Here is a 72,089-nt window from a genome sequence, read left to right as displayed (position 1 = left end):
CAACTTCTCACTCCAACCTCTCAGACATCAGAGAGGTAAAAACAAGAAGTTCAGTGCTAGGTGGCATCCAGCCAGGAGCTAATCAATAGAAATTCATTCACAAATCAGTGTAGTTGCTCAAGATGTAATGATTATAAATATCAACTGTGCTGATGAATGCAAGAATGTCAGGGTATCCTGGTGGCTTCATCAGTTTAAATTTTCCCCAGTTATGTCACTTTTCTATGTCAAGAATAGGTATGTACATCAATCTATACCTCTTTAATGTAGAAAAAAAATCTGTTGGTTTTTTCCAATGAGAGGTAGTTTTGTCTGACTTCAGAATTCCCCCAAAGCCAAATGGCATGGATAAGCTGGTTCATACCAGATCTCTACTACTATTTTCCCAGTCTAAGATTTTGCCCTATCAAATCACCTACCCCCAAAGTGCCACTAGAATAAATATGTTCTGTGCCAGTGCAAGTGTTTCATCAGTGGAAAGTAGCATATCCTCTACATCCTTCTCCAGTGGAAAAAAAAATGTAGTCCCTATAAATTAATTTGAATACACAGACTTCTGTAAATATGCAGCATAAGCAACATCAATAGATAACACACAAACTCATTAAAGGGAGATTGGGAAAGTTTTCTTGTTGAAGGTGGGAATTTATCTGGGACCTGAAAGAATCCAGGAAAACCAAGAGATGGAGATGAGTAGGGAGAGCCATTTCTTTATCTTGCTTTCACCCACAAGTGCTCTACTAGCAATAGTTTGGATATGGGGGATAAGAGAAAGTGAGGAGTTAAGGATGACATCTAGGTTGTAAGTCTGGGACCTGGTGAGTCAATGTTGTCAACTGGTCCAGGTGAGACCATTTTGTCAACTGACACAATAATTTAAAAATGGTTTTTAATAATTTTATTATGATTTTCTATAATTTTCCTATCTGTGTAAATGAATCCTAAATACATATAATTACAAGAAGAGATCATTTTACTTACAAATGAAATTTTTCATCCTATTTTCTCTATTATGTGTAAATGTACATACTGATACAGGTTGGGCTTTCAGGTTATTCTTAGATTATGGTCCTGCTAGTGTAATTAAGTGATAAAACTCTTCACATCTGCTCTTTGGGTTTCAAGAAAGTTCTCTCTTTTACACTATAGATGATGATCAAGATCCCACTAGCTCCTCATGTAGCAGGAGCATTCTACTGTGCTGAATAAACTCCTAGCAGCTATACTGCTCCCTATAAAGTAAAAAAAAAAAAAAAGACTTAAGAACCTGCAATGCCCAATCATGACTCCAGAAGACTGATGATGAAACATGATTCACATCTTATAGTAGTGAGATAATAGATTGTAGGGGGGGGAAATGCAACACATATTTTCAGATTAAACATACATTTGTTTTTTATGACATTTTTAAACTAGTAAGGGCTTTATTTTGTTAAGAGGAAAGAGAGCTGTGGGGAAGAATGGGAGTAGTAAGAGATGCAAAAAATAGAAGAAAAGAAAAAGAGCATTGATGGAATATTTAAAACACAAAAGAGCAGAAGTTCACAAGGTGACACAGATAAGTAGGGAAATGATACTATCATGTTACATTTAATCTAGATCTTTAACAATCTATAAGTAATAGATTCATGATTTCACATGCAATCAATCCTCTTTTTCAAAGACCTTTTTTTGGCACGTGGAAATGGTCATATTTATTAATGATTTTCTAGTTTACATTTTAAAAACTTTTAAAGAAAAATGTATTTTTACAAGCTTTTGAAACCTCAAATTATTAGTCTAAGGTGTAGTTAATACTTTTTTCTAAGACTTTTAATCTTTCTCATTCTGCTAATGAGCACAGATGCTTTGATTACAGAACAATGTATATAGGAAACATGCCTTTTTGTCACTGTGTAGGAGGTTACTATTTAAATTACTTCACAACATTTGAGAGTGGAATTCTTTGTCTCAAAACCAAGGAAAAATCAGAACAGAGATTTTTCAAATGACCTTGAGTAGAAAGAGGGATGCTTCTTCTAATTATTGGAATATTTTAAAATAACTAAGAAATTATCTGGAAAGGCTGGAGGCTCATTCTGACTTATTGATATGCTTTCTTTTTACTATATAATCATTTCCCAATATATTATTACCCACCCCCATATAGAGTCCTTCCTTGTAACAAAGAAAAATAGTTAAGTAGAAATAACCAAACAGTAACCGCAGCTATCAGAGCCTGTAGCATTCAGCATCCCTAGTACCTTGTGGAGGTACCATTTTGTTACCTACCTTCTGGAACCAATGTTAGTCATTGTATTTAATTTTTTTTTCTTTTTGGAGGGCAATTGGGGCTAAGTGACTTGTCCAAGGTCACACAGCTAGTAAGTGTTAAGTGTCTGAGGCCAGATTTGAACTCAGGTCCTCCTGACTCCAGGGCCATTGCTCTATTCACTGTACCACCTAGCTGCCCTGTTGTATTTCATCTTAAGTCAGCTGCCTTTCTAGGATTTTTGTTTATATCAGTGTTGCTATTATGTTTATGGTTCAAATGGTTGTTTGCTTTGCATCAATTCATGTTAAGTCTTCCCATGTTTATCTAAATTTCCTGTATTCATCATTTCTTTAGGTCAGGTGTATAATAATGATTATTAATTGACTTCTTATGGCAAAAGAAATAGTAATTCCATAACATTTGTATGATGAAATGTGTTCATCCAAATCCCAATAGAAAGCTATCTACTTTATTCCCAGGTTTTACTATTGCAAAAAGTGCTACTTGATTATTTTGGTAATTCTGAAACCCTTCATCTTTGCCTTTGATCTTCTAGTGATAGATGTCCAAATAGTAGGGTCTTAGAGGCAAAAGGTTGTAAGGAGCAAAGTCAACAGTGTGGTAATTTTTCTCCCAAATTCCAAATTGTTTGCCAGAGTACAGCTCTAACAATGATTAGTGTGACTGACTTCCCATATTGCGTTCAATACCTACTATTTCTATCATTCATCATTTTGCCAGTTACATGTTCTAGAGCTATGGAGGTGAAATTTCAGATTTCTTTTAATTTCTATTTATCTTAGCATTAATGATTCTGATAATTTTTATATGGTTGTTGATATTCTGAATTTCTCCCTTTGAAAACTATTCTTTGACCACTTATGAGTGTAAGAATTTTTCATATTTAGAAATCATGAGTTTTATGTTTATAGGGGGAAGAGAAACTGAAGGGAATAAGCCTTTATATAGAGCCTCCTATGTGCCAGAGAGTGGGAAGAGCAGATGGCATTGCAGTGGGCTTTTAGGACCTTTCCGCACAGGCCAAAAAGCCAGCCCTAATCCATGATCCCAAGAACTCAAACTGTATTGTGTATAATTTCCTTGAAGGGGTGGAAAAGGAAATGTATGGAAGGGACTTAAGTCAAAGCTAATTTTTCTGAATATAAAAGATGACAGAACTTTAGAATATAGTATCCTTGACAGTTGTCTAATCAATCTCTTTCCTAATAGAGTGTAAGATAAAAACAAAAACAAAAACTGTCTTCCACAATGGCTGAAGTCTCATTACCTTGTTTTGTAAAGAGGAGGTAGGTAATTCATAAAATGTTTCAGCCCTGTGTTCTATGTCTAAATTTCCCAAGAAATCACATTCTAATGGCAAAATATTCCTATATTTATTGAAAAAAAAAACAAATAATTCCGTTTTTATTTGGAATCAAGATAAATTGTCTATCTACCAGTAATAAAGTATCTCAATTTATCAACCACAGAAATTCTCAACAGACCATATAGTGAAGTACCCTTAGAAGTGTCCAGCCACAAAGTTGATGGTGATATTTGGTATACATGTCTGAGATATCATGAGATGAAATGGAATGGAAAGGCACAAGGCACTTCCTATGGGACAAGCATCATGCAAAGCCTGAAGGATACACATAGAAAAGCAAGGGTTCCTGCTCTCAAGGAACTACTACTCTACTGGAAGAGATAACACATAGAGAAGAATTAGGCTTCCTGGCTGAGGGAAAGGTCAGGTGCTAGTTAGAATCTGGCAGGAAGAATAGCAGGGTGGATAGCAAGGAATGGATGAGCACTTAGAAGTACTTACACACTCTGTACAAAGCACTGTGCTACATGCTAAGGATACAAATAGAAAAGGAAGATAGTCCTTGATATCAAGGGACTCCCATTCTAAAAGGGGAAGACAACAGATGTAGAAGATTTCAGTGGCAAGCCAAATGGAAAGGGCCTACAAATGGAGTTTGTACAAAAATATGTATAATATAAAAAATAGCTTCTACAAAATAGAGTGGTCTATACAAGTGCCTTAGCAAAGCAGATGGCAATGTATCTTCTTCAGTGTCATTTCCATTGATAAAACCACATTTCTGATATTGAATCATGTGAAAGTGCCAAGCTCATTGGAGGCAAGAACTTTCATTTCCAGGTGGTCAGTAACTGTGGTTGCTGAGGAGGTAAGGAATGCAGCACTTGCAAAAGCAGCTGCTAGAGTGCACCTCCACAAGGTTTACTCCCTTGGGCAATGACTACAGGGCAAGCTGAAAGCAGGGTCAATGATCTGTAAGATGTGCTATTCCTAGGACTCTTGGGCTTACCTGCCCATAGGTGGAAGTTGGTAATCAGATGGTATTGGTGATATTGGAAGAAAATTATTGCATTTTAATAACTTAGAATGTGATCCTTTTTAATAAAAGCTACACCTACATTAAGGTCTTGGTCTATAATTGATAAATGAAAGGGAAAATAAAGGACCTTTCTCAACTCGACAGCATAGCACCCAAGATAAAACTATTTCAAAAGAAAGAATATACAGTTGTGGGTTTGGTAGTCACATGAATATAGGTATTATTCATGGAAAGGTTGGTTGTAAAATACAACCTTCCTGAGTTCTGGACCTACCGTAGCTACAGATTCCTCATCTGGAAGGAAGGATAATGAGAGTAAGCAATAAAGAATTGGAGAATTAGGAAAAGTACATATTAAAGGTTGGTTTAGCCTTGGGCAAGACTAAATTAGACAAAATCCATGTTTGGTGAACTCCCCCAAAGTACCTATAGGATTAGGGACTGGATTTGTTTTTATTCCTGTAGGGAATTCCAGGGGAAGAATATCTCCTCTACCAATGCAAGTTGGCAATTTCTCTCCAGTTTATCATCTTAGATAACTGCTTATGGCACTGAGAAGTTCCGTGAATTGCCAAGGATCCCACAGTCAATATGTATCAGAGGCAAAACTTGATTTCAGATGTTCCTAGTTCAGAGGCTGGTCTTCTATGTAATCATGCTGTCCCATCAATTATAAATGTCTTATCATAACAGTTAATATTGTAGTCACTATATGTAATGGGAATGTACATTTTTAAGATCTTCCCTGCCCCTAGGCTAAAGTGCACCTGGAGCCTGGGGTGGGAGGTTTGTTTTTCAGTAGATACTTCTTGATTGGCCAGTGAGTCAATAAGGTTGTTACATTCTCTGAGCCAGGAGAAGGCTATATAAGCCCTGATGTGTAGCTTTGTTTTGGGGCTCACTTTGAGAAGTGTTCTGTGATTTGATCAGATGAAACTCTGGCAAGCTGTTGTTGAGAGTCCCCCGGCTTTGAAAAACCCAGATGTTGATTTGGTATGGATGTAATGGTTGGACAGTTTGGAAATTGTCTACTTGATCTGTTTCTCTGTCTTGATAATTCTGTCTGTATACTCTGAAGTTTGGGGTGCTGACCTTTTTCCCGTGAACTAGGTAAATGATACATATGTTTGACTGATTAAAGTAAGCTTGTTAACCCATTTTGAGTTGCTTTCCTTTAACAAAGAAGATCCAAGAACCTGTGTTGGCAGCCACCCTGGGGACGCTGGGGTGCTTGCCGCTACACTATATTGTTCAATCCTCACAACAATCCTAAGAAATAGATATAATGCAAACATTAGTAGCTCTCTTCCTAAATAAGGAAACTGGGATTCAAGTTAAGTGACTTGCCTAACCTGTCTCCTACTCCTATACTTTTCTCCTCCACTAGGTTATTTTCTAACTCTCTTTTTTTTCCCTCCAAATGCCTTTCCTAAGCGTTATTTCTGAGCTGTTTCTGAGCTATGCTTTAGCTCTCAACTAATACCTGACAAAGATTAAGCACTAATATAAGTGTAACAGGGAACCGACTGATGGGCACCCCATCTTAGAGAAAAATACACACTACTCCTCAAGAGTACATCTGAAACCTTGAAGGAGAGCTGTGGGTAGCTTTGCGCTAGGCAACCTGACTTATTGGTGTGACTGTGAGTTGGGATAAGGACCCCAGTTTCTGTCAAAGTTTCATAAGGATATTCTTTTATATCCATATGCTACTTGATAAAGTGGTAGCTAATGATAGTTCAAAGTATTCTAGGGCTATTTGCATTTTGTTGTGTGCTTCACACATCCAAGATCCAAAAGGCCTTTGTAACTCAAAGGAATGAATATCTAACAATAAAATTTCAGGCTCTGTAACAGGAGATGGAGAGGCTTCCTGATGCTATTCAAATCACACCAAATGAGTGGCTTTATTTTCATGTAATACAAGTTCTGAATAGAGGGGACCATGTGAACGAATTCCTGATCTCTTTAATCCTCTCTCATGCCTCAATTTGTTTTATGTATTTATATATTTAATTTTTAACATATTTATTTCTATTTATAAATTGTATTTATCTGGCAGCTAGGTGGTACAGAAGAAAGAGCACTGGCCCTGGAGTCAGGAAGACCTGAGTTCAAATCCTACCTCAGACCCTTATTAGCTTTGCAACCCCAAGTCAATAACTTGTGTTTGCCTCAGTTTCCTCATTTATAAAATGACCTGGAGAAGGAAATCACAAACCATACCAGTATCTTTGCCAAGAATAGGGTCATGAAGGGTTGAACATGACTGAAAACTGAACATAGAATCTCCTTGAGGATAGGAACAAATTTTTGCTTTTTTGGTTTTTTAATTCATTTCCCAACACAGAACCCTGCACACTTACTAAATGTTTGTTGGATTGGATTGGAGCCAAACATCGAAGAGTCATAAACTTTGAGCTGAAAAGGGCACTAGAATCTAAGAAGCGCAAACCTCTTATATTAAGATAAGAAACTGAGGCATCAAATGACTTGCCTTTTTAATAAAAGCTAAACCTATAATGAGGTCTTGGCCTATAATTGGTAAATGAAGGGAAAAGGAAAGGACCTTTCTCAACCAACAGCACAGCACTCGGGATAAAACTGTTTACAGTTGAGGGTTTGGTAGTCACACGAATGTAGGTGTTAGTCATGGAAAAGCTGGTTGATTGTAAAGTACAGTGTTCCTGGGTTCTGTTGAAAATTTCTGAAGTTGATAAATTCACATAGGTAGAAAGTAGAGTCAATACTTGAAATCAGGTCTTCTAGCCCCAAATCTAGAATTCTTTTTACCACATCCCAACATAAATTTTCCAAATTTAATTTGGAAAGTGAAGGAGAAGAGAGTATTATAAAGGTCAAAAGGAGGACATGAGTAAAGTAGAAGTGAAGAAGAAAAGGGGAGAATGAAAGACGAGAGATATTTGAAGCAATAGAAGAAAAGGAAGAGGAGGTAAAGAAAAGGATCAAGATAAAGATATACTTAAGTCTTTTGTACAAATAAAGCCAATGTTACCAAGATTAAGAGGGAAGTGGAAAATTGGGAAAGAAATTTTACAACCAGTGTCTCTGATAACGGCCTCATTTTTAAAATATACAAAGAATTGAGTCGAATCTATAAGAATCCAAGCCACTCCTCAATTGATAAAAGGTCAAAGGATATGAACAGGCAGTTCTCAAAAGATGAAATTAAAGATATCTATAAGCATATGAAAAAATGTCCTAAATCACTATTGATTAGAGAAATGCACATCAAAACAACTCTGGGGTACAACATCTCACCCGCCAGATTGGCTAAGATGACAAAACAGGAAAATGATAAATGCTGGAGAGGATGTGGAAAAATTGGAACACTAATGCATTGTTGGTGGAGTTGTGAACTGATCTAACCATTCTGGAGAGCAATCTGGAACTATGCCCAAAGGGCTATTAATAAGTGCATACCCTTTGACCCAGCAATACCACTTCTAGGGTTATATCCCAAAGAGATCAGAGAAGTGGGAAGAGGACCTGTATGTACAAAAATATTTATAGCAGCTCTTTTTGTGGTAGCAAAGAACTGGAAATCAAGGGGATGCCCATCAATTGGAGAATGGATGAACAAGTTGTGGTTTATGAATATAATGGAATACTACTGTGCTATAAAAAATGAGGAGCTGGGGAGGCTAGGTGGCACAGTGTAATAGAGCACTGGCCCTGGAGTCAGGAGGACCTGAGTTCAAATCCGGCCTCAGACACTTAACACTTACTAATTGTGTGACCTTGGGCAAGTCACTTAACCCCAATTACCCTTCAAAAAGTAAAAAAAAAAAGAAAGAAATGAAATGAGGAGTAGACAGACTTCATAATAACCTGGAGAGACTTATATAAACTGATGCTGAGTGAGAAGAGCAGAACCAGGAGAAATCTGTACATAATCACAGACACAACATATGTGTGATGACTAACTTCAATAGGCTGGGCTCCTCTGAGCAATGTAAGGTTATAAGACAACTCCAAAAGACTCATGATTGAAAGAGAAAGCCACATCCAGAGAAAGAGATGTGGAGTCTGAATGCAGATTGAAACAAACTACTTGCTCTGTTTCTTTTTCTTGTTTTGTTTCCTGTTTCCCACTGATTATTCCATCAGTTATAATCCTTCTTTACAACCTGACAAAAGATTAATGTGAAGATATTTGTAGATCTTATATTTGAGTGCATGCCACTATGATGGGTGTGGAGATGGGGGTGGGAGGGAGGAGAGCGAGGGGGAGAAAATTTGAAACTCAAGAGACTGGAACTGAATGTTGTGAACTAAAAGTAAATAAACAAATCAATTAAAAAAAAAGATATGCTTAAGTAAGATAGTTAGGTCCCAATTAGTGAGAACATGGAATTCCCTGAAGTGGTAACATTATTTGAATTCACACTATATATTTACATTGGACTGAACCAATGACCATATTTTACATAATCATAATTTTTAATACCACAAATTCAATATATAAGACCACCAAACAAGATTAATTATTTGCACTAATTAGGACTTAGTTATACCCATTTATGAAGCACTTACATACAGTATGCTTTGATTAAAATGCCAGCTTCCTTTCTATCCCTGTGTAGATCATGTGAATATAGAATGCCTGGGATAAGTATATTTTCCTTGTCATACAACACTAGCTTTAACAGGACTTGCTGTCTTTTCTTGATATGTTAAAAACTAGGTTCCTGGGATTGCTAGTTTTCTTATTGTTACTAATTTTGGTTCAGCATAGCTATTATCTTGGCAGGGTGCTCCTGTTTCCCTAAGGATATAACAAGATTTAAGAATCTGCAGACTAACTCTGGCTCTATGCAGATGGAATATCACCTCTTAGTTTTCCCTTCTGGGATTAAGGAAATTACATGGCAGATAGATTGAATGAGAGAGTGACTAAAAACAAAGGAACCAGTTAAAAAGGTTTTGTTTATTTTTTTTAAATGCTATTGTTACCTTTAGTTTTTATACCAAAGCCATACACATACATTGAGCCCTCCAACCCCCTTAATGTAGTCCACATCCTTAGTTCTCTCCTGATTACTGAGAAAAGGGATATATATTTCATCATCAGTTCCCTGGATGGATATCGTTCAATAAAATTTATCTGAGTGAAACTGCTTTTTAGTATAGTTATTATTTATATTACTATAGTTTTTTAGTTGTTTGCTTTATTATCAATACTTTCAAGTTTCTCGTACATCTCTGAATTCTTCCTAGTCACTGCTTCTTATGGCATGATAATATTTCATTCCATTGTACCCACTAGCCCTTGCAAGAGTCTCTGGACCTGGGTTCATCCTTGGAGTTTGGGATTCACTCTGCAAGTTAGCTTTCTTCCTTTGCCCCCATCCATAGGTCATTGTCTCTCAAGTTAGGATACCCAAAGCATTTATCAAGCTTGGAACACATATCTTTTGTAGAGGTCTAAAGAACAGAAAATTCTACAGAAAAATACATTTCAACTTCCAAAAAAGCAACTTACAAATGACATCCTGGAACAAAAATCATAGAAATTTAGAACTCGAAGGGACTTTGAAGATTATCTAGTCCAATATCCTCATTTTAAAGGCAAGAAAGCTAAGACATGAAATAATTTGCCCAGGTAGACCCAAGTAGTAAGTGTTACAGTCTGGACAGCAAGCCAAGTCTCTTAGCCCATAGGCCAAGAACTGCAATATAACCCTTGTGTAAGTTGAGGTGATGGGTATGGTTTTTATTATAAGTTTCTTTGAACAATGGTGTTGAAATTTTTATTGCATGTTCTTTATTACTGAACTAAGGAGTCTAAAAAAGGTGACTTGAGGAAAAACTAAAACTAGAGAGAAACCAGAAATAAAAAGGATCATCAGAAACTTGATAGTCTACATGTTTTTCTTTTCATGTACAATGCATATAAAATTTGTGTATTCATTTTCTTGTCACTAAGTTTTATCAACATAATTTTATGTGAGGCATGAAATATTTTATTATTGCCAGAGGTTGAAATATTTTCTATTACTATAGGTAAGAAAGCTTCTATTACTAAACTATATTTGAGTACTTGGAAGATTGACATTTTATATTTTTTTATACATATTCCTGATGTCTTAGCTACAAAATTCATGTTTCCATTTTAAAATTCAACTTTTAGTGAGGCATGAAATATTTTGTTATTGAAAGAGATTAAATATTATACTATGAGAGGTAGAAAAATTTTTATGATGTACATTCTTGATGTCTTACCTAAAAAATTCAGTATTTTGAGGATTGGTATATAATTTTGCCAGTGTTTATACTTTCCACCAACCTTTCTATAATTTAGTAGAATATTTTGAGAGGTGCTGTGGAAAAAAGAAAAACAAAACATATATCTCCTGTGGGCAACTTTTTTACACTTCACCAGGCTGATTGCCAGACAACAGATGAACAGTCCCAACAGCAAGGCTGTTCCCTTTCTTGGAATTCTTCTCCGCCCCCCCCCCCCCCATCCCCATCTCCCACGCCTGACTTCACCGACTTCCTTCAAGTTCCAGCTAAAATTCCACCTTCTACAGGAAATCTTTCCCAATGCTCCTTGACTTTAGTGCCTTTCTTCTGTTGATTATCTCCGATTTAAACTTTCTTTCAACTTTCTTTGTTTCCCCAGCATTAGCACTTTGTATCCTCAGACAGTTAGTGTCTGGCACAAAGTAGTCACTTAACAAATGTTTGTTGGCTTTCTGATTGTATTTTCTCCTCTGTTTTAAGACCTTGCCTAACACTGTTCTTCTTCCTAATCATAGTCTCCAAACTTTCCATACCTCAGTTCTTTCCCAGGCCATCATTCATGAACTGGCTACAAGATCCACCTGTCTTTATCCTGACCTCATGGTGGATCAGTTCAATTCTACACTGTCCTTTACACTCAATTCCTTAGTCCTCTTATTATATCATTGAGAATGCTTTGCCAAGCCAAACTTAAATTCACTGCCCCTGCTCCTATTGGAGCTGGAGAAAATCACAAAACTGTGCTGAATGGGTCCACTATAAATTTATGTTACATAATCTTGAATGAATCCTTATTGTATCAAGGCAACCTGTTTATGCCTCCCCAATTCCCACTCACCACATTGGCCATTTCTTTTTTTCATATATTAAAAAAATTTATACTTAAATACAAAATGAGAAAAGAAAAAAAATTGCCATTTATACAGCAGACCATGAGAGAGGATTTTATATAAAACAATACATTTCCATTTCAAGAAAACCTATATAATAAATACTACACATTGTTTGCAAAGCTGTCCAACTTTGCTTCCTTGTTGTCCTCTGCAGTGCACTTTTTACTTTATTTTCCCCCTCCGCCTTTCCTGAAGAAGGCTACAATTAAGCATGGATACATATACATAGATGTCTATAAACATAAACATTGGCATATCTATAAACATATCTGTAAACACAGTGACTATTCTGAATATTTTTATCCCTCCTCAAGTCTCCCATAGCACCCCTCTCCAACCCCTCTCAGCCAATGGTGTTTGTCTGATATTTTACAACCATTTGTCTGATATTTTACAAAAAAAAAAAAAGATTGAGACCATTCATCAAGAGTTTCTTATTCTCCCTTCCCCTTCAATTCACATTATTTAGATGTCTTCCCCTACCATCTTCACATGAAGTGTCCCTTATCCTACTCAAGGCAAACTCTGCTACATGAACCCATTTCATCCTGTCTTCTCCAGGAGATTGCCCCTTCCATCATCACTACTCTAATTTTCAGGTTCTCCCTGCCTACGAGTTACTTTCCTACTGCCTTCAAATACACCTAGGTTTCTCCCATCCTTAAAAAAATAAACTTTTACTGGATCCTACCATCTTTGCTAACTGTCATCCTATGTATTTTCTCCCTTTCATGGATCAACTCTTTGAGATAATCATCTATAAAAGGTGCCTCCATTTCTTCTTCTCCCATGTGATGCTCAATTCTCTTGTAGTCCGGTTTCTGACCTCATCATTCAACTGATACTGTTCTTTTTAAAGTTACCAAATTGATAAATGCAATACCTCTTCTCAATTCTTATCCTTCTTGACCTTACTACAATTTTTGATGCTACTGATCAACCTCTTCTTCTGGGTCTTCTCTCTAGCTTTTCATGACACTGCTCTCTCGTGGTTCTCTTTCTACCTGTCTGACTGCTTCCCTTTGCTCTATCTTCTTCCAGGTCATTCTCACTAACCATGAGCTCCAAGGCTCTGCCCTGGATCCTTTTCTCTTCTCCCTTTATGTTATTTTTCTTAGTGATTGTATCAACTCTCATGCATTCAATTATCATCTCTATGTAGATGATTTCCACTTCTACTTATTCATACCTAACTTCTCTCCTAACCTCCAGTCTCATATCACTAATAGTTTATTGGATATTTTAAACCAGATGTCCCAAAGACATCTCAATTTAAACATGTTCAAAAGTGAATTCATTATCTTTCCTGTCTAATTCTCCCCCTTCCAAACTTCCCTGTTACTTGAGGATACCACCAACTTCCCAGTCACCCAGTCACCACTCAACTCCTTACTTTCACCTCTTGTATCCTATCTATTGCTTAGTGTTGTCATTTCTATATTTACAATACATCTTGTATACATTTCTTTTTTTTTCTCTCACACAGCTGTCATTTTGGTGCAGACTCTCATTACCTCCCATTGGATTACTGCCATAGTCCTCAGGTTGGGCTCCCTATCTCAAGTCTCTCCCCATTTCAGTCCATTCTCACTTAGCTGTCAAAGTGATCTTCTAGTTCAGATTTATCATTCCCCTACTCAATCATATCCAATAGATGCCTATTATTTGCAGGACCAAATATAAGATCCTCTTTTTCACTTTTACAATCTGACTCCTTTTGTCCTTTCCAGTCTTCTTTTACTTACTCCCCTCCATGCATTTTACCATCCAGGGACACTGACCTCCTTACTCTTCCTCATACAGAACTTTCCATTCCCCGTCTTTGTGCCTAATGACTGGCTATGCCTCACACCTGGAATGCTCTCTTTCCTGGCTTCCCTCAAGACTCAGTTCAAATCTCATCTTTTTCAAGATGCCCTGCCTCCAAATACTAGTACCTTCTGTCTGAGATATTTTCCCATTCAAGTTGCATGTATCTTGTATTTACATAATTATTTAGCTGTCGCCTTCCCCATCAGAATATTAACTTCTTGTGGTCAGAGGGCATGCTTTTGTCTTTCTTTGTTATCTTCACAGCTTAACACAGTGCCTGTCAAATAGTAAGGGCTTAACTGATGGTTGGTTAACTCAAGGATAGAAAAGAGAGAGACAAAACTGGAAACAAGAAGACCAATTAGGATATTATTGCTATAGTCCTGGCAAAAGGTGAAGAGGGCCTGGCCCTGAGTGGTTGTTGTGAGAGAAGAGTGAAGGAGTGGGATAAAACAGATATTTTAGAGACAGCATGAACCAGACTTGCTAATTGATAGGATTGGGAGGGGCAGAAGTGGTTTAGGGAGAGAGGAGTCAAATATGACAAAAGATGAAAAAGGCAAATGGTGGAGGAAGTTCAGGAAGGTAATCACACTAAAGCACTGTTAGTGAAGCTATAAACTGATTCATTCACTCTGGGAAAAATATTTTATACCATAATAAATAATGAATATGAATTCAGGGAAACTAAGGAACACAACTTATGAAAAAGAAAGCAAAACCTGAACAATTTCTATGAAGACCACATTAGTATAAAGACAAAAGACATTGAAAAAATTTAGAAATCTGATTAATCCAGTTGAGATTTCAAAGGACTAACTGTCTCTAGACTTTTGATAGCATTGTAGTGGAGTATAGGTGTGGAATAAGGAATACAATTTCAGGTTTGACACATATATTGACTTGTTTTGCTTAATTGTACTTCTTTGGTGGGGGAGCTAGTTGGTGTTGAGCCTGGAAGCAGGAACACCTGAATTTAAATCCAGCTTCATATACTTACTAGCTCTCCTCATGTGTAAAATGAGCTGGAGAAGAAAATGGCAAATCACTCCAATATCTTTGCCAAGAAAACCCTAAAAGGGGTCATGAAGAGTTGGATAAGGCTGACTACACAACAACCACAAAACTTCTTTGGTTAGTCAATCAATAAAGCAATTAACAAGCATTTATTATATGGCAGACATTGTGCTAGGAACTGAGGGTATAAATGCAAAAAATGAAACAATCCTTCCTCTCAAGGGGTTTACATTCTTTAAATACATATATATGTATATATATAATATTTTGGTTTTTTCCTTAATTATGTGTTAAAACAATTTTTAAACTTTTTTAAAAAAAGTTTTGAGCTCCAAATTCTATCCCTCCCTTCTTACTTCCCTTCCCTTCTTCCTGAGACAGCAATCCAATATAGTTTATACATGTGTAATCATGTAAAACATTTCCATATTATTCATTTTGTACAAGAAGACTAAAAAAAAAAAAAGGAATGAAACAAAGTGAAAAATAGCATGCTTCAATCTGTATTCAGATTGTATCAGTTCTTTCCCTGGAAGTGAAGTATGCTTCATCATTAATCCTGTGCGATTGTCTTGGATCATTTTATTGTGAGAATAAGTAAGTCATTCACAGTTCTTCATCGTACAATATTGCTGTCACAGTGTACAACATTCTCCTGTTTCTGCTCACTTCATTTTGCTTCAGTTCATGTAAGTCTTTCTAGGCTTTTTAAAAATCATCCTGCTTATCATTTCTTATAGCCCAATAGCATTCCATCATAATTATTTACCACAACTTGTTCAGCCATTCCCCAATTGATAGGTATTCCCTTAATTTCCAATTCTTAGTCACCACAAAAAAGTTATTATAAATATTTTTGTACAAATAGGTCCTTCCCCACTCCCCCCTTTTTATGCTTTGGGATACAGAGCTACCAGTGGTAATGCTGGATCAAAGGGGATGCACAGTTTTTTAGCCCTTTGGGCACAGTTCCAAATTGAAGGAGTTTATATTTTAATGGAGAAGATAACAAATACATATATATATATATACACACACACACACACACACACACACACACACACACGTGTATATATATATATATATATATATATATACAGAATAAATAGGATTAGATAAAAGGAATAGATAGGAATAGATTAAAAAAAACTTTAAAAATTAAGTACAAGAGAAGGGAGAGAAGGCACTAGAAGTTGGGGAGATCAGGAAAGGTTTCATGTAGAAGAGGGATACTGAACCTTTTTGTGTCATTGACTCCTTCCCTAGTTTGGAGACTAAGGATCCCTACTCAGAATAATGTTTTTAAATGTATTAAATAAATCACATAGGAGTCAAAGGAAATGAAAACACCAATAAAAAATTAACCATTAATTTTATTAAAAAGAAATCAAATTATGAATATCAAAATTAAAAAGGCAACATGGCTAAAATGGAAATATGTTTTGCGTAACTCCACATGTATAATATCAAATTGCTTGCCTTCTCAATGAGGGGGATAGGTGAGGAAAGGGAGAGAATTTGGAACTCAAAATTTTTTTAAACGAATGGTAAAAATTGCTCTTATAGGTAATTGGGGGAAAATAAAATATTAAAGAAATACAAATAAAAAAGTGGAAAAGGAGAGTTCAAAACAAATGGGGAAAAGGACATTATTAGAAACTATTCTACCCAACTCTATGTCAATAAAATCAATGACAAATAAATTAATATTTGCAAAGATATTCAAATTAACATAACAAGAACAGATAATTTAAACAGGTCACTTTTAGAGGAAGAACTGAACAAATCATAAACGAACTTTTCTAAAGGAAAAAACTTCAGGACTAGATGGATTCACAAGTGAATTCTATCAAACATTCAAAGAAAAAAAATTCAAACATTACATAAATTGTTTCTGAAAACAACAAAAGAAGCAATCCTACCAAATTGTGTCCATGTCACAGCGATGGTCTTTAGGCACAAATCTGGGAGAATCAAAATAGAAAAAGAAATCTACAGACCAATATCCCTAATGAACATAAATGCAAAATTAAAAAAAAAACATTCATAAAGAGACTAAACCTTTCAAAGAAATTATGTACTTTGGCTAGATTTTATTTATGCCAGGGATGCAGGGTTTAATATTAAGAAAACTATAAATTTCATTAACCATATTAATGGCAAAATCAACAAAAATCAAATGATAATGTCATTATATGCAGAAAAATTTCTAACAACCTATAGCACCAATTTATTTAAAAGACAAGAAAAAAAACAAAACTAGAAAACAGAGGAATAAATGGAACTTTCTTTTAAAATGATAACTAACCTATATCTAAAACCAGGAGTTATTATTAGTTGCAATGGAGATAAATTAGAATCCTTTCCAAAAAGTTCAGGTGAAAGAAGAATGTCTATAATTGCTGCTTCTATTTAACACAGTACTAGAAGTGTTTGGCTATAGCAATAAGACAAGTAAAAAAAATGAGGGGACAACCACAGGTAAAGAGGAAACAAAATGATCACTTTTTTTTTTTGCCTTTTTGGAGGGCAATTGGGGTTAAGTAACTTGCCCAAGTTTACATGGCTAGTTTTTTTGTGTGCGTGTGTGTGTGTATGGGTGTTAAGTGTCTGTGGCTGGAACCGAATTTGAGTCCTCCTGACTCCTGGGCCGGTGCTTTACTCACTGCACCACCTAGCCACCCTAAAATGATCACTTTTTGCAGATGATATGCTAGGGTACTTAAAGAATCCTAACAAGTTAAACTAAAATTAATTAAGATGTTATTAATTAATAATATCAGCAAACTTACAGGATAAGAAATAAATCCACATAAATCATCAGCATTTTTACATATTCAAAAGTGTGTTGGAATCAGCTTGAACCAGTTTAATAGAGTCAATTATTAAATTTTTAGCATATTTATTTCTCAGAAACCAGGCAAACACTGCACATTTGGGTTTGATTTATTGTTTTGTTGACTGTCTAAACTTAAGAAAGTGATGGAGAAAATTTTAATAATGCAGATAAAACTTAAAAGTATGTTGGGAACACATTTTAACTCTTTTTGGAGAGCCACTTGTTTAACATTTACCAGTTTATAGCACCAATAAAACCCAGTATGAAAAAAAAGAAATTCCATTTAAAACTGCTACAGAATATATAAAGTACTTGGGAGTCTATTTAACAGGATACACTTAAGAACTATATAAATACAACAGTTTATGGAAATAGAGTAGACCTAAATGATTGGAAAAATATTAATTGCTCATGGGTAGCATGAATAAACATAACAGTGAATAATTTACCTAAATTAATTTACATATTCAATGCCAAACCAAACAAATAATTGCTTTAGAGAACTAGAAGAAATAACAAAATTCATATGATAGCAAAAAAGGCTAAGAATCTCAAGAGAATAATGAAATGGGAACGGAGGATTAGCAATGTTAGAACTCAAACTAGACTGCAAAAAAGTAACTATTAAAACAATTTTATACAGATTTAAAAAAATGGGGCTTTATTAGTGGGCCAGATTAGGTATAAAGTATATATTAATACATCTGATAAACACTTGCTATTTGACAAAAACAGCTGGGAAAACTGGATAGTAATACAAAAATTAGAATTAGACCAACACCTCACACTTTATACAAAGGCAAGCAAACAAATGGGTATTGACCTAGATATAAAAGGCCACATGATAAACAAACCAGAGAAATTTGGGGAAAAAAATTACCTATCTGATTTATGGAGACTAGAAAGATCTATAACAAAACAAGGAATAGACACACAAAATGGAGAATTTTGATTACATAAAATTTAAAAGTTTTTGAACAAGGAAATCTAATAATAAATCTAATAATCTAGGATTAAAAGGGAAAGAAATGGGGAAAAAATCTTTGCCACAAATTTCTCTGATAAAAGTCTAATTCTCCAAAATATGTAGGAATGTTTCAAATTTATAAGAAAAAGAGCCATTCTTCAACTAATAAATGGTCTAAGGATATAAACAGATAGTTCTCAAGAGAAGAAACCCAGGCTATCTATAGTCACATTAAAAAAAATGTTACACATCATTACCAATTAGAGAAATGTAAATGAAATAAATCCTGAGATTCTACCTCACACTCACTGAAGTGGTAAAGAAGATAAAAAAAGAAAGTGATGAATGCTGGAGGAATTGTGGCAAAACAGGTACATTGATACACTGCTGGGAGGCCCGTAAATGGGTAATTCTGGGAAGCAATTTGGAATTATACATACAAAGTTACTAATTGTTGTGTACCCTGTGATCCAGCTATACCATTGCTAGACCTACACCCAAAAGAGATCAAATAAATAGGAAAAGGCCCTAAATGTACAAAAAAAAAAGTTATAGAATCTTTTTTTTGTGGTGGCAAAAATTGTAAACTAAGAAGTTGTCCAACAGGTTGAGAGTATTGTAAAAAATAAGAAAATAAATGACTTCAAAAAGACAAGGAAAGACAATGAACTGATGCAGAATGAAGTAAAAAGAACCAGAACAATTTATACTACAATATCAATATAATAAAAATGAACAATTTTGAAGACTTTTATCAACTGAAGAATGAAATGAACAGAACCAAGAGAATAATTTACACAATAACAACACTGTAAAAACCAACCACTTTGAAAACTGAAAGAACTATGATCGGTACAATGACCATTGGTGATTCCAGGGGACTGATGATGAAACATGCAATCCATTACAGAGGGGTGATAGATTTAAGGTGCAGAATGAGACATACCTACATAGACAAATTAGTTTTACTTAACTGTCTTGCTTTGTTTCAAGAGACCTTTCAGGGAGTGAGAATAATCTGTAAATATAATGTAGAAACTAAACACATCAATATAACTTTTTTAAAAAAGGAAACTGATTATATTGAAATGCAATTACGAAAATACTAATAAAACAATTTCATAGGGCAGCTAAATGGGTGCAGAGGCTAGATCATAGACTTGGGAGTTACATGACCTGAATTCAAATTCAGCCTCAGACACTTACTAGCTGTGTAACTCTGGGCAAGTCACTTAACCTCTGTTGGCTTCAATCTCATCTATAAAATGGGTCCTCCCAAAGCTTTTGTGAGGACCAAATGAGATAACTATAAAGCGCTTAGCACAGTTCCTGGTTTGTAGTTGGCATTATATGTTAAGAGCCCTTGGTGTAGGTATTTATTGATTGTTGTCCTTCGTTCTTGAAGAGGATCAAAATGACATCACTATGCTTGAGTCAAGTTTCAGCATGTCCAATTGTGGCTGATAAGACCAATATGAGCTCAGAATGTTCTACCACAGGTTGGGTACAAATAATCTATGTGAACATTTAGGTTGATTCTCTAGATTTGCACATCCTGAGTTTCCTTTGAGCTGTTTCAATTCTGCTTTGCACTTTCTCTGATGTGGGCATGGGTGTTACTTAAGAGATATAAAAAAGTTAATCAGCAAGCAATTAAGGGCCTGCCAGACACAAGGGATACAAAAGATAAAAGTGAGACAGTCCTGACTCTCGAGTTTATACTTTACTGAGGTGATGACATATTCACAGATAAATTCAGATGTATATAAGATAAATATAGAGTGGAGGGAGGTGTATTAACAAAGAGAAGATCAAGAGAGGCCTCTTGAAGGAGATGGAACTTGTTAGTTCTTGAAGGTACCTAGAATTTCCAAGAGGCAGATGAGTTCTGTTTTGGACATGTTGAGTTTGAGATGCCTACAGGACATCCAGATGGTTGGGATGTGGCACAGAAATTCTGGGAAGAGGTTAAGGCTAGATATAAATTTGGGAGTCATCTTCATAGAAACAGTAGCCCATAAAAGAAATAAAATCAAAGTGCACTGTCCTTTCTAATTCTAAATTTCATTATCTTTTGGATATTTTGTCCCACTTACTAGCCATCTTTTTCGTATAAGCATGACATCTGTAGCTTCATTAAAGTTCTGGATAAAAATGTTGATGAATACATGGCCAAGGATTGAAAGACACTTCAACAGAAACTTTAATTTAATAGTTAAGATTCTTCCAATAATGTCTAAACTGATACCAATGAAAAGGCAAGAGACAGTTTTTCGGTAATTAATGACCGATTTAGGTTTCTATCGTTGTCTGTTTCTTTTTTTTTAAAGGGAGTAGGACCACTGTTCAACATAGACTAGACAGTGATAACATGATGAAAAATAAGATAGTTACCTCATTTTTGCTTTTTTTTCTCTGGCCTAGAAAGGATAAAAAAAAAATGGCTGAAACCCAGGATAAATAAGGAGATATCACAAGTGCCTTAACTACCCTCATCAAATTCAAATCATTAGACCTATTAAAACTATCCGAGGATATTGAAAGAACTGAAAGATATAACTGATCTTTTTTTTCTTACAAATTTTTTTGCTCTGAGCTAGAAAGTAATTTGTTAATAATCCTTGAAAGATAAGTATTGTTGGGGCGGCTAGGTAGCACAGTGAATAGAGCACCGGCCCTGGAGTCAGGAGGACCTGAGTTCAAATCTGACCTCAAACACTTAGCACACATAAAAAACTAGCTGTGTGACCTTGGGCAAGTCACTTAACCCCAACTGCCCTACCTTCCCCCCTCCAAAAAAAATCGAAAAAAAATTACTTAAAAAAAGAAAGATGAGTATCAGAGGAGTCAAGAAAGGCAAATTAATCAATTTTCAAAATAGGGAAGAGGAAAGCATCTATAAGCTAAAGCCAGTAAAGTTGATTGAAATGCCTTACTGAATTCTGGAATACGTTAAAGGGACAGTTTGAAGACATGGAGAAAAGGAAGTGGTGGTTAGCAAAATAGTATGGCTTCATCAAAAACAGGTCCTACTAGATTAACTACATTTTTTGTTTGGCTGAGTAACCAGACAGGAGTATGATACAAACATTTGTATACCTAGGTTTCAGTAAAGCATCTAACAAAAATCTTTGTGAAAATGAAAAGATGTAAGATAGACGATAGTAAGGTTAAATGGATTAAAAAATGGTTAAATGGATTAAAAAGTAGTTAAATGACAAGCCAAAGTTTTGAGAGAAGTAATTATTTTTCTATTATATTAATAACCAATTATTAAATTAAGATTGAGTTTTTTCCTTTCTATTTCCTCATTCAGGGACCGGCCCCTATAGGCCAGTAAGCCAGTCTCTGACTTTGTTGATAGAAGGGATTACCCAAATCCTCTAAGTACATGCTCTGTCATCTAGGGTAGGACCCCATCCAACTCGAAGACTTTACAAACAGAATCTAATGTTGTTCTTAGGAAATAAGCCCATGTCATCGTACCCCTCCATTAGGATCTAAAGGGACCCAATTCATGAAGGAGAAAACCAACCAGAGTGGTTTGAGTAGAGATGGATTCCTTTTTCCAGATTGTTGGAGGTGGCCAAGTCTCATGATTATGCCATGGTCTCAGCAGGAGGAGCTAAAGACTTTTAGCTCACTTCCTCATTAATGTTTACCCCCTCATTAATTCATCAATCGGTTTTCACTTGTCAGGGGTACCTCCTTTTCCAAAGGTATTTAAGCATTCAGGGATCTCCATGGTTTTGTCTCTGGTTACTGAGAAAGACCACTGACCATCATTTTATTACTAATTAATTAGTCTATGTTGAACAGTGGTTCTACTCCCTTTAAAAAAAATCTTCCTTTTTATTTTATTTATTTTTTTTTTTTGCAGGTAGGGCAGTTGGGGTTAAGCAACTTACCCAAGGTCACACAGCTAGTTTTTTTTGGGTGTTTTACACTGTCTGAGGCCGCATTTGAACTCAGGTCCACCTGACTTCAGGGCTGGTGCTCTATTCACTGTGCCACCTAGCCACCCCCAAAATCTTCCTTTTTTTAAAAAAAACAAACAAACAAACAACCCTTTTTTGTAGTCCTTAATATTGATTACCAGTTTTAACTCCTGAGTTGAGATTGACTTTCTTTCAGGAAGGATAGTACTACTTTTTTATATTTATATTCAGTTACTTATCTTTGTTTTCTTCTTCTAAACAGGTATCTAAAATCTAAGTTGGTTCATGAATTCCCAGGGCAACCACTTTGATCTCTTTAGATAGTTTATTGCTTCTCATCAGAATCACTTGTGCCATTAGAACTGTTCCTGAAAGTTTCTCAACTTTCTTCAGGCCAAAGGATCTTAAACATCCATTCTCATAACTCTGAAATTCACCCCTCTCAAATCTAGGATGTGCATCTGTACTAGTAATGGAATTTAAAGATCCACCTGTATTGGCTTGGTTTTTGGATTTAAAACCCACAGCTTGTGAATCCCACTTGTGGGATGGACTTGACATGAAAAGAGAGGGCTGAACTGGGAGTAGCTGGTGACATGAATTTAAAGAGGCACAAGCAGAGAGACAGAGAGGATTGCTAAGGGCCAGTTCAAACTGCCCAGGACTTTTGAGAGCTGCCACCCAGAGCTGCCAAGGACTGAGGAGACATGGCTGTTATGCTGGTACTTTGTCTGTTTTGATGTTGTTTTGCCAGATTCGTCCACTGGTGAAGGACAGTCCTGTAGCTGCAGAGGTCCTGGAACCTTGCTGCTGGTTCAGGGGTCCTGAGACTGTTCTGCAGAGAGTGAATTGTGCCCACTGGTGAAGGCCAGTGTGTTGCAGAGGTCCTGGAACCTTGCTATTGGTTCAGAAGCACTGAAAAAGGATTTTCTTGTATGTTTACAGAAATCCTGGAAGAGGGTTTTGCTAATATTTTCAGGGGTCCTAGGACTGTTCTGCATACAGAGAATGAATTAATGAGGACACTGGCAATGTATCTTGTGGCCTTGCTAAGCTTTGTCTCCCCAGGAACAAAGATTGCTGAGAATTTGCCTCGGGTGAAGATGAAGAAAAGACCTCTCTTTGGGTATTAAATGCTGTGCTTAAGCTTGTTATAACTCTGGGGTAGATGTCCTTTTCAGTTGTGATCCAGGGGTGGGAAACTTTTGACTCTTTTGTGCTGTGACTGACCAAATGAATGTACTTTGTTTATGATTGGAAACTAATCTCCATTTGAGAAGAGGGACTTTGTGATTGACTAAATGAATGTACTGCCCAGGGATGGAGTAGTACTTAGTTGAATTATACTTGGTGAATGCTGTATTTTGAATTATGCTGTATTTTGATTTTCTCTGTTCTTAATTTGTCACTGAATAAAATGGAGAGCGGCTATGCTGGCATTTTGAACCTTGGAAGTTGCCTTTGCTTGGCATTACAGCATCATAACATTTGTGATTTCTTCCTTTCTTCTGGAGCACTAAGATAAAGTTCTTGAATCTGTTCAAGATATCCCCATCAATTTTAGTGTAGCAATCAATAATCACTGGGTATAAATCAAGTCCAGAATAGTAGCATCCCCTGTTGCTTCTTATATCCCTTGGAGAATGCAATCATTAAGACAAGAATTTATCAGCAACTCTGCTTTATTAGTCCTGAAAGTGTCTCTCCATTTTAAGTTCTTATTACCATATCACGACTCCATGTCAAGTTTGTGATTTATGTCATGTTTACTATGCTTACCCGCTGTAGTTCATAAAACTTCCTATGTGAACATAGTTTTTTAATATACAGTGTTTCTCCACCATCATGTTCATGCCATATTGTCATGTTCCTATAGGACCATTCTTTTTTTTTTTAGTTTATTTTTAGATTTCAACATTCACTTCCATGAGTTTATAGACATATTCTTGTCTTAAGTTCCATCCCATAATATCTCTATGACACCCTGACGTTAAATTATATTTATAGAATTGAGGCTATGATTTTGCTAGTATTCTTCTTGCATATTGTCTCTGTTCCTCTCTACTGATATTCTTTCTGTGTTTTATCTGCTACTCTCTAGGACAATTTCCTAATTTCTCTCATATGTATATATGCATGTATGTATATACATATATATACACACACATGTGTATTTTTTAAAGTGGGGGTGTTGCTTTTTATATACATGCTTCCCCTTTTTACAAAACAATCTACACAAAAATTTTTCTTAGCTTGCATTTTATTCAAGTAAAATTAAGTATTTATCACAATTTTATAACAAAAACCAAAACTTACACATAAAGTAAAAGTAACATAAAATATACAATAATCAATGAACTGAATTCATTGTTAAAAGGTTAGGACCCCTCACCAGAGGAGGGGTTTGCTTATGGTCCAAATGCCAATTAACTGGCTTCCTCCAGTTCCACCTACCATAAGGGTTTGTAGGGAGAATTCAAGCAGCATTGGGAAATAAAAGTACCTAATCCCTCCTTCTGGTGTAAGGACCAGGCCCTTTCCCCATGTAACTACTTATTCCCTTGCATGTTATCTATGTTGGGGCACACTGCCTCCAGCTGTACAACTGCATCCTCCATTTCTGCCACCTCACCAACTATCAAGAATTTGATGCTACTTTCACATGTCAGTTTTGATTTGAACTTTGTTTCCAATTAAATAAAAGGATGTATGTATCCATTATATTTTAAAACATCCAATAATTTTGGCTACTGTTTCAAACTTTACTGATCCCACAGACAGAAGATTTGTCTCCTACCAATTATGGGACAGTCCACAATTTGGAAAACTAATGCTATTATTTCCTCAAGTACACCAAAAGCTCTTGAAGGCGAGGGTCTATGCTTCTTTTTCCTTCTGTTATTTCCCCCTCTCCCAATCTAGCACTGTTAGATTCCCTGTCTCTCCCAAGCTAGCATCTTCTTTGGTATAGAGAAGGTATTCAATAAGGACTTGCTTAACTGAAATACTGGTTATGCTACTGTCTGCTTGGCAAAACCTTTCTTCGAAGATGATAATGACATGGTAGTCTAATTTACTTGTTCAAATTTTCACAAATTCTCAATTAGTGGAACTGAAATGGATTATTTTGCATAAATTTTATAATTATTTCTTAAGATCTCAATTATAGTGCTTCAAGTCCTTGTTTCCACATCTTTCAGCTAGGAAGACTAGAGAACAGACCCAGAAACATATGATTTATGACATTTTATGTTTCAGTAAGACCTTTTCAAACAATGAACCACTTTAACCCCATAAAAAATTAAATTACAGAATTTAAAAACGCAATTTTAATTTAACTGATAAATTAACAGGCAGTCCTGAAGATGGTCTCTTCATTAACAAATGTGTAATAACAAATGTGCTAATGCAGAAATACTTCCAAAACTTAATTAATCTTTTTCGGACTGACATTCTCCAAATCAGATGATTTGTTAGCTAAAAAAAAAGAAAAAGGAACACAAAGAAATTAAACGTGTAGAACTTAAATTAAATATGCTACATTCAGAAGAAGAGACCAATCTGTTGAGAGCTGGACCACTAAAAATCCACACAACGTCCTTTTCGTTCCCAATCTCCATATCGAGTTGGTTCAGGGCCTTTGGGGCCACCCTTTTCCTTTGTAAGAGGATTGATATCATTTGGAAATTCTAAAGAAGGAAAGAAAATATAAATATAAGCAAAGCTCAAAAAGTTGGAAGAAATATTATACAACTATAGCAATTCTAAAGATGTTATCTCTTGAGAACTAGAGGTTTCAAAAATATCATTGCAAGCCATTCTTATTTTAAAATTATTATAAAAAGTTATTATCTCTTCCTCCCACTGCTTCCAACTGAATAATAAAAAGATCAAAATTAAAACCCTCATAAACACATGAAGTTAAACAAAACAAATTGCCACATTGGTCATATCCAAAAATATGCCTCATTTTGCATTTTAAGTCCAACACCTGTATGGTGGAATGTTTCATCTTTAGTCCTCTAAACCTGTGGTTTATCACTATATTGTTCAGCATGCTAATGTCTTTCAGGACTTCTTCTCCCATAAGGTTTTTGTCATATAATTTGTTCTATTGGTTCTACTCATTTTATTCTGTCTTAATCAATAAATGTCTTCTCAGTTTCCTATGGAACTATAAATTTCATCATTTCATATATTCCCAATATAAGGATACTCTCAGTTTCCAGTTTGCTCTTTCTTTGATCTCTTCAGGTCAGGGTTCTAAACAGGGGTATAAACTGGGCCAAAGGTCATGCACCGTTTCATAACATTTTGGGTATAGTTCCAAATTGTTTGCTTTTCTTTAATCACTAGTGATTTAGAGCTTCCTTAGAAAACTGTTCACATTCTTTGACAATAAATTTATCTATTGGAGAATTTTTCTTAACTCTTAAAATCTTTTCCCTTTTTAATACATGATTTTCAGCTATGAGGTACTATCTATCCTAGGATGAAGCAAGGCAAAAAGTTACACAATTATAAATAAGAAACGATTACTTGCCTGCCCTGATCCTTCTCCTAGAAAACTAACCACAGAACAGTGGAATTACAGGAAGTACCAAAGAATTTTAATATTGTAATCAGTATCTTTCAAAGATTTTTCTCAACTTAGCATGGTGGTCTAGATTACTTAGGAACAGCCTTTAAAATCCTCCTGTATGTACACAGTCTTTGTCTTATCCTGTTTTCCCCTACTGCTGTCTGTACTCAGATGTCCTTCAAATGAATAACTTCACCAGTTCAATCTGCAACAATGGGTTTGGGTTGGCTATGTGGGTTTTCTGTGGATTATACTGCTTTCTCTTTCTAGTAATTCAAGTTTAACACTTCCTATCATTTATCCTAGCACCAGATTAGGGGCTGGGAAAGGGAGAGAGGATACAAAGACAGTCTCTATCCTCAAGGTTAGGATATCCTCCAGGCAACTAGATGGCAGAGTGGATAGTGGACTAGGTCTGGAGTCAGGAAAGACCCGAGTTCAAATTAGGCCCTTAGACACTTACTAGCTGAGCAAGTTACTTAACCCTATTTGCCTCAATTTCCTCATTTTGAAAATGAGTTGGAGAAGTAAATGGCAAACCACTCCAGTGTGTTTGCCAAGAAAACCCCCCAAAAGGAGTCAAAGCGCTGTTGGACACAACTGAAAAAAAACTAAACAACAATACTAAAGGAACTTACAATCTAAAGGGGGAGACAACATGCAAACAAATACATACAAAACAAGCTATCTGCAGAAATATTTAAAAGAGTGAAAGCACCGTAATAAGAAGACTTCCTGTGGAAGGTAGGATTTTAGTTAGGACTAAAAGGAAGCCAGGGAGGTCAGTGGTTGGAAGAGTGGACAGAGAACACTTCAGGCATGGGGGCTAGTCAGAGAAAATGCCTGGAACTTAGAGATGGATTATCTTGGTCATCAAACAGTCAGGAGGCCATCATCACTGGATCAAAGAGTATGTGTTGTGGAGAAAGGTATAAGAAGACTGGAAAAGTAGGAGGGGGCTAGGTTATGAAGAGCTTTAAAATCCAGAGCATTTTGTATTCGATCCTGGAGGCAACAGGAAGCCACTGGAGTTTACTGAATACAGACAGTGGAGGGGGAGAATGGGATAGACACATGATCATACCTAAGCTTTAGGAAAATCACTTTAGTAGTTGAATGAAGAATGGATTGGAGAGAGGAGAGACTTGAGGCAGGCAGATTCACCAGCAGCTATTGTAGTAATCAAGGAATAAAGTGATGAGAGCCTGCACCATACTGGTAAAAGAAAAGATAACGGGGGGAGGGAGGAGCCAAGATGGCGGCATAGAAGCAGGAAAACTCCATGAGCTCCCCCCATAACCACTTCAAATACTTGTAAAATATGATGCTAAACAAATTTTTGAGCTACAAAACCCACAAACTGACAGAAATAAATCTGCTGAAGGCAGCCTGGACAGGAAGGGTCCATCACAGTGTGCTGGGAGCCAAGGCCAGGCCCGAGTGAGCCTTTGGTTTTAGCCTCAGGGTGGCCCTGACCAGCAGTGGCTGGAGCAGACTTCAGAAGAGTGGATCACCAGCAGCTGTGGCGGTTTCCAGAAATATCAATCCGTGAATGCCAAAGACAAAGTAAAAGGTCAGCATAGAACTCTGTTGGAACTGGGGGGGGGGATGGAGGTGTGTCCTCTGCCCCCAGAGTGAGAAGCATCAGAAGTGCAGCAGCCTTGTAGCTGCCTCCACGTGGCTGCTTCGGAGCTCCTGGCCTAAAGATTGTAGGGGGGCCAAGTGATCATTCAGAGGGTAATCAATCTTGCTTTAACATGCCTGGATCTAGATCTCGGTACTGGGTGGTTGTTCTGAAGTGTGACCAGTAGGCCGGAGCTTGTGGGGGCTGTAGAGATGGCACCCTTCTAATAGCTCCAGCAGCTGTGAAAACCCCAGCCATTTGGGACAAAGCTCTCCCCTTGGGAAGCAGAGTTCTACTGTGGCAAAGAGCTCAAAAGTCAAGTAATTGAGTGGCAACATGAGCAAGGAAAGGAAGCAAAGCAAGCACAGCAATCCAACTTTAGATTACTTTTTCGGGGACAAAAAGGATAAAAGCATGGAACAGGAGGAAGACAATGAAGTCAGAACTTCTATGCCAAAGGCTTCCAAGAAAAATATGAACTGCTTACAAGCCATGGAGGAGCTCAAGAAGGATTTTGAAAATCAAGAGAAGTGGAGGAAAAATTGGGAAGAGGAATGAGAATGATGCAAGAAAATTATGAAAATAGAGTCAATAACCTGACTGAAGAAAATAACACCTTAAAAAATAGACTAACTCAAATGGCAAAAGAGGCCCAAAAAGCCAATGAGGAAAAAAATGCCTTAAAAAGCTGAATTTACTAGATGGAAAAAGAATTTCAAAAACTCACTGAAGAGAATAATTCCTTCAGGACTAGATTGGAGCAAATGGAAGCTAGTGACTTTATAAGAAATCAAGATACTATTAAACAGATCCAAACAAATGAAAAAATAGAAGGCAATGTGAAATATGTCACTGGAAAAACCACTGACCTGGAAAACAGATCCAGGAGAGATAATTTAAAAATTATTGGACTACCTGAAAGCCATGATAAAAAAAAAGAACCTGGAAGTCATCCTTCAAGAAATTCTCAAGGAAAACTGCCCTGATGTTTTAGAACCAGAGGGAAAAATAGAGGTTTAAAGAATCCACTGATCACCTACTGAAAAATATCCTAAAAAGAAAACTCCTAGGAATATTATAGCCAGGTTCTGGAATTCCCAGGTCAAGGAGAAAATATTACAAGCAGCCAAGAAGAAACAATTTGAATATTGTGGAAACACAATCAGGATAACACAGGATCTAGCAGCTTCTATATTAAGGGATCGAAGGGCTTGGAATATGATATTCCGGAGGACAAAGGAGCTGGGATTAAAACAAAGAATCACCTACCCAGCAAAACTGAGTATAATGTTTCAGGAGAAAATATGGTCATTCAATGAAATAGAGGACTTTCAAACATTCTTGATGAAAAAACCAGAGTTGAATAGAAAATTTGACATTCAAATATAAGAAAGCATGAGATGTTAAAGAGGGTAAAGAAACCATAAGGAACTTATCAAAGTTGAACTATTTACATGCCTACATGGAAAAACGATAAGTATAACTTATAAAATTTTTCTCAGTATGAGGATAGTTGAAGGGAATATAAATGTGTATACACACACACATACCTATATAGGAGGGTATATGTGTGTATGAATACATATGTGAGTGTGTGTATATATGTGTACAGGTATACAAAGACAGAGGGCATAGGATCAATAGAATAGGAAGGGGTGATATTTATTTATTTATTTTAATTTTTGGAGGGCAAATGGTGTTAAGTGACCTGCCCAAAGTCACACAGCTAGTAAGTGTGTCAAGTGTCTGAGGCTGGATTTGAACTCAGGTCCTCCTAACTGCAGGTCTGGTGCTCTATTCACTGCGCCACCTAACTGCCCCCAGGGTGAAATTGGGAGGTGAGAGAGGAAATGGGGAGAGACAGAATGGGGTAAATTTTCTCATATAGAAGAGGCAAGGGAAAACTGTTACAATGGAGGGGAAGAACAGGAAGGCAAAAGGGAATGGGTCAACCTTATTCTCATTGAATTTGGCTTTGGGAGGGAATGATATAACATACTAAATTGGGTATCTTGCCCTACAGGAGAGTAGGGGGGAAGGGGATGAGAGGGGGCATTATGGAGGGGAGGGCAGCTTGGGGGGGGAGGGTAGTTAGAAGCACACACTTTTGAAAAGGGATAGGGTCAAAGCAAAGAATAGAACAAGTGTGGGGCAGGATGGGATGGAGGGAAATATAGTCAGTCTGTCACAATATATCCACTATGGAAATGTTTTGCATAACTACACATGTACAACCTATCTTGAATTGCTTATCTTCAAAGTAAGGGTGGGTGATGAGGGAGGAAGGGAAAAAAATCTGAAATTCAAAGTTTTAAAATCAAATGTTTAAAAAAATTATTATTATTATTTACATGTAACTGGGAAATAAGATATACAGGCACTGGGATATGGAGATCCATCTTGCCCTACTAGAAAGTTGGAAGGGGGATAGGGGAGCATATAGGAGAAATCAGATTGGGGAAGGGGGTAGACAGTGGGATCACTGTTTTGGGGGGTGGTGGGTAGGGGGAAGACAGGAAGAAAATTTGTAACTCAAAATCTTGTGGAAATTAATGATAAATTAAAAATAAACATAAAACAATTAAAAAAAAGATAACCAGAAAGCACACCAAAAGGAGAACAATAAGGTATTACCTCAACTTACTGGGATATTGAAGAAAGGTATGTATTGTTTACTGTATTTTTTAGGTAAACAGTGGTGAGGTCTTTAAATATCATAACTGTTTCTATAAGGCTTTCAAACATGTATTCATACCACTTAACCCTTATTAAGTATGGTTAACACAGTTTAAATCTGTGATTCACAGTCTTCAAAGCCTCAGCACCTGCATTCTACTAGTTAGCATTACATAGTGCTTCATTTGCAAAGCACTTTTAAAGTATTATTTCATTTTATCCTCAGAACAACCCTGGGATATGGGTGACTTGTCTAGGGTCACATAGCTAGTAAGTGTCTGAGGCTGTGTTTAAACTCATGCTAATTATGCATTAGCAGAATGTAGAAGATATAGGAGATTGTACTGAATGTTTACTCAACTGAGGCCATATTTTGTATATTGCTTTTTAAATAAATACTAGTTAGTAATTTGTGGCTCTTTTCCCTGAAATCTGCACACAGAGAGGAAATTTTAGTTATTAGATCAAAGGTTTACAATTATAAAGGCTCTTAGAGATTGTTCTGGTCCAACTCCTCACTGAACAGGTCATACCCAGGGTGAGACAAGTAGTAAGTAGCTGAGCTAGAATTTAAATCTAGATATTTTAGCTGCAGATCCAACACTCTTTCCACTCTACCACAATGCTTCAATCAGCATAAAAGTTCATGCATTTGGGGGCGGCCAGGTAGCACAGCGAGTAAGAGCACCGGCTCCAGTGTCGGGATGACATGTGGATTGAATCCAGGCTCAGACACTTATTACCCACCCAGAAACACCTGGCCGTGTAACCTTGAGCAAGTTACTTAACCCCAATTGCTTAGGGGTGGCCAGGTGGTTCAGCAAGTAAGAGCATCAGCTCGTGTTGGGATGACCTGGGATCAAATCCGGGCTCAGATACTTAGCACCACACCCAGAAATAACTGGTCATGTAACCTTGAGCAAGTTACTTAACCCTGATTGCTTTAAAAAAAAAAAAAGTCCATGCATTTGGTGGGGGGAAGGTAGGGAGGAAGGTGTGTGTGTGCGGTGTGTGTTACTGAGTACCTACTATGTGACGATGCTACATGGAGTTCTGATTACTCAAGAATTTTATCATATTAAATTGTTTTCCCCACTGCCTGATTTTCATTAGGTCATATGGCTCAATACTCTTAAACAGCTGTGGAATCAAACAAATGCTATCATTCCTTTATTTAAAAAGAAAAAAAGGTCTGTTGATGCTTTTGTTTTTACATAGGTAATTTTCTGAAATCTTCACTCCCCACCAATATACTGAATCTTCTTTTTAATAAAGAAAAAAATAAGCAAAGTACCTAACGGTGACTATCTCTGACAATGTAAACAATATTCTGCCCTGGTAGTACCTACCTACCTCTTTGCCATGAGAAGGGGTATGTGTCATTATCTCTTCTCTGGGACCATTACTGGTTTTTCAATTACTCTGAGTTTCGCTTTTCTCTTAGTGCTCTTTTCACTGATATTGTTTGTACCATTGTGTATACTGTTCTTTTTGGTTTTGCTTTTTTTACTCTGTATCAGTTCAGGCAAATCTTCCCAACTTTTCAAAAAAATTTCAAATCTCCCATTTTTTTATTGTTTGCCATTTTTTATTGTCCCTTGCTATTCTATTATACTTATAAACTAGTTTTTTTAGCCATTCCCTGGCTGATAGGCACTCATTTGTTTCCAGTTCTTTGATACCACAAAGATTAATGTTATTAATATTTTGGCTTCTGTCTTCTTGAGGCCTAAACTCAAGCTGATATCTAGAAAGTTTGGACCAATTCATAGTTCTATGAAATCTAACAATGTGCCTGTCTTCCCACAGTCACTACAACATGAGTTTCTATTTAAAATTTACTCTGTCAATCTACAGGGTGTGAAGTGAAACCTCAAATTCTATTTTAATTTCTATTTATGATTTAGAGTATGTTTTCAAAATGTTTGATCACTTATCTACTGGGAAATCATTGTTGAACTCATAAATTTATGCAAATTCCCTATATTTCTTAACTAGACTTTTACCAGTGATAGTGGATACATTTTTTCCCACTTGACCAAATTATTTCTCTTATGTCTTCAATGCTTTATATATTACTATTATTCACAATTAGAGTGACATAACAAGGAAGACAAATAAAGCACTAAACAAGTGAATTGGCCTCCTCAAGCATTCTTAACTCACTGATCTGGCTCACTTTTCCCAACTTGCCTTACACTAGATAGTACAATAGATCTTAAACATAACCATTTACTTAGCAACAAAGTGAAAGAAATAATAACATCACAATGGAAACATCTCAAGACAAACGCAGGAATAATGAATATATCAGAGCACACACAGAAATCTGATTTCTTACTCTCAGTTTCTGTGGGAGAGAATGGTCTTACATTTATAGAAACCTGGCAGGGAAAGTACATGGGTGAGAAAAACCCATGTGCTTGGGCTAACATATCTTTTAGAATTTTTATTTTTAGCCAAATTCTCTTCCTTCCCATCCCTTTCCTCTCCCATTGAGAAGAAATACTATTCCCACCATACATATGAAGTCATGCAAAACATATTAACTATGTTGAAAAAAAAATAAAGTGGAAAAATGCTTCAATGCTCTAAGAGTTCATAAGCTTTCTCTTTGGAGATGAATAGCCATTTTTCATAATGAGTCTTTTGGAACTGTGGATCATTATTGATCTGACTGGCTAAGTCTTTCAGTTGATCATCATGACAATATTGCTGTTACTGTGCACAGTGTTCTCCTGGTTCTTCTCACTTATGTTTGCATCAGTTCATATAAGTCTTCCCAAATTTTTCTGAAACCATTCATCTTGTCATTTCTTGTAGCACAATAATATGCCAGCACAATCCTACACCACAACATGTTCTGCCATTTTCCAATTGATGGGCATCCCATTAGTTTCCAATTCTTTCCTACCACAAAGAGCTACTATAAATATTTTTGTACAAACAGGTCCTTTTCCTTCTGCTCTCTGGGATACAGACATAGTGATATTTTCAAGTCAAAGGGTATGTACCATTTTATACCCTTTGGGCATAGTTCCAAAGTGTTCTCCAGAATGGTTGGACCAGTTCAGAACTTCATCAAAAATATACTAGTGAGCCTATCTTTCTACATCCCCTCTAGCATTTGTCATTTTCTTTTCTGTCATGCTAGTCAATATGATGGGTGTGAGATGGTACCTCAGAATTGTTTTAATATGCATTTTTCTAATTTTTAGTAATTTTTTTTGCCTTTTTTTTTTTGGAGGGCAATTGGGATTAAGTGACTTGTCCAAAGTCACATGGCTAGTGTGTCAAGTGTCTGAGGCCAGATTTGAACTCATGTCCTCCTGACTCCAGGGTTGGTGCTCTATTCACTGTGTCATCTAGCCGCCCATTTTTAGTGATTTTTGCATTTTTTTCCTATTATTATTGGTAGCTTTGATTTCTTCTGAACACTGTCTGTTCATATCCTTTGACTGTTTATCAATCTGGGAATGGCTTTTATCTTTATAAGCTTGGTCTAGAGTTCCCTATATATTTGAGATATGAGAACTTTTATCAGGAAACTTGCTATAAATGTCCCTGCAATATCCTACCACCAGTATTCTGCTTTCCTTCTAATTTTGGTTGCACTGGTTTTGTTGTTGTAAGACCTATTTAGTTTCATGTAATCAAAATACTCAATTTTACCTCCTGTAGTCCTCTCTATCTCTTGTTTGGTTACTATCTTCCTGTTTCCACAGATCTGACAAATAATATTTTCCATGCTCCCCTAATCTGCTTATGACATTACTCTTTATGTTTACATCCCACATCCATTTTGAACTTAGCTTAGTATTTCTGAAAAATGTTGGTCTTTGCCTAGTTTCTGCTTTCCAATTTTCCCAGCAGCTTTTGTTGAATGAGTGAATTCTTGCCCCTATAGCTAGGATCTTTGAGTCTAGCAAACACTAAGTTACTTGGTCATTTAATTCTGTATATTGTGTACCTAATCTGTTCCATTGACCAACTATTCTATTACTTATCCAGTACCAGACTGTATGGATGATTAACACTCTGTAGTATAATCTGAGAACTGGAACTGTTCTAACTCATAACTCTTGAACTAAAAATTTCAACATCCTCTTTCTGTCTCAAGAACTGGCTAGGAAAACTCCTTAACAAAGATAGCCTTTGTGTTGGATCAATGATTCTACTGATGAGTTGATTCACTCTGTGCTTGACTTACTGGGCACACAAGTCTCAAATTAGCTGATCTGCTGGGTGACTTCTCTGATTCTAAACTGATCCTCTGCTCAGCTGAACTTACTAATCAGGAAAAATGTAACATCCTTTATTTCTAGTTTAGCTGATAAAAGTTCTGAAATCTGTTATTTCATCTCTTATTTTTCTGAGTTTAGATTCTAGATCCTCTCGGCAAACAATCCACCTTTGTTTATAGTTAATAACTAAATTTTTATTTTCTAAGATAAGGAAAATTACATTTGTTCCATAATCATAGAGAACTTCTGGTATCCCTATTTCCTAGTTATTAACCTAAATGTTCTTCAATTACTCACTTTCTCCTATACAAGTCACTGAAGCACACTGTGTTCTCTATAGTGATCAGTATACTCTGTGCTCTACACTGCCACTTCTAGATAATCGTTCCATTACTAATACCCTCCTCTTTTGAAATCCATGTTCATCAGTTTATACCAACTCAGGTTTCTGTAGCACATTACATTTAAGTTAATAACTTGTTTAGGATTCCTGAGTCAGACTCAGCTTCAGTAAATGCTTCACTTAGAATTCTGACTAGACCTCCTATGCACCACAGAGAAGGACTGCCCTTTATACTAAGCAGAAGCCCAGAAGTACTAGGAGACCAACAAGATGTGAATCAGTGTATATAAAACATGAAACCTTCAAACAAAAGTAAAAAGCTTATTATGTCACATTTACTTATTCATTCACTTGTGTTCTATAAGGTCAGGGCTGGACCTGTGATTTAACTGACATAGGGAACTCCTGAATGAGGAAACTACTAATACAGATTGGCACCTTCTCTGTTCAGAGAGCTGCCTAAGGCACTGTCAGATTAACCGATTTGCTCAGTTATACACTTGAACTCAGGTTTTCATGGCTCTGAGGTCAGCTCTCCATCCATTATGCTATACTACCTCTCTCTTGTTCTATATTGTCAGCAAACTACTTCCTATATCCTTCATAGTTGATAGAAATACTCCTAAGCCTCCGTGCATATGACCATTTTCCATGAATCTTTCTTCAATGGAATCTTCTCCTTCTTCCATTCCCCCTATAGCATACTTCTTGCTCCCTACTGCCATTTCCAGATTATTGTTCCACCACTATTGCTCTCCTCTTCTGAAGTTCATGTTCACCAGTTTACACTAGTTTTCTGTGTCTTTTTTTTTTTTTTTTTGCTTTTTGGAGGGGGAAGGCAAGGCAATTGGGGTTAAGTGACTTGTCCAAGGTCACACAGTTAAGTGTCTGAGGCTGGATTTGAACTCAGGTCCTCCTGACTCCAGGGTTGGTACTCTATTCATGACACCACCTAGCCACCCCTACACTAGTTTTTCCAAATCTTGTTAGCATCTACAATCTACTTTTCCTCACTCCAATTCAACCTATGTTTGCTCTAATCTGTACCTCTCCTCTGGTCCCCTGATATTTCTAATTTCATCTAATCTATTATAATCCATCTGGCTTTGTTTTCCTACATAGGGTCAGCTATTAAAAAATATCCTTTCTAGTACTCTTAATTCCTTACTTCCTATCCAATGAGAAGTTTGTTTCTACTTTTCTTAAGGAATTTTTCACACATTGCTTTGTATGAGAAAAAAATTATTTTTCCCTACATTAGAGAGAGGAAGTCAAAAGATCTGAGTTCAAATCCCAGTTCTACCTCTCATTAGATTTATGAACCTAGACAAGTCATTTTATAGCTACAAACCTCAGTTTCTTCAGTTGTAAAATTGGGGTAGTACATGTACTACCTAATTCATAGTGTTGCCTTGAGGATCAAAGCTATATAAAACACTTTGAATACTTGAAATCACTGTACCAATGCAAACCCTTCTTAAAGTTGAGTATCTCTTACCTCCCCTATTAGGACCAAAACTCCTAGATAGCAGAAGCAGTGTTTTAAACATCTCTGCAATACCAAGTTGCCACCATTTTCTGATAGTGAGTAACAAATGAAGGAATCTTAGACATGTTAATTAAAGACTACACATTTGTGGAAAGGAGGGTAGGGAACTTAACATCTTATTATTTTGTGTACAGATTAGGTTATCTAAGAGTTACATAATTTGCCTGCCATTTCCCAAGAACTTCTAAAAATGTTTCCCCAACTTCTTTTTTTTAAAGAGGCAGAGAAATAATGCAGCATACTTGGTTAATATATTATGTTTGCTAAGGGATTCTGAAGGAATTCAATTTACACATTTATCCCTTAACAAAGTAACAGGTATCTTCCAAATACTCAACCTATTTTTAGAACTGCCTCTAGGTTTTCCATTTCCTAATCAAAGAAGCATACAATTTTAAAGCTGGAAGGAATGTTCTACTTTGCTTTTGAAATGTTTGTGACTTCTCTGAACCTAACTGCCTCACGCATATGTGTTTAGACTTCTACTGACATAGCCACACTTTGAACCTCATGATTTGGAACTTCTACACCTATAATGTCTTCTTATGAGTTATCATGATTTAGGGCAGACCTCATTTTTCTAGTATAATCATCCCTAGATCTACCAGTCACTAGTTCATTTTCTTATTTCTCATTTTGGCTTCTAATGAAAACACAGGGTATGTTCTGATATTTCCCACTAAATCACCAAAATTGCAACATTTTCTCAATCAATTAGCTCTCATCTCCCCCACCAAGGTTACCGGTGATACAATTTATTAACAGTATAAAAACAAAACAAACCTAAGTAATTATTTATAATGTATTAGCTGTGAGAAAGATCACAGGCAAAGTCATCATCACCACACTTGCTGATTTCTCAGTTAGGGAAACATTCGAATCATTTACTTCTTTCTAGATAGTAATTAAGCTTTCTTCTCAAGAACTCTATTCATGTTTCTTTGCAAGAAGAGTTATACAAAAGTTCTCTAATAATAATAGCTAATAGCTAGTATTTATATATTTACTATGTGATAGGAACTACGCTAACAGTTTTCCTTAGACACTCCTAATATAATGCCAGTAAAAGTATAAATTTCCAAGATTCCACTGCCTCTTAAGGATATACTATGTAGTCTCTGTGGGAGAAGTTGTTGAATATGGTGTTGCATAATTATTTGTGTTGCTTTCCTCTTCCTCAATAGATTATTTAATGCTGTCATATTCTTTTGTACCTTTTCTTGGCTCTTAGGGCAATACTGGTAGTATTTTTGAAAATAATTATTTGGTAATATGTGATAAATATATTTATTAACTGACTTGACTCTTGACTTCTGCTATTCCCTATCTGTATCATGTTTTGGGGAAAAATACCCTCTAGTTGAGATAACTCCTTTACTGAGTTTTAGCCTTTGATAATTGGGATGTGAGTGTCTCTAGGAAATACTTTAAATGAAAGGTAAGCCAGGAATCATCAGCTATGATCCTTCAAAATATAAGCAATTTTTAAAAGTTTTCTAGTTCCTTAATGTCACATGCAGGCAACCAAAAATTCTCCTTGCAAATTTCACAAAATTCACAAGCACGGAAGCTCTATCCAATGTTAATTCTGAAAAGGCTGACCCAGAGGAAGACACAAATGCACTTATGAGGAGAGTGAGGGATAGATCCCCTACAAGGTACCACTATAGGAGAGAATTCTCCAAAACACATTTTTATATCTGTTACTGCTTTGTAATAAATTCTCTCAGCAAACTTAGATCACCAAGTATCAGAGGACTTCCTAATTGAAGCTGGCATATATAGCTGTAATAGTAATGGAATTTGAAGATCCCCTTGTATTGGCAAGCTAACAGGTACTTAGCACTTGGTTTCAGATTAAGTGTTAAGACCCAGAGCTTGTGAATCCCACAGCAGGATGGACTTGTTGACATGACAGGAGTGGGCTGAACAGGGAGGAGCTGGTGTTGTGTATGGGGAAAAGCCCAAGCTGAGAGAGGCCAGAACTTTTGGGAGCAGCATCGTGGAGGCAGAGCAGCTACTGCTGGAGAGAGAGAGAACTGCTGGGAATGAGAATTGCTGAGAGAAAGAGAGAACTGCCAGGATCCTGAGGACTTCTGAGGGGCATCCGAAGCTGACAAGAACAGAGGAGGCATGACTGTGGTGGCAGTACTTTGTTTTGGGTCTATGTTGATTCCACAGGCAGAAAGTGAATTGATGAGGATGCTGGCAATGTGCATGAATGTTGTGGCTTTGTTAATGTGTATGAATGTTGTGGCTTTGTGAAGTGTTGTCTTCCCAGGAGCAGAGACTGTGAGGGATTTGGGGTGGACTGTACACTGTGAGCTTCATTGTGGAGCAGGAACTGCATGGAGAGCTGGGCAAGGAACTGGGAGCTGTCTGACTTTGAACTCAGGTGGCAGTTGTTTGGATCTGGGCAGGAGCTGGGACCATGGAAGAGGAGCCATGGAAGCTGACAGCCTGCCTTGAGCCAAGATGAAAAGACCTCTCCCTGGGTATTTAATGCTGAATGATGATATTGTAACCTAGTGGTGATCTAGGGGTAGATGGCCTTTATGCTTTCCACTGACCCTTGAGAGGATGCTTGGTGGTGACTGATGATATTGTAATTTAGTTGTGACCTAGGGGTGGAAAAAAACTTTTGACCTTTTTACTTTGTGATTGACTAAATGAATGTACTTTAAGGAAGACTTTTTGATTGAAGAGATTAAGACAGTGTGACCTAGGGGTGGACTTTGTGAATGACTAAGTGAATGCACTTTGTTTAAAAGAGAACTTTAACCTTTGTATTTTGTGACTGAATTAAGAACTTAGTAAATGATTGAGTTAATAAATGAATGTACTTTGTTTAAAACTATGTTACCACTTTGGTGAAAACTACGTGGTCTTTTTAGTGTTAAGCTGTTGAGTTGTGACATGGTGAATGCTGTATTTTGATTTTCTGTGAATGTTTTGCCTTAATTTGTTACTGAATAAATGGAGAGTTCACTATACTGTGTAATCAGAACCTTGAAAGCTGTTCACAGCAGCAGTCCTCTGGAAAGCAGTTAATGCAGTGAACACCCACATTCCCAAGCTTTCAAAACAAAACAGGCTCCCTCAGGCAAGGATCCTCCTCTCCTCACACATGGTATCTGCTCAGCCTCCACGATGCTTGCTCCCAGCAGTTCTTGTTCCTGGCAGTTCTCAGCAGAAGTCCTCAGCAGAAGTTCTGGCTGGCTCTCAGAAGAAGTTTTGCCACCACCAGTTCTGTTCTCAAAATCTCTTACCTCTCTGGCCTGGGCCTCTTATTAGCTCCTCACCACCCCACCCCTTCCTGCTAAGTCAGCAAGTTCATCCCACTGTGGGATTCACAAGTTCTGGGTCTTAATACTTGACACAATTATGAACATGAAACTAAGTGATAAGTTCCTGTTAGCTTGCCAATACAAGGGGCATAGAAGATCTTCAAATCCCATTACCATTACAATAGCCCTAGACAAAATACTAGAGGGGGCAGCAGCTAATAAGAACATACTTAAGTGTGTGTGGCTATCCTCTCTTAATAGATACCTGTGCCCTGAAGCTCTCATCCTCTCTGGTGATGGCAGGAAGTATAATTTCATGGTTAGTGTGCCTTTACAGTATGAAATGAACAGGTATTTGTTCCTACAAGTGACTGGCATTTTGAAATTCTAGAACATTTCTATGTTGTCTCCTGCAAAGAACTTGAGTTATTGACACAAGTGTGGTGAAAGTTATAAGAGACAGTTTTGTGTATTTTTAATAAGTATTTTTTTTTTTGGTTTTGCTTTTTGGAGAGGGGAAGATAGGGCAATTGGGGTTAAGTGACTTGCCCAAGGTCACATGGCTAGTTTTCTGTTAAGTGTCTGAGGCTGGATTTGAACTCAGGTCCTCCTGACCCCTGGGCCAGTGCTCTATTCACTGTGTCATGTAGCCACACCAAATAAGTATTCTTTTAAAGTTTACCGACATGGTGAGTGATCTGCTTAATAGACTGGAAATTTGTGGGTGCTATATTCCTAATGTAAACAAATTAAAGACTAATACAAAATTACAAAACTGAAAGAGCACCAGAGGAACGTCCTTATATCATGATCAGCATTTTTTAAAAAATCTGGGGCAGTGTCAATAAATAAATGAATCGCCTATCAGAATTCAGACCAAGGAATTTTGATTTAAAGTTCCAGAATTATTTGTATTGCATTTGTGTTGAGATAAGATAAAAAATTGGAGTTTGGAGAACTTACTTGTTGTTCTGAGAACTCTGCCACAAGGCAATGTAAACTTCATTTTAATGATAATATATTTACCACAATTTTCAACTCCTCCAGAATTACTAAATTTCCTATGCTACTACTACACTGAAGTGATTAATACTCAAGAAATATCTGGTTATTATCCATGAAATGAAAAGGTAGACTGGTTCCTCTTCAAAATGCCAAAGAAATAAAAGTTTGTTTAAAGACATCTCACTCCCCTTATAATCTTTTCATTACCAGGTATCTGTATACAAGATCTTAACTAGTTTATTCATATCTTTGGAGTTGCTTGTTAGGTTGATATATGAATTAACAATGAGGAAAAAGTAATTACTACTTGAGAAGGCTGTTGGTAGTCCAGGAAAAGAAGGGTTATAATTTTGTACTTACAAAATCCTTTATTATTTTATTAAAGTTTGATAGTCAATGTATTGATTTGACAACTGCCTTCAACTTATTCTCCCCTTTGAAATAATTCCTTCCATGAACCAAATAATACATTTTAGATTGTACTTCTGATTTTATTGGTATGGAGAACTCTTGGTGAGAAACTTCTCTGTGATAATACAGATCACTACCTGCTCTCCAACTTATACTTGGTACTCTACTGTGCCTGGGGCACTAAGAAGTTAAGTAGTTTGTCCAGGGTCACACAGCTAGTATGTGACAGAGCTGCCTATCCATTATACCACATTATCTCTCAAAAAATAGAAATTTTTGTTATGTGTGTATGCATACACATGTGTGCACATGTATAAATTTTATTATACTCACTCTCTAGTGGCTCTTGTTCTAAATTGGAATCTTCTGGAGCATCAAACCGTCCTTGTGGTAACTTAGGTTTCTTAAGTGCCTGCTTGCTTGGTTCAGACTGTCCTTGACTAGAATTTGCTCTCCTCAAAGAACTACTCAGAAAGAATCCTATGAAAGTGAACAAATGTAAAGATGAGAAACAAGGCCTTTTATTTTTTCCAAATAAAATCAAAGAATATACAAAACAAGACACAAGTTTTAAAATGTCCTGAATGCCTGTAAAAAGGTTTTTAAAATTAAAAAAAAAAACAAAAAAACAAACGAGAGTCAAAGTGGGTGTCCATCAATTGAGAATTAGTTGAATCACCAGTGATATAAAAATGCAATAAATTATTATTCCAAAGCAAAAAAAAAAAGACCAATATGCAAAATTTAAAGATGGGAAAACTTTTACATACATCATAGTTTTTTTACATAGTGGATGGCAATAGGGATAGAGTGCTAGACTTACAATCAGGAACACCTCAGTTCAGTTTTTACTTCAGACATTTAGCTGTATGACCCTGGGCAAATCTCTTAATCTCTCTCAACTTTAGATTCCTCATCTGTAAGAGGATAATAATAGCATCCACCTTACAAGGTATGAGGATCAAACAAGATCATTTATATAAAGCACTTTGCAAACCTTAAAGGTTTAGAAATGATGGCTAACATAGGATCATAGACCTAGAACTGGAAAAAGTCTCAAAGTCCATTTAGTCCACCTCTCATTTCATAGATGAGAAAACTTAGGCTCAGGGAGATTACAAGACTTGCCCAAGGACAAGCAAGCAATAAGCTTGAGATGTAGGGTTTGCTTTCTGACTTGAGAATCAGGGCTCTTTCCACTGTACTCCATAGCATCCTTGTACTAGATGAATTTATGCAGAGTGAAGAAAGCAGAAACAGAAAAATAATACATGCAATGCTGACAACGATGTAAAAGAACACTAAAGAAATCTGAACTCTGAACAACTGTAATAACCTATTGTAGGATTGAAAATAGGTAACAAAATGGATTGACCTTTTTTGGTTTAGAGTATAGGATTACTAGTTAGAGGCAGCTAGGTGCTTAGACAGAGGGAGAGTTGAGTTTGAATCTTGCTTGGGCACTTACTAGCCGTGTGACCTGTCTGCTTTGGTTTCCTTGCCTGTAAAATGGGGATAACCTCTCAGGGTTGTTTTCAGAATCAAATCAGCTATTTCCAAAACACTTAGCACAATGCCTGACACACAGAAGGCATTAAATAAATGTTTGCTTCCCTCTTTCACTATGTTTGCTTTGTCATAGCTGAGGTGTAGAAGGTGTATATGTGTGTATGTGCGTATGTGTGAGAGAGAGAAGCTGTCCATAGAAATGTTTTAGATAAATTGACTAACCTCAGCAAAATTGAAGAAATTCATAGAAAAACTAAATTCTGAATCTTTTGGTTGTGGCACCCATTTATACTCATGAATGGATTCTCATGCTTCTGTAATACAATCTGTAGTGAAATGCTGTTTTTATTGTTTTTACCTGAGGAAATCTGGCCTGCCATAGATATGTAGTTGGAAAAGGGAAGAGTACTTTAATAGCCTTTACATATATGTAGATACTCTTTTTTAATACTAAATCAAAATTTAAGTGGTCATTTCTTAAGGTTAGCTGCAATGTGGAATATGATATCCCATCAATCAATATTGTATGCTGTTATATTAAAATCTGAGTCTATCTTGCATTTTGAATGACTCTTACTTATGTATTACTTTATAACATTATGTACCGGTCATTTGGAAAATCTTGGTTTACTAAGTCATGCAGCCTTCCCCAACGTTAAAAAGTTTCATTACATAATATCAAAACATGATATTCACTGATATTATCATTTCATCAGAAAAGTCTGTCCAACTCACTGTAGCAAATATAAATCTCACAAAGTTTGGATTTTCAACTGAGAATATGAATTTTACTTGAAGTGACAGGTTCACTTTGTTCATTTTCAAGAAAATATCTGCCAAATACATGTAGTTTCCAAATAACCTTACTTTGTCGATTGTTCTTTCAAGTAAAAATGTTTTTTAATGAAAAAAAGCAGGTAATTTAGCTAGAAATTCAGACACACAGATGCTTTTTATTGAGACAACCACAACTGTTTTATGTGTACTTTCCATTTCATCATAAAGAATATTAAAAGGTTATGTGCTCTGGGTGGATATTTCATGAAATTAATAATTTTTATTGATTCATCAAGGATTTATGACTATTTTAAAGAAACTGACATTTAAAAAAAATTTTATACTATTAGTAAGTGGCAGTGAAGAATACAATGACCACTAGGATAGTTTGGTATCAGCAGTTTTAGCCAACACTGCTTTTGGACCTTCAGTGCAAATGTCAAGAGTTGTTTCTGAATAATGAGATACAAAGCAATTATTTGATACTTGTAATATTTCAGCACCACTTGTCATACAAAAGCAGTCATTTCCAGAGCCCTATTGCATACACAAAATAAATACAAAGTAATTGGAGGGAGCAGCATTAGCAATTGGGGGGGTGGAGGGCAGGGTTCAGGAATTCTTCATGTAGCAGGTGGTGTTTGAACTGAGTTTTGATGAAAACTAGGGGATTATAAAAAGTAAGAAGGAAAGAGAGTACATTCCAGGCATCAGAGATAGCTAGTGCAAAGGCAAGGAAATATGAGATGAAGTACCATATGTGAGGAATATCAAGAAGGCCAATAATAACTCAACCACAGCGTGGAAAGGAAAATAATAGTATTAACAAGGTTGGAAAGGTAGAATGGAGTCAAACCAAAAAGCCTTTAAAAGCAAAAAGGAGTTTATATGTTTCTCCTAAAGGGATCCATTGATGTTAACTGAGTAAGAATGATATGGTCAGATGTGCCAGGGAGGAAAATCAGTTATGTGAAGGATGGAGTGTAGAAAGACTAGAGGCAGGCAGACCAATTAGGAAGTTAGTGTAAAAGATGGTAAGGGTCTGAACTAAAGTGGTGGTCATGTGAGCAGAGAGAAGGAAATGTGAGAAATGTTGTATAAGTATAGATGACCAGACTTGGCACTGATTAAATCAGGTAAACTAACATAAATTAGGTATTTTTCATAAGCATTACCAACTCCCTTTGGCAACAAGAAAATACGCTAAATGGTATCATCTATTTTATAAACTCTTTGCTGGTAGAAAATAATATACAATAACATCTATAATTTTAAAAAGTCTTGAGATAACATATATTTTTTTTTATCAGAAATTCCATTAACCAGAAAAAGAATGGCATATGGTACATAGGCCCTTGTAGGATGTCAGAGAAAAGAGGCTGAGATAATAGTTACCTAACATAATGATTTTTCTTCCATGAATGGCATTCACATAACACTTGTGTTACATCTTTTCATTGTATAATAATTTGAAGAGTATATTTAATATTTCTGCTTTTCTGTATTTGTGGTTTTTATGCTCTAAGATCAGTTTCTGTGAAGGTACCCCATACAACTGAGAAAAGGGTATACTCCTTTCTAGTCCCATTCAATCTTCTCCAGCTATCATATTCATAAAATTCTATTCATCTCCTCGACTTCTCTTTTATTTATGGTTAGATTTCTAGTTCTGAGGGGAAAGTTGAGGTCTCCTACTAGTATAATTTTATTGTCTTAACTTCTCTTTTAATAATGTGGATCCTATGCCACCTAGTGCACATTTTGTCATATGGTGCCTTTTAGCAAAATGTAGTTTTCTTTATTATCTCTTTTAAATGAGGTGTTTTTGATTTGTCTGAGATTTTGATTGCCGATCTTGCATTTTTTAACTTCAGCTGAAGTACAACAGATTCTGCTTCAGTCCCTCATTCTGTGTCTTGTTTCAAGTGTTTTCTTGTAAACAACATATTATTGTATTCTGTTTTCTAATCCACTGTTATTCACTTGTTTTATGAATGAGTTCATACCATTCACATTCAGTTATTATTACTATGTATTTCCCTCTATCCTATTTTCTTTTGTTTATCCTTCCCTCTCTTTTTACCCTGTCCCTCCTCAAAAGACTGTTTTTCTTAATACTATCTCCCTAAATCCACTCTTTCCAGTTACTACCACTTTCTTTTCCATTACATCCTCTTTTCTCATCCATTCATTATTCTCCCTGAGATCATCTCAGGAGGTGATTCACACCTGTGCCCTCTTTGTAGAATCCATCTCTTTAGTCTTTTTTAGTCATGTCTAACTCTTTATGACTCCATTTGGAGTTTTCTTGGCAAAGATACTGGAGTCCTTTGCCATTTCCTTTTCCAGCTCACTGTTCTAATAATGATAAAGTTCTTAAGAGCTACATGTATCATCTTCCTATATAGGAATGTAAAGATTTAACCTTACTAAGTCCCATATGATTTCTCTTTCATGTTTACTTTTTTATGCTTCTTTTAAATATTTTATTTCAATGTCAAATTTTCTATTCAGGTTTGGTCTTTTCATTAGGAATTCTTGAAAAATCCTTTATTTCATTAAATACCCATTCTCTCCACACACCCAATACCTCCAAAGGATTATACTCAGTTTTACTGGGTAGATTATTCTTGGTTGTAATCTTAACTATTTTGCTTTCCAGAATATCATATTTCAAGCCTTCCAATCCATTAATAAGGTAGCCACCAAATCCTGTGTGATCTTGACTGTGGCTCCCCAATATTGGAATGGTTTCTTTCTGGTTGTTTGCAATATTTTCTCCTTGGCTTGGTAGCGCAGAATTTGGCTATTATATTCCTAGAAGTTTTCATTTTGGGATCTCTTTTAGGAGGCTAACAGTTTTCCTTTGCAATTTCTTGAAATATGATGTCTAGGTTCTTTTCTTGATCATAGTTTTCAGGTAGTCCATTAATTCCTAAATTATGTCTCTTCAATCTATTTTCCTGGTCAATTGTTTTTCTAATGAGATATTTCACATTTCTTCTATTTTTTTCATTCCTTTAATTTTTGTTTCTTGATATCTCAAGTAGTCATTAGCTTCCACTTGCCCCATTCTAATTTTTGAGTAATTCTGTGGCCTTCTGTACTTCTTTTTCCATTTAGCCAATTCTGCTTTTAAGTTCTTTTCTTCGGTGAACTTTTGTGTCTTTTATCATTTGGTCAATTCTGGTTTTGTTTGTTTTGTTTTGCTTTTTTAAGGAGTTATTTTCTTCAATCTTTTTTGGGCCTCTTTTACCAAACTGTTAATTCTCTCACAGCACTCTCATTTCTTTTCTCTATTTTCCTCTACTAATTTTATCTCTTTAGCTCTTTCAGGAATTCTTGTTGAGCTTATGTCCAATTTGCATTTCTTTCCTTTGAGGTTTTGCTTATAAATTATTTTTACATTGTTGTCTTTTTCTGTGTTTATATCTTGATCTTTGCTGTCACCAGAGTGTATATGTATACATGTATTTTTTTTTTTACATGCAGCTGGGAAATAAGATATACAGGCACTGGGGTATAGAAATCCACCTTGCCCTACTAGAAAGTCAGAAGGGGAGTGGGGGAGGATATAAGAGAGAGCAGGCTGGTGGAAGGGGTATTCAGTAGGATCACTATTTTGGGGTGGGAGGTAGGGGAAAGATGGGGAGAAAATTTATAACTCCAAATCTTGTGGAAATGAATGTTGAAAACTAAAAATAAACAAATTAAATTAAAAAAAACAAGTTAGGCTTTACTCCCCTAGGGGTGGGGAGGCATTATCCAAAGTGTTGGGGTTTTTTGGGGTATTTTCAGAGTTGGTTCTGGGGGGTATGTAAGTTTTTAGTGCTTCTAGGTGGTGTTATCCAGAGAGGTGTAGTCACAGCTCTCCTGGTTTGTGTTCTGGTGGTTACCCAGAAGGGGCTTTTGCTTCCCAACAGACACAGGTGTCAGTGTGCTTCTCTACCCTTGAATTATGACCAAATGCCCTGCAGCTACAAGCACTAGTGCTCCTCTCTGCCCTGGAATCTCAACTGGTAACTGCAATGGAGTTACCAAACTGTGCCTGGTCCTGCACCCAGTGTTAGCACAGGATCCCGTTCTGACTAGTTGTTCAATCCCCTTACCATCTCTGGGCTGAGAGCTCCCAAAGCTGTTAGTGCTGCTGCTCCAGCCATTTCCAAGGCCAATCATTGTTCTTGCTGCCACCTGCACTCCAGGCCAGCCCCCTCCACAGCTGTGGCTTTTTAGGGCTATGCCTCTCCTCCAGATTTGATCTGACTTGTTTGGAGGTGAATGTTAGGAGAAGTTGGGCTAGACTGCTGCCCCTACTCCACCATCTATCTTTGCTCTGCCCTAATTTTACATCGTTTGATAAACTTATTACTTAATAATGTGAATACAGTTATCTGTGTGTGTGTTATTGGCCTGAGACTGACTGTCCTGGGTAAATTTTATATCTTTTAAAGTATCTAACTTATTGGATATTTAATAAAAGACAATTAAGACTGAGACCAGTATCTCCTTTCCCTTTAATGCAGGACACAAAAATTATATGTTAACTTAATAGCAATGCTAGATATGGCATCATTTATTTTATATGCCAATCTGGATACTTCAATATGCTGCCTTAGAATAAGAAGACATTTTCTGATATGGTATATGGTTTTAGTCAACAAATACCTGTCCATGAATGCTCTGTGAACCTCCTAAAGTAGAAACAGCCTGACAGAAATAAATAGTAGAGGACAATGCCAATGTGGTCAGTTATTGCTGAATTGTGTCCAACTCTTTGTGACTATTTGGAGTTGTCTTGGCAAAGATACTGAAGTGGTTTGTCATTTCCTTCTCCAGTTCATTTTACAGATGAGGAAACTGAGGCAAAGAGGGTTAAGTGACTTGCCCAGGGTAACATAGCTATTAAGTGTCTGAGGTCAGATTTGAACTCAGGAAGATAAGGCTTTCTGACTGCTGGCCCAGCATTCTATCCACTATGCCACTTAGCCGCCATGGTCAGTAACTCCTCTCTCATATCTTCTTCACCAAAGATGAGGGGTTCTTAAGCTGGGATTGGTGAACTTAACTTTTTTCTGATAATTGTATTTCTATATACTTGACTTCCTTTGTAATTTTATGTATTAAAAACATTCTGAGAAGGAATGAATAGGCTTCATTCACCTGACAGCCAAAGAATTTCATAAAATAGAAAAGATTAAGATCAATGGTGTCAAATTAAAATAGAACCATGTCTCATATTGACTCAGAAAATCATAAATTATGTTATATTTTTATTTGTTTTGTTAAAACATTTCCCAATTACATTTTAATTTGGTTCCCAAGTTTTGCAGGCTGAGTTTGACCCCTTTGTTCTAGAGAAAGCATGCTGTAGATTACTGGCACTCCCAAAAAAGGGAGATGAGAAATGAAGAGAGGAAAATAAGGGTAGTTAAGAAAAGAGGTAGTAGAAAATAAATGGCTATTTCACTAAGTAGACCATAGTCCCCTCAAGCATTTCAGTCTCAGATTAAGGGGGTTCTGGTATCTCTAAAGGACTATGAAGCATGTCAGTACCAACAAAGGGGCCAGCACTATTACTGACATAAAAACTTTCTCCTTCCTCAAATCCTCCCCTTTTGAAGTTCAAGCTCCAGAATTATGTTCCACGGTTTTACTGATTGGATGACAATGACTACTACATAAAGGTTATACAAATTAACACTCTGCCAAAGGCCCCCAAACCCACAAGAAACTCATACATCTTGGAACTGATAAAATTATAAGACAATATTTCTTTAGTCTACAAGTGGCCTGCCAAAGGATTTCAGGTGGACCTTGAAAAATGTATGGTAGCCACTGTGCACGTGACTGTTTATAATGTGACCCATAGCAACCAACCATCACTGATCTGTTTCTAGTCTAACCTTTGTGATGCCCAAAGGAATTTAACCTATTTTAATTTTGGCCCATACCCACTGCCAACTTGTGCAAGTCTGGTCTACATGTTCATATCAAATGTAACACATTTAAGACATTTACCAGCTGGTAGAAATTTTGGGAGCTAAGAAAAATGAAATAGTACATATGGAGATTAATGTACATATGAGTACATTAAGTACACATTCTGCCATTCATTATTTTATTTATAAAATAGCGACTAGTAGTAACACAGAGGTTAAGTAACTTAATCATAGTCACATAAAAAGTGAATCAGGGTCCTTTGATTCTATATCCAACATCTTTCCACTAAACCAGAAAAATTCTATAAAAACCTTAAGGTATTATATCAAAAAATTAGTATTATTATTCATAAATAATCAATCCTTTCTTTGATAAACTTTTAAGTATGCATTTGACTGGATGTTTTTCTGTGTGACTTTGAACTATGCACATTCATGCAAAGTTTTCAGTTCTAGTCATATGATTTTCATCAATATTTATCTGAACTTAAAAATAAGTTTAATTTTCTCTTTTTATAATGTTAAATCCCAATTTAGCAAGAAAAGATCATTTGTCACAAAAATCTGTCCAAAATTAGTTTACTACAGCTTTATGAAACACTCAAATATTTTATCTGTTCAGTCATGTTAGTTTAAGAGATATATAAAAAAATATTTGAGCACTTACAAATTATATTCTAAATTTAAACAGATTTTACATTTAGTGCCCTGGCTAAATGGTTTTCTGCATTTGATTACTAATTAAACTTGTTTTTATTGTGCCTTAAGTAATTTCTCTTGAAATGGAAAATTCAACAAGTATCTATCTAAATGGCTATGCCCATCACTATGAAATCAGTGTCTACTCATGTGAAATTAGTAGTATTTGTCTTAGGTTTTGTAAAACTTGTTTTTAATAAGTCTGGAGTATCTGGCATGTGTACTCATTTACAACATGCTATCTAGCTTCACCATATGTCTCTTCACATATGAGATAATCAAAAAAGTCCTTGAGCATGGATTTGAAAAGATGTTCATCACAAAATTTCAATAGGAAGACTTTCTAAAACTATAAATTTCCCAAACATTTCTTTAAAGCTAATAAATCCTGAGCAAAATGTGAGGCAAGCCAAATTTTAAGTGAGTGATATCTATTTTCAATCACAATGGCCTTTTCTCATTGTACTAGGCCTTTCTTCAGTATCACTCCTCCAATCCCCTTTCAGGTCACCAGTCTCTCCAGACTCTTGTAAAATTCTATCACCTGTGCTTTTGCCTCTTGCCCCTAAGGGATAAATTTCCACCAACACTCACCTTCCAGTCTTATTCTCTCTATACTACACTCCCTTATCAATGTCATCTGTCCCACCACACTGCTCTCACTTTCAATTACTCCTTCTATGTGAATGACTCTAAAATCTCTGGCTTTTACAGCCCTAATCTTCATCTAATGTCAGCACTTCAAATGCAATATATAAAAAATGAAACCAGTCTTCTCAATCCTCTCAATTTCTCTAGCTATATGGATGTTCCTAGTCACTTAGGGTCAAACCCTGAGTCATCTCAGACAAATCAATTCAATGTAAAGCAATGGGTAGTTGGCATACAAAGACAAAAAACCGATTACCAAGTCAAGTAGCTTATATTCTACTTGACTCTGACATTTCAATATTTAATCGCCTGCCAAGTCCTCCTGATGTTTCCATATTTGTTCCATTACTTTGCTTAAGAACCAGAAATTGAGGGGATCCCATCAGTTGAGGAATGACTGAACAAGTTGTGGTATATGATTGTGATGGAATGCTATTATACTATAAGAAATGACAAAGGGGTATGGGTTCCAAAAAACCTGGAAAGACTTATGTGAACTGATGTAAAGTGGAAAAGAGCAGAACCAGGAAAATACTTTACACAGTAACACCAAGATTGCAACTATGATCAACTCTGAAAGACTTAGTTACTTTGATCAATACAATGATGTAATTCCAAAGGACTCATAATAATAATGCTATCCACTCTCAGAGAGAGAACTGATAAACTAAGTGCTGATGTAAGAATATTTTTTCACTTTGTTTTTCTTGCCTTTTTCCCCTTGGCAACATGGCTACTATGGAAATGTTTTGAATGATTTCACACATGTAATGGGTATCATATTGCTTACCTTCTCAACTGGTGGGGCAGTGACTGAAGGGAGACAATACGAAACTCAAAACATAAAAAAAGAATGTTTAAAATTATTTTAATACTTTTTTAAACTGCCTTTGCTTTATTTGGTCTCAAGGCTCAGGTTAAAGCAAAAATCTAGAATGAGTTATTTCCTTAAAAACCTGGTACTCAGGAAGCTGAAACAATCAAGAGCTTTATTATGTGGTGCAGCAAGCAGGTAAAAAAAAGCACATGTATACAACCTCCATGGCAAGATAAACAGAGGCTCCAGATGCAAGAAATTCCAGGGCAAGGGTAAGAGAAATGTATGGGGAAGAAACACAAAGTTGGAGTTCAGGTGGCAAAGTTATATACTCTCAGTACAGAACAGGTAACTGGTTCCAGATGAGAGGGGGCATTCCAAATCAGACCCAAATGTGGTAGAGAAGTCCTTGAGGTTACTTATCTACACCAAGTTTGAAAAAGCAGGGGAAATTTCCTTTACTTACAGCCAGAGTTTCATTCAACCAAAAAGCTGTAAGTCTTATCTGTGACACAGAGGTAGCAGCAAAAAAGTACAAAATGTCTGTCTTTGCCTATATACTTTTACCAGCATTGGGATCACTTAGCCTAGGTGAGTCCATACTGGAATCCTATCATTTTAACTACAATATTAAACAATAACTATAACATCAAACAATATAAAGTTTACAATTACTATGCCTTCCTTTCTATTTCTATAGTCATCACCCTAATTGAGGGCTTCATTATTTCTTTTAAGGACATATTAGCTTTCTAACTGATCTCTCTGCATCACCTTTTCTCTCTCTAACACAATCTTAACACTACTGAAAAGTAAATCTTACAAATATGCAGGTTTGATCATGTTATTATCCTGTTCCAAGGCCTTCACTACTTCCCCACTACCTACAGGATGCAACATTACTATCTTATTCTGTTATTAAAGTCTTTCACAAGATGATTCCAGTTTACTGTTCTTTCCAACTTTTTATGCTATTCCCTTTCAGCCAAACTAGACAGTTCTTCTTGGGTCTTATGCACAGATCAATATAGAACAAAGACCCTCAACATTTCTGTCCTATGAATTTCTTTTCTCTTTTAATTACTAGTAAAAGTGATTCTTTACCCTCTCATTCATCTCTGACCTCTCTTGTATATTTATCACATTCTAACCTGTGTGTGTACACTCCTTCCCTGAAAGCTCCAGAGAAGGATCTATGTGATTTTTAATTCTTCTATGCCCATGTGAGATCTTTACCTAATGAGCAAATAAGTCATATGACAGTCAGAAAAGTTTTAAAAAATTTTAGGCAGCATTAAGAGAAGCAAAGCACCTAGGAATAAAATGGTGATCATCTTACTATACCCTATTCCTTATAACACATCTGAAATGAGTACTGTTTTCATTTCTGGGCACTACATTTTAGGCAGGGTACTGATAAACTAGACAGTGTCCAAGGGAGAGGAATCATGATGGAAAATGGCCTCAAGGCCATGGCATATAAGGACAGTGCAGGAATTCAGGATGTTTAGCCTGGAAAGAAAAAAGAGTTAATATATTAATATTAATATTCTTCCAAGTATTTGAAGGCTTATCATGTGGAAGTAGGATGGTCTCTAGAAAACAGAATGAGAAGTAGTGCAAGAAAGATACAGAGACTAATTTAGGCTTAACAAAAAAAAAAAAAACCAAAACCTTTACTTAAAGATATACAAATAAAATGGGCTGCCTCAGGAAGCAGCAGGTTCCTACTCAGTGAATACAGCACTTACTATGTGCCAAGCACTAAATACAGCCTTGCAGCCATATGTGGCCCTCTAGGTCCTCAAGTGTTTCCCTTTGATTGAATCCAAACTTCACAGAACAAAACCTCTTAATAAAAGGATTTCTAAACCTGGACTCGGGCAAAAGGCCACATGCAAGGATCTAGAAGGCCCCAAGTGACCTCAAGGCTGCAGGTTCCCCACCCTGGTTGACTAAGACTTCACTTGAGGTGAGCAAGAAAAGGTTGAATATTATTTGTCATTCATAATGCGGAATGAGGTATACATTTTGGGGACTTGGTCAATGTAGATTTGTTACAAGGATTTTTCTTTTTTGGGGGGAGAGGGGAAAATTACCTTTTTTTTTTCAATTTTGGTTAGGGTGGGGAGAAAAATATTTTACTAACTGAACAAAATTAATTTTTAAAAAGATACATAGTTTTCCAGTATGTTGTAGAGGGAATTCTTTTTTGGTAAGAGTTGGACTAGATGGCTTCTTTTCTAAATAGAAATATTTACTTCAAAGAGAATTAGAAAGAGCTAGACATGGTGAACAACCAATAAGTTCAGTTTTGGTTATAATGAACCTAAGATAACAAAAGGACACTGAGGTGGAGAAGTCCTTTGGGAACCTAGCAATGTAAGAGTAGAAAAAGATTAGGGCTGTATATATAGATTTAAGAACCACTTGAAGTAAGATGATAATTCAATCTACAGAAGCTGAACACAAAAGACAAAAAGAAGAGGACTCAAGACAGAGCCTTAGTAGACAGCTGTGCTGATTCACGAAATGAATGCGAAGTAGACTTTGAAAAATAGTAAGATGAGAGGAGAACCAAGAGAGAACAGTGTCACAGAAATCAAGGAAGGAAAGGATGTCCAGGAGAGGGGCTGGTCAATTGTGAAAGGTGAGAAAAAGCTATCAGATGTAACACTTAATGCCAGGGTATAATGGGACAATCACCATTTTATACCAGGAGGTTCTAATGGGAGAAACAACACGCAAAAACGGTAAATACAAGACAGATGAAAAAAAAAAAAAATACTAGCATAGGTGGGGTAGGGGTGTGGGTCGATAAAGTCTTCTTCAGGTGGAATTTCAGCTGAGTCTTGAAGAGCCAGGGTAAAGCAGCAATGTCATATACTTAAAATATATTACTGTTACTCCTCTCTCCCTTACCCCCCATGCATAAAGGGGTGTAGGTAGGGGCAGCTCGGTGGATAGAGCGCGGGCCTGGAGTCAGGATCGTCTGAGTTCAAATCCGGCCCCAGACACGCCCTAGGCAAGTCACTTAACTCCTATTTGCCTCAGTTCCTCATCTGTAAATTGGGGACACAGGAAAAATGAATGGCAAACCACAAGGAGATCATGTAGAATAGGACAGTGCGGAACCCGTGAACAGCCACAGAAACAAAGAGCTGCTTTTTACTTCAATGGGAACGGCTGAGCTTCACTCGTCCTTGGGGGACAGAAAGGTCCAGGCCCGCCAGCGCAATCGGCCCCCCTCCCCCAACGTCTGCGCGGATTAACAGAGGCACAAGGCACCATCTTTAGGCCGAGGTTCGGCCAGAAACTGAAAGGGAAAGGACAGAGAATAAGGGAAAGAAATCAGAGTCGGTCAGAATTCGGGCCCCAAGAAACGAGTAAAATAGCTCAGAACCCCAAACGCTAGGGAAGTCGGGGGAACGAAAAAGGAAGGGGCTGCCTTACACACGCATGCGCAGACACACCGCGAAGGGCTCAGCCCTCGAGGCGCCCTCACATTCCCCGAAGGCCGACGGGGCCTGGACGCCGCGGCTTCCGCAGCGCTCCGCCGACCCGTGGCCGGGCCGTAAACCTCTCCCCGCCCTTTGTGGGGAGGGGCGGACCACAGAGAATGCTCCTTACTTGTCATCACCGGGGCCCACGAGGCGCTAGTACAGGGACCCAGAATGAAGAGCCGGGCGAGCACAGCCCCATCCGAGGCCATGGCGAGGTCGCGAAGGCTACTAGTCGACCTCCAGCAGTCACTTTTTGAGCCCGGCGGCAGCCTCCCCCTCCGCCCAGGAGGCGGCCGCACGCAGCGTGTGGTTGGAGCCGGAAAAGGCGTTCCCGGACAGCCCAGCAACCACCTGTAACCACGCCCCCAGGGCGCGCGGCCGCTTCTCTCTTATACGGCGCTGAGCTCAAGTCAAACACATTTAAAAAGCGCTTACTGTGTGCCGCGTCTATGATTTTGGATGTTAGACTTCTATAAAAAATGCTTAGTTCAGGTTTCCCCCTTTTCTGTCTTCCTTATTCTGAATAGATTGCTTTTAGTTGTGCAAAAGCTTTTAATTTTTCCATAATGAAATTCATCTTTTTTTTTTTGTAAGTTAGGTCTAGTTAAGACCTTTTCCCCCTCATCTCCACATTTATGAAAAACATAATATTCCATTCTTGAATTTCATTGAAGTTGTGATTTAAAAACGGAGCTTTAATTTATTATGATATATAAGATGCTGGCCTACTCCAGTTTTTTTTTTTTTCTTTTTGGTCAAATTGCTATCCAGTTTTCTGAGCAGTTTATTTAGAATGATGCATTTCTTCCATAGTTTTATTAAACACTAGACTACCCTATGCATTTGGTTCTAGATCTTGTTTATCTCATCTGTTACAATGATTTTTTTTCCAGTACCACATAGTTTTGATAGTTATCATTTTTTTTTTGGAGGGGGGAAGGCAGGGCAATTGGGGTTAGTGACTTGCCCAAGGTCCACGGCTAGTAACTGTTAAGTGTCTGAGGTCGGATTTGAACTCAGGTCCTCTCGACCTCAGGACACTATTCACTGTGCCACCTAGCTGCCCCATAGTTATCACTTTAACAAATATTTTGAGATCTGACAGCTCGGTTCTTTATTTTCTTCATTATTTTTCTCTTTATTCTTCACTTTTGTTCTATATGAATTTTGTTACTTCATTAAATTCTGTGAAGTGTCCCACGAGTATTTTGATGAGTATAGCATTAAACCTATAGATTAATTTAGGATGTATCTTAACAAAATTATAAAAAAACTGTATACAGTAAATGGCTCTCCACTTAGTAATACTTTTTCATATAGTTTTTTTGTAGATGTATTTATTCTAGTTCTATTTTCCTTAGAAACTTATTTCCCTAATATTTAATAATTTTTTTCATTTTAAGTAGTATTTCTCTATCAACTTTTTTTTTGTTTTCCTCTTAAATATCTAAAAATATCTATGGTTTTATAGAATCACAAAATTTCAGAGGTGCAAGAGAATTCAATGTGCTTCCAGTCCAAACCATACCTGCAAAAGAATCTCATCACATTCGAACAGAGATGGCCATCTTGTTTTTGCTCAGCCTTTTATCATCCATCACTTCTTGGGATAGCCAATTTCACTTTTGGAGAGTTCTAATTTTTGGAAGTTTTTTCTTGCATCAAACTGTTTTACCACTTTGAAACTTTTACATATTGCCCTTAGTTCTACCCTCTGGGGCTAAACAGAACTAGTCTGACTGCAGTGCAAAGAGCATTGAATTTGAAGTCAAGAGGACAGGGGTTGAAATCCCATTTCTGTCACTGATCACTCCAAGTCCTAGTGTCTGTGGGCCTCAGGTTGTGAGTTGTGCCATCAAGGTGATCACAGATACATTTGAGTACAGTTATCCCCCCACATCGAAACTTTCCCCATCCAATTTGGATATAGCATGAGTTGGTATAAGAAATTAAATGGGAATTTGGGGTGAGTTTTGCACAAGCTGAAGATGACACACAAAGGCCAGCAGATGACACATAAAAAAGCTCCTTTTCAAACAGCATTTTTACTTAACATTGACCTACATATAGGCTATGACCAAATACTTAACCCAATTTTTACAATAAGGTACTGTAAACACCCCATAAAAGAAAAAAGAAAAAAAAAATCCAGATTTCTCTTGTACAGAGGGCCAAAAAAAAATTTAAGTGGCTTTTCTAGATTGCTATGTGCTGTACCCTTAACCCCTGTAATGTAAAAGGGATAACTGTAGTTGAGTGTTCTCTTTCATTTATCTTGTACTTAATTTATTCATAATGTTGGAGGATATTTTTGCTCATTTTTTACTATGTAAATCATGGTGATGAGGCAATTTTCTTATGAGGATTACTTTATTTTACTTTGATACAGCTATAACTGTTTTCAAGGGAATGAGGGGGAGATCTAAGATTTTTTTTAACAGCTTTTTATTTTTACCATCTTGATAGAAATTCTGAGACTGTCTTTTTAATGGTCCTGAGAACATGTTTATGATGACCTAAGTATAAGACATGAGAAAGAACTTGTAAATGATTTCAGTATTTTTGGGGGGTGTGGGGTGCGGTGGGTGGTGAGTGGAAAGGATCTGGACCCATGATATTTTTATTGGTATAGGGAACTTCTGGTATAGAAACTCCTTTCACTAATGCAGATTGGTAATTTAAACTAACAGGCTTGAGAAAGTAGTCTGGGAGTACTGTGAAGTTAAGTAGTTTACCCATGGTCTCACATGTGTAAGTGGCAGGACTTGAACTTGTCCTCCCAACTTCAACATCAGCTCTCTATTCATTATGACACACTGCTTCTCGGTAGCAAGAAGTTTTACAGCCTTTCTTTCAATACATCAGAAATGCAATTTAAAAAGGAGGAAGTGTGAATTGGAACTTATACCATCTCATTCTTAATGAACATAAGTGAAGCTGAAATTCACCCCACTCAAGAAGACAAAGATTCATGGTGCCTCTACTACAAACAAACAAATAAATAAATTTAACATATTTTTGTGATGATCCAATTCAACCATTTTTTCTTCAGAAGATTTCAACCTCTTCTGAACAACCTTATTGCTTACTGGGGGAAAAGGATGTTTAGTGACCTATATTTGCAAGTATGAGGATACTTTCTGAGATATCAAGAAATTATCTTTATAAAGTCTGCTTTAAAACATTATGATGAACATAATAAATCACTGCTTTCTTACCACTGGTACTTCACCTTAATGTGCTAGAATTGCCATTAGGGATAAAGTGCCAGACGGTTTTGTGGCTTCTAACGCTATTCAAGAACACTAATGCCTGTACAAAGAAGCCTATTATCTTAGGATTCAAGAAATTACACAACTATTTCTTTACCGGCTCCTTTACAATTTGTACTGATTGCAAGAATACTCTGGGGCTCCATCTATTCCCCCCCCCTTTTTTTTTTTTACAACTGGAGTCTTTTATTCAGTTTACCTAACTACATATCTCTCTGCAAACTGATAATAACACTCAATGCTGTCACTAAACCACAGATATGACCATGTCACTAACCCCTTTCAAGGCTCAGGTTTCCTATTGCCTCTGCTCAGGGATTCTTATCCTTTTTTGGTGTGGTGGACACCTTTGGCAGTCTAGTGAAGCCTATGTACCAGTCCTCTGAATGTTTTAAAATGCACAAAATAAAATAATAGGATTGCAGAGGAAATGAATTATATTGAAATACACTTGTCAACAGCATGAAGAAACACATAGTAGCTGGGCTTGATACATCCTTGTTGATTGACTGAATTATCTCAATTCCAACTTGAAGAGTGAAAAGACAAAAATGTTTATTGATAGCTTTGACTGCACTTGCTCCTTGTTCATTTATAATACAAGTTAGTCTGTTATGAATGACAGAACTATAATTAAGGTCATGAAGTCTGGTTTTTATCCAACTAGAGTGTATATGGGTCAGTGTGATATTTCCATGTTAATTGGCTTTAAACAGTATTCCTCCTAGGGTAACCTATCAGCAGTTAATAGAAAAATTACCTTTAGCATACTCTATCCTGTATAACTTACTTTGTATATATATTTGTTTACATATTGTCTTCCCCATTAGATTGTAAGCTCAAGGGCAAGGACTCTCTGGATCTCCAGTGCTTACTATAGGCTTGGCACATAAAAAGTCCTTAAAAAAAGTTTACTGATTAACTGATTTGACTATACAGACTGAAGACAGCAACAAAACACATTACTCTTAGAGCAGCCATCAGACAAAAACTTCAAATTTATTGAAAGTAATGGATAAAATGGAAATGAAATAGAAATTAAATAAACTTTTATTGCAAATGTTGGGTGGTTCAATGACATTAAACATAAAGTTTAATCACATAATGTTAAAATTGCCAGAAAAGTGGTCAATGGAGATGAGAATGTGGCACACTTTGAAGAAAATAAAGGAGAAAGAAAATGATAGAGTGATCAACTAATTTTTAATATGGATGAAGCAGACTTATTCTGGAAAAAAAGATGCCTTCTAGAACTTAGATTTCTAAGAAAGAAAAAAAAAACCTCAATCTGGATTTAAAATGTCTAAGAATTGCCTAATACTTTCATTGGGAGTTAATATAGAAGATTTTAAATTAAAAGCAATACTTGTTTATTGGTCTCAAAATCCTCTAGCTCTGAGATGCTATAATCATCAATTGATTTCAGTTCTTTTGTAGTCAAATAAGAAAGCTTGGGTGACTAAAGCTATTTTTGAAGACTGATTTTCAAATTATTTCAGCCTAGCAGTTGAAAAATATTGCAAGGACAATATTGAGTTTAAAGCATTACTGATTTTAGCTAATATCCCAGGTCATTCAACTACACTTGGATCATTGTGTGAGAATGTGAGCACGTGTATTCATTGAGAGGGTGATAAAGCTCCCTGTACCTACCACCAATGTATGTATGAATATTTAAAGAGAAGACTGTTCAGTCTGTACTACTACAATATGACAAGAATGATGTTATCATCATCATTGGCTTATTTTTAGGTATGATATTTAGGTTTGTTTTTTCCTTTCTCATCTTACTCTTACATTGTAATAAACGTGAATCAAAAATGTTTTTCTTATCTTTTGCTATTATATGTACTTATCTACCCATTAGAATCTAATCTCGTTAAGGGTAGGAACTGGTTCGTTCTTTGTACTTGTATCTTAAGAGACCAACATCTATTAGGCACTTAATATTTGTTCATATAATTTTTTATTTTTGAAATCTTTTAGTTGTATGCTGTAAGGATTTTGTAAGATTGGGCTTGGGAAGAATAGTTTTTGCTGCAAAAGTAATAGCTAGTATTTATGTAGTGCTTTAAAGTTTGCAAAGAGCTTTAGATGTTAGATGTTTAGATGTTCATTTGATGTTAGCAACTCAGTGATAATAAGTGCTATTATCCCCATTTTACAGGTAAGGAAACTGAGGCTGAAAGAGGTTAAGTGATTTGCACAGGTATCGCACAACTTGTATGTCTGACTCAGGTTTTGAATTCAGGCCTTCCGGACTACAAGCCCAGGGCTTTAGTCACCATACCATCAACCTAGTGCTGCTTATAGTTTTACCTCTTCAAAGAAACTTAACACCTACCTTTAGGACGCTCTTAGTCTAATCAAGGCAGGTTCTAGTTCGGATCACACTGAATGAATCTCATTATTACAGAACTTTCCAGTTCATTAAGTTTTTACTTTCTCTGGGCTGTGTGCAAAGCACTTTCAACTCTGCTACGGAGAACAGACTGGAGCTTCTTTCCCTGGTGTTTCTGCCACAAATCTGAAACATGAAACCCTAAATAACTTCTGCCTCCCTCAAAGCAAGGGAGGGAACAAGCACTAGGAAAGCACTGTATGCTAGGCACTGTGCATACAAATCCAAACAAAATGACAATCTTTACTCTCAAGGAACTTACATTCTGATGGGGAAAAACAACACACTGAAGAGAGGTGAAAAGCAAGGGGTCCAGGGAGGTTCCCTGTACAGGGAAAAGGTTTTGAGGCCCAGAAGTCAGGAGCAGGGCCAGCAGAGGAATGAAGAAAATGGAAGTTTACCAAGGAAAAGGACGTACATCTTGAAGAAAGATGTTCCATGCTGAGGACAAAGAGATTGTTGGGGTGAGGAAGCCCCAGTCCATTAAGAAGTTCTAGAATGAGACAGCATAATTTAGAAATCTGGGAGTAAGGAAATAGGGCCAGGAGGGCAAAATTTACACATTTCCTTGCTTATGTGGTTTTTTTTGCTCTCATTGTTGGCTATATTCAGATGCTCTATTAATTTTTACTCTTTCCTATCCTTTGGAAGGAGGCTATCTAAAACAGGGCTTCTGTGACCCCTTTTCACATAGCAGCAGTTTGGTGGTGATACATGGACTAAGGGCATGCACAAGCCAAGGTGCACATGTTTTGTGTTCAGAACTAAGGCTGCAGTGAAGTTGCATGATGCAATATGGGCAAGCACTGCTAGAAACACCTCAGATTCATTGTGTTTGATTTTGAATTAATTTTTGGTTGTTGCATGTTCAGAAACCTTTTACTATTGCCTATTTGTTTTGCATCTGGTGGAAACCCACAGTTTAAGAAGTGCTGGTCTAAGAAGTTATGTTAGTACTTCATCAGTTTCCAAAGACTAACACTAGAGACCACAGGATTATCAAACAACATATATTTTAGTATATCAAGGAATATTTATTGAGTGCTTACTATATGAAAAGCACTGTGACAAATACTGTGGGGGAAACAAAAAAGACAGGGTCCTTAAATTTCAGTAAAATCTCTCCTGTTAAGGTCAATAAGATCCTCTCCAAAGTTGTAACAAGGGTGGATGGGGTACAGGAATTTTTTTCCCCAAGATAAATTTAGAGACCACCAAATTTTGAGCATGATAATGAAACCTAGAGTCCTTAAATAGATCAACATCAAAAGATGCTTCCTATGTTAGCAAGAATAATTTAGGAGGAAGCTGGCAGAGGGTAGGGTAGGGTGTACATCTTCTCTGGTGCCATGTAGTGACCCTGAGACTATATCCCCATTTCCTACTCACATTCTCTTCAACTAACAGTGCATTCGGCAGTTTGTCCAAGGCAGTGTGGTACTTGCCCTGTGTGCAAAAATTTCTAACTACAGCTCTGTCTATATGACTTGGCTAAATAAGAAAAAATTCAGAACCTAACCATTCTCTATAACTACTTTCTGACACACAGAATTACCAATCCCCTGTTGATCTCTAGATTTTGCTCCAAGAAGACTTTTATATTTTGAGGGGCAATACAATATTGACAGGATCAAAGATTTAGAATTGGAATGAAGATGTTATCTAATCCAACCTCTCATTTTATATATAATTTCTCTGGGTCTCAGTTTCCTTAATTAGCTCATCCAAGGTCACAGAGGTAGGATTTCAACCTAGGACCTATGATGATAAAGCCTACAAACTATGATGATAGAAGCCCACTAAATCACACTTCATTTATCTCCAATGTCTCTAAGACAAATAGGATCATGTTAGGTATAAAATCTCTCCCTTCCTATATAGCCATTAAAAACACATCATAGAGGATTCTTTAAAAATATTATATGGTTATAATGAAGAATTTCTTCAATCTAAATCTGGGGGCTATTTCACTGATTTCTAGGTTCAATAAAGATTAAAGTATGTTTACCCTCACATCCTGAAGACCAAATATATTTTAAAACAGTTACAAAGTATTGAAATTTCACTTACTAAAAACAAAGAATATTTTTAAAAAAATTATATAACACTAGGACCATATCCAGATTTAGCAGAACTATTACTCCAAACTCAGGACTAAGGCGGTATGAAAATTAAAAACCAATCTTTATGAAAATATCATGAGCTTAACATGTACTCTGAATCTTAATTGTTTAGTCAATGGATGAATTTCTCAAATATACCTAAAAAAGTAAAATGCTATTTAGCAGGATCATTAAGTTACCTTTCAATGATTCCATGGACATATAACTTGGGAATAACATTTTATATAGCTTATATGTTATAAAATCATGCTGAATTGGAGAATTATTTGACATTGGCTTTAAATGGCATATGTACATGTCTGCTCTCTGCATTATGAAAATTAGTAAGAGATTTCAGTTGTTTTAACTACTCCTAGTAGAATCATACATTAATTTTATTAATGTCAGATGCAGTAACATAATGCTAAAAATAAGCATGCATTAGTTGTACAACAAATTATCCTTTAAAAATTCTATTTGTCACAATTAGTGAACTTCCTATCCACTTTAGTGCATATAATTTGAACAAGAGGGGAAATGAAAAATACTGAACTTATTATGCTACTCAGCACCAGTAAAAAAAGTCAAAAGACCTTTAAACATTTTCATATTATCAAAAACATTTGTATCTGTATCACCAAACATGTACAGTTAATAACTTTGTTCCATTTCAAGATGAGTTATTTTATTTACAATATTTTGTATTTCAATAAAATCTTTCAACAATATTTAAAAATTATCTAATTTCATAAAAGTATTGCAGAAATTTTAACGTTTAGTAATTTTTATGTACATATAAGGAAGTTCATGAAAAAAGTTAAGTTAAAGAAATGTATTCAGGGAATACAAGCAACATTACCAAATTTAGCAAAATTCCAACCAAATCAAGGCAGCGGTCATTTAAACATTCAAAAATCCTTAAATGCTGCTAGCTTCTGAACATGAAAAGTTCCAGTAATAAAAGTAAATTTGTGAAACAGTATTTTTTTGAGATCAAATGTAGAAAACACATTTCTACAGACATGGCATATGTTTAAGAATAATGATGACAATGATTTTTGTAGAAAACCTTTAGGACACTATGGATGTCTGAGCAATCTACAGGAATGCTCATAATAATGGTCAATTTCAGACCTACAGTTTTTAAAATGTATGATATTTTAGCAGCCATAATTGTATTTCCAGTTCAAATATTCTAAAATTATAAGTAAAATTCAACATAATTGACTGCATAATACCTCAATGTTAGAATTTAAAAACCAAAGTGAGTCTAGTAAATAATAGCTTCTAATAACATAGGCATATGTAAGAACTCTTGCAGATGGAAAGCCAATAATAAACAACCAAATATACATACTGTGCTTAAATCTTCACTCTGAATAATTAAGTACCAAAAATATAAGAAAAAGTAATAGAAAAGTAACAAGAATAAAATTAAAAAAATATTGCACAGCCACATTACCTAAAAAGTAAAATTGATATTTAAAAAGCTCTACACATGGATGATATAAATTATCTTCCATATAAAAAGTATAAATATCTTTTGAAACGCAGCGGCAGCTACAGTTTAATACCACACATTATTTGATTCATTTGTGAATGAGGTAATTGCCAAGTCTATAACAATGCTTTTATGCTACTGGAAATATTTTAGAGCAGCCACCAGAAAGAATTTTTCTAAAAATATTTCTGAATCAAGAACAGCAATATGTGCAGCCCTCCCAATAAGTGAATCAGCTGTATTGGGCAATGCATTGATGACATTGTATCGAACCAAATTACAGTCCTTGCTTTGCAGAACTGGGAGAAGGAGGTTCTGGATCATTTCAGCATAAATTGGTCCTATAAATGAAAAGAAAAATGAGAGTACTTTTAAGTTATATAAAATTTGGTAAACCTGAATAATCTAAAAAAAAATTTTTATTCTGTACAGACAGTATTGGCTATATTAACATTTACAATGCCCAATTGCACTTCATTTTAACATCAAGATTCTAGTATTTTTATTAAGATCTTATTAGGAAAAGATACTTAGTGGTATTTTTTCAGTTGTATGTATTATAATATTTGCAATGCAAAACTGTCATTTGCTAAATCTTAGGAAATTATTTGGTTCATTCAACATAAAGCTTAAATCAAGTTCTGTCTTTTCAGTTAGTGACATGATTTTCTTATATAATTTGATTATATCAGTTGAATAGTCACTCAGGTCAATTAAATTTTTAAAAATTTATTTTTATGACAAACACCAACAATTATGAATATTCCAATAAACAAACAAAAAAGAGGACTGTGATGAAACTGTGGACCTCCACGATGTATAATTTTAAAATTGCAAACTAAATTTAACATAATGGTAACAAAACTTTTCTCCTCGCTTGTTTTTTTCCTTTTGAACTTAAGTCATTCTGAGAAAACAAATCACATTTGAATGACTAGGGGGTTCTTAAGAATATTTTAGTAGCCTTTATTTTCAGCTTGTTTTCATGAAGCAATGGCCAGAACAGAAGGGTGAATTTGGCTCTCCCCGAAAACACTGGAACTTATAAAAGTCTTTGTTGTGAAGAAGGCTTGTTAAATGCTTTTCTCTCCTGTTATTTCAAAGCTGCCTATTCTTTGGACCTCTGCAATTTTAGTTAATGAGGTGCTATTAAGCAGAAAACATAGCTACTATTTATAAATGTGAACTGTTTTACTTGGGACAAAGACATTTGTTTTTTCAATGCTGGTTTCTTACTATACATCTAATAAATAAAGGCTATGAGTTTTGTTAACCACAGTAAAGCTTAACTTAACAGGTAAATAGGGGAGAGAAACCACTTGGTTTTTATGATTAGTAAGAAGGCAGTGTCAAAGTACAGAGGTGGTAGTAGGTAATAGACATGTTATTTTAGGAGCAATGTAAAGGAAGGAAGCTGGGAAGAAAATAGGAAGTGTATATGGATAAGAGGTTGTACTGTTTGCTAGATTCATTGAAGCAATGAAAACTATAGAGTCACCAGATCCCTTTTACCTTCTTTTTGCCACAAGTCCCATATTTAGTACAGATACTTTCTAGTTTTCTTATGTATCATATTGCCTTATGTAAACTATTATATAGGAAAAAAATATAAAATATAATTTATTGTACAGGAGTTTTGATTAGTCTTTTCCCAACCTTGTCCCTCCCAAGTTCTGGAATGGCGGTCTTTCATCCACAATGTGGACAAAGCACTGTACTGTTACTCAGGAAATCTGAGTTTTAATTCTGGGTCTGTTATTAACTAGTTACCTAAGTTTATTCAAGTTACTTAATTCCTCTGGATTTCAGTTTTCTAATCTGTAAAATTAAGGGACTGAATTAGATTATTTTGGGGGAGGTCTTTTTAGCTGGGAATTTTATAACTGTATATGAATTTTATGGCTGTATACACACACATATGTATAATATACATATTTAGAATTATGTGATCTAGAGCTAGAAAGAGCCTTAAAAGTCAGCTGTCCACCATGACTAAAACTAGGGCAGGACAGGAATAAAAGTTCATTACTACAGGTCACAACCCCAATCAACACAGAGAAATGAATGCTCAAAGAACTGTGAAGAGATAAAAAGGAGAGAAAGTAAGGTTCTAACTTAATGAGGAACACAGTTCTCATTTATAGAGTATTACATGGTTTATAGAGCATTTTCCTCATAAGAACCTTGTAAGCATATGCATGCATACAGTGTGGGTGTCCCTGCACACCCAGGCACACCTTTATGTGTACTTATAACTTTGGAGAGAGGAGGTATAACTGTTACTATTTCCACTTTGTGGATGAGGAAATTGGCTCACAGGGATATACCTAAAGTCAAAGAATTCCCTTCACAGAAATAATTCCCATCTCATTAGAAAATTGTTTTTCTAAAACTTCTTCACCTACCATGGTATAAGAAGGATGGACAATAAAGTTAAGGATTCAGTGAGGAAAAAAGACATAAAAAAAAGAGTAGGAAAAAGAAATTAGTGAAAAAAGATATTTCTGAAGTTATAAGTAATTACTTGTAAACGTTCTCTTAATTGCTCCGCAAGGCAATTTTTCAATTACCTGACTGCTTGTCCTTTAAAGCTGTTTTGCACATCTCAATACGGGCAGAATGATAAGGAACATAACGATCCTGCAGAGATCCTACCAGTACTACATTTTTGAAGTAATGAAGACCTGTGAAAATGAAGGATATGGAGAAAGCCATCAATAATTAAAAATGCACATGATTTCTCAACATAAAAGTTTTAGAAACTAGTGAATGTATCCTGCAGGCTTTTCTAATAAAAATTATTACACACTTATTTTTTAAAGAAACTAAACTTTGGACCTGATAAATTATAAAAACTTAGTAAAATCTTGTTATTGTAATAAATTCAAATACTATTTTATTTTCAATTAACCTCCCTTTTTAAAATCAAATATAGTGTTTAGACTTTAGAATATGAATACTGAGTCTTCAATGCATTGTTATAGTTGCTGTTCAGTTATTTCAGTCATGTGACCCCATGAGAGGTTTTCTTGGCAAAGATACTGGGGTGGTTTGCCATTTCCTTTTCCAGCTCATTTTGCAGATGATGAAACTGAGGTAAACAGGGTGAAGTGACTTGCCCAGAGTCACACGACTAGTGTCTGAGGCTGGATTTGAACTTAGGAAAGTCTTTCTGACTCCAGGCCTCGCACTCTATCCACTGTGCCACCTAGCGGCCCATTCAATGGATATGTCATTCAAAACCAATTGCCAGGTAGGCAGCAGAAAACAATTAAGTCAGTTAAACTACATCGTGATTATAACTATCCTTTCCCTTGTACTGTTGTTTAGAATCTAGGACAGACTGCTACAAAAATATCTGGGGCGTATATTTGAAATATTTATCACATAAAATGTTTACACTGTGTTAAAGAAAAAGGGTAAGTGAAGTTAGGTGATAAGGAAGAGGAAGTAATGAGTTGAATGTCAGGATTATCACCATTATTGTTAGATTTGTTGGAGAATTAATTGCTTTGACCGTTCCAGCACAACATTGTCTCATTTTGTGCTAATGCCCTAAAAGGAAAGCAAGTACTTAACTGCATGGTGACTGCTGTATATCTAATTTACTTAAGGTTAAATTGAAAACCAGTCCCTATCTATTCTCTCCAGTTCTCCCAGTTCATATATTGAGCTTGTAGTCAGATATGTAGTCCAGGACCTATATATTCGGGTAAAGGGAGAGTTTTCTGAGAATTCTCTAGGTTGTTTAAAAAGAAAATAAACAATCTATAAAGGATACTAAGTTATTAATTGCAGATTAAAGGATAGTTGAGGAAGAATAGAGAAAAGTGATAAAAATATTAAGATTTTTGCATTACAAAATAATTCTTAAATGCTCAATATATTAAGTTTATATCCAGTCAATCATGTTTCAGATCATGTAATCAAAGGTCTGGAAAGAATTCTCACAAGATGAAGTTCAAACCCCTCATTTTGCAAATAAGTTAGCTGACATCTTGCCCAAGACTAGATAATTACTTAATGATAAGCAAGATATGAATTGAAGTACTTAAATCCAGAGTCAGAACTTTTGCCACTATGTAATCCCATCCAATTATTCACCACAGACTAAGGCCTAGTGAGCATGGTCATCTTGCCATCTACCCTCCCCCACTGCCTCTCCAATTGGCTCTAGGTCCCCTCTATTCCCCACATGATTTTTCACCCTTGCTCAAGAAATAATGCAATCAGTATTATTATTGCTACTGGAAGGACCTGGCAATACTCTGATCTATAGCTCCACCCAGTCTCTATGACTGCTTACATCAAAAACTTCTTTGGTCACCACTCACTAGTGTTCTGTATTTCCCTGGTAAATGTAAGCTCCTTAAGAACAGAGGCTGTGTATGAGCTGTGTAGCACTTGGGTAGCTGTGTAGTGCTTTATTAGGCACTTAATAAAAACTTGATTGACAAATGTATTAAGGTATGTGGATTCAATGACTAACACTTGCTTATTACTGCTAAATATAATCAAGATATGATGTCCTTTCTATAATCTTTTGGATATCTCTTAAGAACAAAACTAAGATTGTTGGAAAAATCTTGTACAGTAGTTTTAGCAGAATAGTGGGATCAAAAATTAGATTACAAGACACTGAATCACTCAATGAGAACCACCAGAGAGCCATGAGGTAAACTGCCTTAAAGTATAGATCTGATCATATTACTCCTTTAACTCAGTAAATTCCAGTGGCTCCTTATTGTCTTTAGCATCAAATAAAAACTCTTTTGTTTGACTTTTAAAGCCATTTACCATCTTTCTCTAACCTGCCTTTGCAGCCTTGTTATGTATTATTCCTTTTATTATACTTTGCAACCTAGGCTTTTTGGCCTTCTTGCTATTCCTTACATATAATACTCCATCTCCTGTCCCATACCTTTGAACTGGCTGTCCACCATGTCTGGAATGTACTCCTCCCTCACTTCTGCCTCAGGTACTTATTTCCTTCAAAATTAAGCTTGAATACAAACTTCTACATGACATTTTTCCCGATTCCCTCAGTTGCTAGTATCTCTCTCCACCAATTACCTTAGATTTATTTTGTGTGTGTGTGTGTGTGTACATACATATCTATATACACACACATATGCTATCTCCATTGAAATAAAAACTCCTTGAGGGCAGTGTCTTTCTCATTTTTGTCTTTCTATCCCCAGTGCCTAGCACAGTACCTGCACAGAAGTGGGTATTTAAATGAATACTATCTTTCCCTGACATTCTGAGGCTAGAAGACTCAAAGCCTCTGAATTGCCTGTCCATGGGGATTCACAAAGGATTCTGTGATCCAGATTCCTGGCCCTCTTCACTCTTAGGTCCTTAGTGTTTGTAATGATGGCAAGCCATGGAAACTGATTCAGCTTCTTCAGATCAATGCTAGGTATGTTCATTATCTCAGGTTCATGGAGGATAAGGGGTACTCATTTACAGTTTTCACCTCTTCATAAGACTGACAAATTTACAGCTCCTATTTGTCCCAATCCCTTTGGTTCAATTACTAGAGACAAACCCCCTTTCCCTTGCTTCTCACACCTTCACAGAACTGATTCCTACTTAGGTACGGGTTGGACCATATGGCTTCAAAGTTTCTTTTAAAGTACTGTAAGATGCTATAAAGAAACCTCAGAGGACTTCTAGTCTAACTCATATCTAATTAGGAATCTCCTTTACAACATATGTGACAAGTGCTCATTCAGTGTCTGCCTGAAGTCCTCAAATGAGTAATAGCTCATTATTTTCCCAGACAGCAGAATCAACTTCTGTATAATTCTTCATGAGTAGGAACAGGAAGGTTTTCACAAATAATTTTCATCAGTAGAAGATCACATCTTCACAGTCAAATAACACAGTGAAAAATGTGAAGAACATAGGATTCTCTTGTGTTTTGTTTGCTAATGATAAAAAAAAAACTGATTCATAAAAAGGAAAATATAGCTTGAAAGGTGCTCTTCCAACAGTATGTCTCCCCTAACAAGTAGTAAAATTATACAAGAATCTCTTAGTTACAACCATGGAGATGTTTGCCACTGTTATGGAGAATGCCTTTGCAGAGTTTCAAAGGAATAGAGATTTCCTATGAAGGATAAAATTCTACAGAAGAGTCTTGTTTCCAGATGACACTGTATTGATTGTATCAAGCACAGAAAGTCCAGTACAGGGTTTCTTCAATGAGAGCAGATCAAAATTATTAACTAACAATCAACATGGAAAGCAACAACAAAAACAATTCAGATGAATAATGCCTATTTCTTAGACTATGACAGGTGATAGATGAGTAGTACACTGAGTTAATACAACTATATATATTATGGGAAGGCACTTATAATAGATAATGAACCCAATGGTAAGAAAAAAAATGGCTGAACTGTGAGAAACTGTGTAGCACCTAAATTGTACCTTGACAGAAATTCCATTATTTTTTATCACAATATTCTTCTTATGATACTATGTGGATGCAAGCCATGGAATACTTTGATTCTAAGCACAATAATCAGAATTGCAGGTGTCTTAAAAGACAATGGGAAGATACATGATAGTATATGTAGTAGGCAACAACTAATTACCAACTTCTGTGCAAGATCTGGTTGATAGACATTATTGAGAAAATGTATGATTGAAAAAGAATTTGGTAGCTAGTCATGTATCCAGAGCAAGAAGTAACAAGCACCTTGAATTCTGAACTAGTATCTGCAGAATGTTAAGATATTTTATAGAGAATTTATGGGAAGATACTAAGGATAACTCAGGAAGTGTTAAAGAAGTGAATGTAGAGAAAGTATCAAATTGGTGAGACTATGGA

At 36.2% G+C, this 72,089-nt stretch overlaps 1 protein-coding gene and 1 long non-coding RNA gene across 2 annotated transcripts in view; both read right to left on the bottom strand.

Moving 5' to 3' along the window:
* Window positions 1-24,598: 24,598 nt before the first annotated feature.
* On the bottom strand, window positions 24,599-56,312 carry SDHAF4 (succinate dehydrogenase complex assembly factor 4). Its single transcript, XM_069070726.1, has 3 exons — window positions 56,100-56,312; window positions 42,411-42,557; window positions 24,599-26,045 (listed from the first exon to the last, which is right to left on the bottom strand). Exons 1-3 carry the CDS (start codon window positions 56,179-56,181, stop codon window positions 25,936-25,938), a joined length of 339 nt encoding a protein of 112 aa, XP_068926827.1. The 5' UTR covers window positions 56,182-56,312; the 3' UTR covers window positions 24,599-25,935.
* Window positions 56,313-64,124: 7,812 nt separating this feature from the next.
* Window positions 64,125-72,089, bottom strand: part of LOC138148114 (uncharacterized) — an 11,175-nt gene continuing 3,210 nt past the window's right edge. The window contains exons 1-2 of the long non-coding RNA XR_011164975.1: window positions 67,819-72,089; window positions 64,125-65,589 (exon numbers count right to left, since the gene is read on the bottom strand). The exon at window positions 67,819-72,089 is cut by the window's right edge and continues 3,210 nt beyond it. This is a non-coding gene — a long non-coding RNA (uncharacterized lncRNA). The remainder of the gene's footprint in view (window positions 65,590-67,818) is intronic.

The sequence above is a fragment of the Petaurus breviceps genome, unplaced genomic scaffold (assembly GCF_028583685.1).
Source record: "Petaurus breviceps papuanus isolate PSGF00001 unplaced genomic scaffold, PetGlider_PUasm1.0 90822, whole genome shotgun sequence".
Lineage (NCBI taxonomy): Eukaryota > Metazoa > Chordata > Mammalia > Diprotodontia > Petauridae > Petaurus > Petaurus breviceps.
This window is presented reverse-complemented; position numbering and strand designations above follow the sequence as displayed.

What these genes read in the sequence shown, in the direction of transcription:
- SDHAF4 (XM_069070726.1), bottom strand. Translation starts at nt 56,181, where the DNA reads ATGGCCTCGGATGGGGCTGTGCTCGCCCGGCTCTTCATTCTGGGTCCC. An exon ending in GTGGGCCCCGGTGATGACAA is followed by an intron (nt 42,558 to 56,099) that starts GTAAGGAGCATT and finishes TCACTTTCATAG; the next exon opens with GATTCTTTCTGAGTAGTTCT. An exon ending in AGAACAAGAGCCACTAGAGA is followed by an intron (nt 26,046 to 42,410) that starts GTGAGTATAATA and finishes TTCCTTCTTTAG; the next exon opens with AATTTCCAAATGATATCAAT.